The sequence below is a fragment of the Ptychodera flava genome, chromosome 2 (genome assembly GCF_041260155.1).
Source record: "Ptychodera flava strain L36383 chromosome 2, AS_Pfla_20210202, whole genome shotgun sequence".
NCBI lineage: Eukaryota > Metazoa > Hemichordata > Enteropneusta > Ptychoderidae > Ptychodera > Ptychodera flava.
The window spans coordinates 18,497,654-18,569,742 of NC_091929.1; the positions used below are offsets into that span (position 1 = coordinate 18,497,654).

The 72,089-nt window shown below is 36.8% G+C and overlaps 2 protein-coding genes across 2 annotated transcripts; both read right to left on the bottom strand.

Annotated features, from left to right (window-relative positions):
• Positions 1-282: 282 nt before the first annotated feature.
• On the bottom strand, positions 283-10,130 carry LOC139116043 (nucleoporin Nup37-like). Its single transcript, XM_070678546.1, has 8 exons — positions 10,041-10,130; positions 9,139-9,222; positions 8,830-8,959; positions 4,744-4,816; positions 3,628-3,813; positions 2,763-2,846; positions 2,453-2,582; positions 283-2,062 (listed from the first exon to the last, which is right to left on the bottom strand). Exons 5-8 carry the CDS (start codon positions 3,702-3,704, stop codon positions 1,931-1,933), a joined length of 423 nt encoding a protein of 140 aa, XP_070534647.1. The 5' UTR covers positions 3,705-3,813; positions 4,744-4,816; positions 8,830-8,959; positions 9,139-9,222; positions 10,041-10,130; the 3' UTR covers positions 283-1,930.
• Positions 10,131-35,903: 25,773 nt separating this feature from the next.
• LOC139116035 (nucleoporin Nup37-like) lies at positions 35,904-46,264 on the bottom strand. The gene is made up of 4 exons (XM_070678533.1): positions 46,140-46,264; positions 42,181-42,253; positions 41,089-41,274; positions 35,904-40,245 (listed from the first exon to the last, which is right to left on the bottom strand). Exons 1-4 carry the CDS (start codon positions 46,238-46,240, stop codon positions 40,129-40,131), a joined length of 477 nt encoding a protein of 158 aa, XP_070534634.1. The 5' UTR covers positions 46,241-46,264; the 3' UTR covers positions 35,904-40,128.
• Between the last annotated feature and the right edge of the window lie 25,825 nt (positions 46,265-72,089).

Here is a 72,089-nt window from a genome sequence, read left to right on the forward strand (position 1 = left end):
ACAACTTTAATATTTAGTATACAGGTTCCCTCAGCATGACCTAATTAAGATTTGTTCAAATTGTAATGTAAATGTGTATTTTTAAGGAATTTTTTGTCATTTTTGGTCCAAAAATCTTTCAAAATGTTCTTCAAGACTGCTGAGCTGACAGCTTAGATATTTAAGATTTAGGTTACTGGGGACAAGCTGTTTGAGAATTGTTCACTTTGAGCAGAATTATGGAAGTTTGTATCTTCAAGGCAATATTTGTTATTTTTGGTCAAAATTTTTTTCAGCAAAACATCCGGTCTGATAGCTTTGATATTTGGTATGCAGGTTGATAGGGATGATCAAAATCTGAAATATGTAAATAATGATGAAATCAGCAAGTTGTAAATTTGGGGCAATTTTGACCTTTTTGGTAAAAAATTTGTTACTAAAACGCACTCATCTGATAGCTTTTATATTTGGCGAACATGTTCCCACGGATGATCTTAATGTGATATTTTCGAATTAGTATAAAATATTCAATTGTGTATTTTTGCAGCTATTTTTGCCAGTTTTGGTCAGGCGATCCTGAAGTGAGCTGTCAAAGATTTCCACCCTCTTCATCAACATATTTTGTCAAAAATAGTTAGTCTCTACATAATACAATGGTGCTCTATTGGCCAATAGGTCGCTTATTTATTCAAAAAAAAATCACGCCATGAATGTACCAGTGTTTTGATTATTTATGCACTTACCAGGGTATACGGTTCTATTTAAAGCTGAGAACCATTCTGTTTAGGAATTGTTTATTCCACCAATCAAACATCATTTTATGTGTAAAATGTACCACTGTTATTATCATCCTAGCGTGGGCACTGCTTCTGATTTTACATGTACCTCCCTGTTTTATTTTCAGCTTTCTGTAAATTTCTGTTGAGTAACTTCAGATTGAAGAATGTACTTTGATCGGTGTTCAGAGTAATAAACTACATTGAGATAACATTTAAAGATATGAAACTTGTGTATATCATTTACTTTAACTCGACAGACAATAATGTGTCAGTCACAACAGAATTACAGGCAGATTCAACTCCTAACTTATATTCCAGCATTGATGTGTGGAACAATTAAAGTTCTGAAAGCTAAATGACATTTCAGAATTTTTCTCCAAATCACCATTCTTTATTTGCTGAACTTGTTTTGTAAACATTGTCACATAATCCTGGAAATGCTTCTACCGGTATAGTGCTTCTGATAGTGCTCTTGTTTCAATATAGAACAAATACATTTGTCGGCAGCAATATTGTGATTTTTTCATTCCCAAGATGTTTGGTATTTGCACAGGAAGTACATATTCAATATTATGAAATAAAATAAAAATTTACGACTTTAATTTTGCCAAAAAAAGAAAAGAAAAATCTTTCAATGATTGGTTCGGTTGTCTCACAAAGAGATGATAATAAGTGGAAATCTGAGTCTGCATATTTTTTATCTCTCTGGCTTGAAGGAAACAATACTCAGCCATAACTTGGCTGCTTTACAGCTGTAGTGGTACTGCATACACATGATTAAATTAAATGCATTGTACATACTTCTAAAGTTGTCCATGATATCAATTCCCCATGCAAATCTATTTTCAGGAAATTTATAATGCGAGGATGAAACCAGATGAGGAATGGAACACCTTTACCGTTAAAATGCACCATTTCTTTTGAACTTCCATGACAATAGATGTACCTCTTTTCCATTTTGATGACAAATGAACTTTTCATTGAGCAAAGTGTATCCATCCATGGTAAAAATGTTTCTGTCCATGGTCAGTTTCTCAGTAGGACTGATTTTTCAAAGTCTGTTTCCATTTTATATTATCTCAAGAACAAAGTTTGAAACAGCTTCTCAATTTGCAACATGTAGAAATACCGAGAAGTGGAATAGTTGTCTGTACTACGACATTACTCATCTGTCACTCACTGAGTTCATATTCTGTCATCCATAGATGTACTTTCCTATCTCCACCAACAGCACAAACTGGTAAAGTCGCATGCCAACTCAGACCTCCTCCTGCGGTGACTGGTAATAAACTTGACACAGGTACCTGAAAACCAATGGAAATTCATACTGATGAAAGAGCAGAGTTATTTTACTTTCTTCTAAACAAGAATGAGACAACTGCTTTTTATATCGCATTTCATTCACAAATAACCACAGAAAATTCTGTTCAAAGTCCATCAATGGGAAAATTGTTTAGTACCAAGTCTGTCAAGTGAACTGCATAAAGCATACTCTAGACTAAAACCACAAGCAATGTCAAGTACAATGTTCTGTAATCCAATTTCAAGAAAACATGAATAATTTGATGGTTGTAAAACAAACACATACTACCATAGTACCTCTAGCCTTGTTTACACTAATAGAGTTGTTTGAAGTGCTGTGCTTTGTAAATAAAGAGTTGAACAGCTTGACTTGTGCATAAAGTCTCCATTACCTGTGAGTGTCCCAGATGGAATACTTTGACCTCATTGTGTCCTGTTGTGGCAAACAGATTCTCACTGACTCGTGACCATCTGAAATTTCTACCACCCTCATTGTGAGCTTGTCTGTTCTCCTGTGGCAGGCTGAAGAAGAAATGGATAAAGTTTTTGAAAATATTGCTCTACAACTATGACACGCATCTTACATCAGGTATTCAAAATATCAGGAAAAGATATTAAATATTGTTTTTTAATACATAGGAATTACAGAGTTTTGAAAGGCTTACTTGAATTGAAACTTTTTAAAATTGTAAAAATACACACCAATCCAACACTGAAGACCTTCTCAACTTGACCTTGTGGAATCCCACATCATCCAATTCCCATTTGCAATACAACCAATGCGAACTGGATCAAGAAAGCAGATATCAGCCGACATTAGGGTCACATGACCTGCATCTAGTGACATAATTGGTTGGTGGGTTGTGAGATCATAAAATCTGACTGTGCCTTTCTTTTCAGCCACCATTAGCTAGTAGTAGAGAAATGTTGAAATAGAACTGTTAAGCTAAATATAGAATTAAACATGATAAAAAAAAGAGGATTAAATGTTTCGATTTTGTAGAATTAATTTATGTTTCATCACAATATTGAAAATAAGTGCCACTTTAACCAGTACACTTTTAGAGAGTGTCTGTCCTCTTTGATGTGCTGCAGGAATCAGTGGCAACAAACTTATCGAAAGTTCAAGATATATAGACTTGATAACAATTTAAGGACTCTGACATATCATTTGAAATGTTGCATAGCATTCAGTGAATGGTATTCTTCAGCAACAGAGAGAGTGTATCAGTAATGTTTTTTTCTGTAATTGGGTCACCCTTGTTTGTTTGCTACGCTTGCAGTTGGTATGAGTTTTCAGGTCACGTTTTCATTGGGGTAGGGAGAGCTTTGTCCTAATTCAACATGCATGAATGATTTTAAAAGCACCAAAGTACCTTACTTTCACAATGGTTAAAGACCACTCGGAGCTCCCATTATTCAAGATCTGTGATTGATGTGGAAAACACTGAACCTCAGTTTCACTGAGATCAAAAGAGCACCACCTTATTCAAGATCTGTGATTTGTGTGGAAAACAACAAACAAAAGTATGTGCAGAAATGTTTGTTTGGCTCAGTGACAAGTTACCTTGGCCAGTTCATCTGGATGCCAACATACAGACATACCAGGTGAGTACAAAGGAAAGCACGCCCTCTGGAGTCCATCTAAGTCCCACACTCAGCAAGTGTGATCATCACTGACACTGGCAATTTGTTGACCTTCTGTTGGTTCAAAGACAACATCATTGACATAACTTGTGTGACCATCCATTACCTGAAAACAAACAGGACAAACTAAAACTGTCAGAGTTTTGTTGTAGCAATTAGTCCAATGATATAAATTCACTTTTTTAAAAATATCCTTACATGTGTTTCATTCCTCCTGCAAAAGCTATCAACTACTGTAAACAAGACTTTTTAGCTAGCATCCTTTTTAGCTAATTTAGCTAGGTGGTTGAATTGGCTAATTTAAAATGCCGCTAATTTAAGCTTTTGCCCATATTTACTATGGTCAATATGTCTTTTCAGCTTAATTAAAAACCTACTGATTGCAATGCAAATCCAAAATCGCTAAAAAAGCATGCAGCCAATTCAAAGTGTTTTACAGTAACTCACAGCAAGTGATGATTTAATTTGATGAGACAGTTTTCATTCACAAAGCAAGTACAAATACATGTAACTGTTGAAGATACACGCTTAGGAAATCTAAGAGAAAGGATGACAAACCAAAAATGCTTGTTCATTTAAGCAAATTTCAAGATTGAGGTGACATTTTGTTTCAGAATAAGAAATTCTCTCTTCAGATTGACATGGTGTGCTAAATTTTCTGTTTTCATGCAAAGAACGCAAAAACTACATTTGTATGTGCCAAATCCCCTGAACACATACACGTACAGTATGTACTGGTACGTATACCGGTATACTAAAACTAAAAACGCAGAAGTAAAATTGGTACTATGATCACACCTTGTGCAGGAGTTTTGAAATTTATCCTCACCAAACTAATCAAAATGACTGAAACTAGACTTGTGCAAAACATAAAAATTCACTTGATAGAAGTTGGAGACACTGCACAACTAGCGCATAAATATGCCTTTGTAGGAACTCTGATTGTATGTTATAAATATCACAAAAGAATCATCCTTTTCAATGACAGTTAGATGTTTGGTTATTTTTGTTGTATGAAAATATTGATATTATTTACCGTAACAGTGTCTTCACTTTTAAGATCTGATTAAAACAATCTAAGTTTACTGTCTACTCCTGCTGTACAAAATCTGTAGACAAAGTAAAAACAAAGAAATAAACAAGCTGAACGATTTGTTATCTTTCTTGCTTACCAGTGTATCAATGGTAACCAGTTAACCATATTGTTTGAAAGCTATTTGTTCTGTGTCTGAAACACACCAAGGACAGGATGTGACATTTGTTTCCTGTAGGTCTTTAATGTACGGTATTTGTCAAAAATTTAAGTCTATTTTGAATGTGTTAACAAATAAACTACCGGTATATATGTATGTACTACATTACTGCTACTACTTCCTTTACTAACAATTGATATCAGTTTAATTACAAAGTTCGCGTTTTGCTGCACAATGTGAGGTAAAGCATCTCACAGGTTTATATGTCATATTGATTTTCACATATATTAACAAAGTACAATATAGTTTTGTGATCTTTATTTCCCAAAGAGATGTCTCAAAATTTAAATAATTTTGCAAATAATTTGAAAAGAAACAAACGTGTTGATGTCAGAACATCTATTTGAATAATATTACATATATATAGGGTTCAGCTCTTGGTGTCGCGCCAAGGGTTTAAATTAGAAATATTTTTGGTATTGATTCATGATTAGTGATAGAAAAGGATAAATTTGAATTATTTGTTACTTGCTACATACGTTTGTACGACAACTATGCCCAGTTTACCCTCTGATGAAAACAGTTCACGTACATGGATGTCAGACCCTACACTTATAGATTTTCTGTTCAATGTGTAAAACTATTGAACAAAAATTGGCAATTTTTAAGATGAGAACTACCTATTGCGTTTTAACAAGGAATATACCGGTACATGTATTGTGCCATCATCGTTGCAATAGTAACTGCGCTGCCCTGCAACTTCAATTTGCATGCTAAAAAACTAGCGTTCCGTCTTAAAACTGGAAAGTTTTGCATCTAGTTATTGACACAGAGGGCGCTTTTCTAAATTTCAATCCCAGCATTCTTTGTGTATGCCCTCGTTCATATGCACGACAGTTTTCTCATTTTTTCTACTTTTTAGGCGTGATAGTAACAATGTTTTGTATCAGTGACAAGGTGGATAATAATACTTACGGCTTAATTATAGAGACATATTTTATTTCTTACAAGCACTCAAAAAACATGGCGGCGCCTATGAAAGCTGGGTACACTTCTGGTTACTCTCATAGTATATTGTGAATCTGCACATGCGTAGTCACTAAGCCGCTGGCGGGACTATAAATGAAGCTATTGTTAAAATTTTATCACCTTAATGATCAAACAGAAATTTCAAGGACAGACAGGGAATGGAAGGCTATGAACACTGATGTATTGCCATGCAATTTGCTACACATGAAAAATATCATCATCTCGGCACAAGTCTCTGCCAAATTATTTTAGATCATGGACCTCCAACAGTCCAACCAATAAAAAAATCTTGCTCCATTACAACATGTCCCTTGACCTGACCAATACAATTCTTTATACAGGGCATAAGCTGTGATGGGTCATCAGACCAAAATGTAATGAAATCTTGTCAAGGGCCTCTCTAGATCAGGTGCCATAAAACAGTGGATGTGATATGCCAATCTTACTGTGACAATGACCTTTTGATTTTGACACAGCCTTTTGCTTGATGTTTGGATTGGTATGATTGCAATTATATTTACAGCACGGAACAAGATTAACTTCATGCCCGATTTAAGGACCAGTATGGTAAGGTTAAATTTTCTTGAGCCAGATTGGATCTTTTGGTTATGGATAAGTGTTTGAATGAAGAGATCTTAGAAAGTATGACAGACACGAATGCAGGAATATTACATATCTGAACAGAACAAGAATGCATCTTGTGTGCAATACAATATGGTAGTTGGTACAAAGTAGTCACATGTCTGTGTTTTAAACAAGCATGTAGCATAATAACTGAGAAGAAGAAAAGTTCATACAATATTCTCTGAGGATTGGAGAGCATACAAAGTGAGAATTCGTGCAATTTTTGGAAAGTTTCAAAGCTGGTTTGACATGAACAGGACGGATTTCATGCATTTCGAATTGGTGGATCTGCACAGCTTGCTGTTATCATTTGAATCAGTTAAAATGAGAAGTTATCACTTGATGTTGTGATTGATTGTGATGTGATGGAGAAACTGAAATTCAATATAACTGACATGCTGCACAAACTTGAATCGGTGGACATCAGACAGTTAATATTAAATATATCAGGTTCAAATTGCACAAACAAGGAAGAAATCTCTTCATATATTTCCAATGTTGTGAAAGCATTGTCGAGTGTATCTGTTGATAAGCTTCAATTTGCCACTCAACAAATAACTATTCTAAATTTAGAATTAGTGAGAGAGGTAGTAAGCGGTCTTGAAAGTAATAAGAAAATTAAGTCAGTCCTTACAACATTCTGTGAGGATGTTATTTTATCAGGGAAACTGTACAAAATGAGAATTTGGGCAAAGTTTGGGAAGTTTAAAGCTGGTTACCTGATGAATATGACAGTTTTCATGGATTTGGAGTTAGTGCGTCTGCATAGCTTGCTTTCAACATTTGCATTGGTCGATAATGATACAGTGTCCCTATCCAAATTAATAAATGATAAAACTAGATGAGGAATTGAACACCTTGAACGTTAAAATGAACCATTTCTTTTGAACTTCCATGACAATAAATGTACCTCTTTTCCATTTTGATGACAAATGAACTTTTTATTGAGCAAAGTGTATCCATCCAGTTCTCAGTAGGAATGATTTTCCAAAGTATGTTTCAAGTTTTTGATATCTCAAGAACAAACTTTAAAACAGCTTTTCATTTACAACATGTAGAAATACCAAGAAGTGGAATAGTTATCTGTACTCATCTCTCATTCACTGAGTTCATATTTCTGTCATCCATAGATGTACTTTCCTATCTCCACCAACAGCACAAACTGGTAAAGTAGCATGCCAACTCAGACCTCCTACAGTGACTGGTAACAAACTCGACACAGGAGCGGTCTTTGTCAGAAAAATGTTACAACTTAGCCGGCTATTGAACCACTCTTTTTTGGGGGTGTGGAGATTTAGCCGAGCGGTTCTCTCTGTTGCCTCTCCACTATGCGACTGATGCCGTATGTTGTGGGTTCGAACCCGATTGAAAACTAGCCGTATTATATGTTTTGTTGTGTGAATATATTGATAAGATTTACCATCACATCACATGATATCAATTCACCATGCAATTCTGCATTCAGGAAATTTATAATGCGAGGATAAAACTAGATGAGGAATTGAACACCTTTAACGTTAAAATGAACCATTTCTTTTGAACTTCCATGATAAAAGATGGACCTCTTTTCTATTTTGATGACAAATGAACTTTTTATTACGCAAAGTGTATCCATCCATGGTTAAACTGAATCCATCCACTTCTCAGTAGGAATGATTTTCCAAGGTCTGTTTCAAGTTTTTGATATCTCAAGAACACAAACAGCTTTTCAATAACAACATGTAGAAATACTGAGAAGTGGAATTGTCGTCTGTACTCATCTCTCACTGAGTTTATATTTCTGTCATCCATAGATATACTTTCCTATCTCCACAAATAACGCAAACTGGTAAAGTAGCATGCCAACTCAGACCTCCTGCGGTGACTGGTAATAAACTCGACACAGGTACCTTGAAATCGATGGAAATTCATATTGAAGAAAGAGCAGTTATTTACTTTTTTCTAAATAAGAATGAGACAACTGCTTTTTATATCACATTTCATTCACAAATAACCACAGAAAATTCTGTTCAAAGTCCACCAATGCAAAAATGTTTAGTACCAAGTCTGTCAAGTGAACTGTATAAAGCATACTCTAGACTATTAAACCACAAGCACTGTCAAGTGCAATGTTCTGTAATCCAATGTCAAGGAAATTTGTATAAATTGATAGTTGTAAAAAAACACCTAGTATATACTAATATCTCGACACTTGTTTACACTAAGAGTTGTTTGAAGAGCTGTGCTTTTGAAATAAGGAGTTGAACAGCTTGACTTGTGCACAAAGTCTCCATTACCTGTGAGTGTCCCAGAGGGAATACTTTGACCTCATTGTGTCCTGTTGTGGCAAACAGATTCTCACTGACTCGTGACCATCTGAAATTTCTACCACCCTCATTGTGAGCTTGCCTGTTCTCCTGTGGCAGGCTAAAAATAAATGGATAAAGTTTTTGAAAATAATGCTCTGCAACTATGACACGCATCTTACATCAGGTATTCAAAATATCCGAAACAGATATTAAATATTGTTTTGTAATACACAGGAATTACACAATTTTGAAAGGCTTACTTGAATTGAAACTTTTTAAAATTGTAAAAATACACACCAATCCAACACTGAAGACCTTCTCAACTTGACCTTGTGGAATCCCACATCATCCAATTCCAATTTGCAATACAACCAATGCGAACTGGGTCAAAAAAGCAGATATCAACCTACATTAGGGTCACATGACCTGCATCTAGTGACATAATTGGTTGGTGGGTTGTGAGATCATAAAATCTGACCGTGACTTTCTTTTCAGCCACCATTAGCTAGTAGTAGAGTAATGTTGAAACAAAACTGTTAAGTTAAATATGCATTATTAATGCATATTTAACTTAACTTAAATTATTGAATTAAACATAATAATAAAAGAAAATAAAATGATTGGGTTTTGTAGAATTAATTTATGTTTCATCACAATATTGAAAATAAGTACCACTTTAATCAGCAGTACACTTTTAGAGAGTGTCCATTCTCTTGGATGTGTTGCAGGAATCAGTGGCAACTAACTTATCCAAATTTCAAGATATATAGACTTGGTAACAATTTAAGGACTCTGAGACATTTGAAACACTGCATAGCATTCAGTGAATGGTATTTTCCAGCAACAGAGTAAGAGTATCAGTAAATGTTTTTTCTGTAATAGGGTCACCCTCGTTTGGTTGCTACTCTTGCAGTTGGTATGAGTTTTCAGGTCACGTTTTAATTGGGGTAGGGAGAGCTTTGTCCTAATTCAAGATGCATGAATGATTTTGAAAGCACCACAGTACCTCACTTTCACAATGGTTAAAAGACCACTCCGGAGCTCCCATTATTCAAGATTTGTGATTGATGTGGAAAACACTGAACCTCAGTTTCACTGAGGTCAAAAGAGCACCACCTTATTCAAGATCTGTGATTTGCGTTGAAAACACCAAACCAAAGTGTGTGCAGGAATGTTCGTTTGGCTCAGTGACAAGTTACCTTGGCCGGTTCATCTGGATGCCAACACACAGACATACCAGGTGAGTACAAAGGAAAGCACGCCCTCTGGAGTCCATCTAAGCCCCACACTCGGCAAGTGTGATCATCACTGACACTTGCAATTTGTTGACCTTCTGTTGGTTCAAAGACAACATCATTGACATAACTTGTGTGACCATCCATTACCTGAAAACAAACAGGACAAACTGTTAACCTGTCAGAGTTTGTAGCAATGAGCCAAATGATCGAAGCAAGCGATGATTTGATGTGATGAGATGGTTTTTGGCTTGCGATACATATAATTGATGAAGAGACACAGTAAATTTAAGGGAAAGAATGACAAACCAGTATGAAATAAATTAAAATTCTTGTTCATTAAAGCAAATTTCAAGATTTGGATTTTGTTTTAGAATAGGAATTTCTCTCTTCAGATTGATATGGTGTGCTAAATTTGCTGTTTTCATGCAAAGGACGCAAAGATTACATTTGTATGTGCCAACTCCCATGAACACATACATGTACCGTATGTACGTATGTACTAAAACTAAAAACGGAGAGGTAAAATTGGTACTATGATCACACCTTGTGCAGGAGTTTTGAAATTCATCCTCACCAAACTAATCAAAATGACTGAAACTAGACTTGTGCAAAACATGAAAATTCACTTGAGAGAAGTTGGAGACACTGCACAAGTAGTGCATAAATAAGCCTTTGTAGGACGTCTGATGGTATGGTATAAATATCACAAAGAATTATCCTTTTCAATGACAGTTAGACATTTTGGATAATACTACTTTTGTTGTATGAAAATATTGATATTATTTACCGTAACGGTGTCTTCACTTTTAAGATCTGATGAAAACAATCTGAGTTTACTGTCTGCTCCTGCTGTACAAAATCTGTAGACAAAGTCAAACAAGGAAATAATCAACCTGAACGATTTGTTATCTTTCTTGCTTACCAGTTTATCAATGGTAATCAGTTAAAAGTATACTGTCACCTGAATTTTGCCACAGTTACCATGGAAAGGGAAAATCTAACCAATTACAGATTTTAAGTGGGTGGTCGCTTTTTAAAAACAGCACCCTCACATGGGCATTTTGAATACCAAGGAACTTCCCTTCGACAATATGTCAACTGTGGTGTACCATGGTCAACAAGGTATTTGATGGTTTTTGATGTTTAACCATGAACTACCATGGTTGGCCATGATATGAGACCACAGTAGGCATTCCAATACTATGGTCTATCACAGTTAACCACGGTCTATCATGGCTGACCTGTTTATGGGTATTGGCTACCATGGTTGACCATGGTTACCGATGGTCAACAATGGTTGACCGTGATATTTGATGACTCATGGTAGTTTAATTTTGATGCCCAATTTTCTTGATGATCATATTGATAATAGTCTGTATGTATATACACTCCTAAATTTACATAGTTGACTCTCTTGACATCATTCACAGTTGTTAGAGAGAATTAATGTCGTTGCCCGGGAAGCTAAGACCAATTTGCTGTATTCTTGTTCATGTCAGAAGACTGTGGACAAATATCGAGCTGAATTCTTGGAATTATTGACATGGAGGGCATGAAAGCACTGCTGCAATGGCAGGAAGTTAAGACTATCTCAGTCGCACTCAATATTTGCCTCGAAACATGATATCAACATAGGCAAGGTCATAGGTCCATTGTCATTGGACCTTTGACCCTTTACCATGATGTCACATGTCATAAAGCAATGCATTTGATTGGCTCATTTGAAGCAGCCATCTTCAAAATTCACTTCAAACGGATTGTCTGTTCAGTGAACAACTGGAAAAGTAGCTGTGTTTTTAACATCGATTTTTGGAGAAATTTTGGATATTTTTGCTCATCGAACATTCAGGGAACCCTCAGAAGATGTTGGAGGATGATCTTTGATAGAATCTGAAGGGCTTGGCTGTTATTGCAGTGGACACTATAATGGAGGCTAAGTTTGCTGATCCTCAAGCGAGTCTGTCAAGTTATAATGACACCAGTCAGGATCACTGGTGTTTTGCAGAGTTTTGGTGAGGTTTATACCAAGATTTTTTCCGTTCTGACAATTTTCAACCCAAGGTTTTGATTCAAAAACCATCAAATACCAATGGTCGATGATCATGGTTGACCAAGGTTAATAACATGGTCAACCACGTTTGATGCCCATGGTCAACCATGGTTAACCATGGTTAACTACCTTGGTTTACCGTGGTTAACCATGGTTGGTGACCATGGACAACCATAGTAATTTGTGCCATTTAACAAACATGGTCGACCGTGAACTACCAAGGTTGACCATGGTCATATGACCATGAACTAACATGTTAGTTCATGTTAGACCACCGACACTTTCGCCGGGGTAATTTCATCCATGACTGTGCTAATAGTGTCGCTAGAATCAAATACAAGAGAGGAAATGTCATGATGATAGCCTTGTGATTGTGTCAATGTGCAATGATTACTTTCTGTCCTTCTTACTGTCCTTTTTTTTCCGCATTTGGCGTTTTCGCTGACTGTTCACGAAACTGACATTTGATGACAGGATGCGAAGCGTAAAGGCCTTTGTTTATACAGTTCAGGCAGGCATGTAACTTCCAACATGTCTTTCCGTTTGCGGGGTCATCGTAAGGGCACTCATTTTTCCAGTTCCAACTGAAACCAAAGAAGTTGAACTGTCCGCTTGTCTTTGATTTATCTGCTCCTTGATCAGTAGAGGTTTTCTCTGCTTGCTCTGTACGACCGACTTTGAAAGCCTAGTACGCTAAACCGTCTAAGTCGCCGTCCCAATTCGCATGACCCATTTCTATTTTGTGCAATACCTTGGCATGAAACTCGCGTGTACTTTCCCATCCATAAAGAATCTTGTAATTTACCAAATCTTTCAAATGATGGAGTCTTTGTTCCCGTTCCATATCTGATATCAGCGGTGGCGCGTGTGTGAGGATCGCCAAGTAACCGGCCAGGAACCTGTCGAACGTCAACTGATGGTAATCGGCTGACTGAGTGGCGGGTAAGACGTCAACCATTACGCCATGAGGCCACAGTGTCGGTCTGACCACGTGATCGTGGGGTTTGCTAAAATACCGGACTTTCTCTTACCGGCGGGTGCTTTAGATGATGCTTCTTGATCAGTGAAAGGTAGCTAAGCTCGCAAATGATCTTCTGCTTGTTAGTCCCCACCGACACCGTCCGGGGGAACTTGAAGGTTTGGTCATGTCCGTGCGTGTGTGCGTCCCTGCGTCCGTGCGTCCGTGTGTCCGTGCGTCCGTCCGTTCACGCAGATATCTCAGAGATGCCTGAAGCGATTTCATTCAAACTTAGTACAATGATTACTTTATATGTCATACAGATGCACGTCGATTTGTTTTGTGATACGATCCAATATGGCTGCCAGGCGGCCATTTTATTATGATTTTTTCATGTACAGAGCCATAATTCAGGCATGTTTCAACTGATTTTATTCAAACTTGGTACAAGGACATTGACCTATATCAGACATATGCACATCAATTTGTTTTGTGATACGATCCAATATGGCCGCCAGGCAGCCATTTTATTACGATTTTTTCATGTACAGAGCCATTACTCAGGCATGTTTCTACAGATTTTATTCAAAGTTGGTACAAGGACATTGACCAATGTCATAGCTATGCACATCAATTTGTTTTGTGATACGATCCAATATGGCCGCCGTGCGGCCATTTTGTTATGATTTATCATGTACAGAGCCATAACTCAGGCATATCTCAACCAATTTTATTCAAACTTGGTACAAGGACATCGACCTATGTCATACACATGCACATTGACTTGTTATGTGATACGATCCAATATGGCCGCCGTGTGGCCATTTTATTACGTTTTTTCATGTCCAGAACCATAACTCAGACATGTATCAAGCAAATTTATTCAAAGTTGGTACAAGGAGATTGACCAATGTCATACATATGCATCTTAATTTGTTTTGTGATACGATCCAATATGGCTGCTGTGCGGCCATTTTGTTATGATTTTTTCATGTACAAAGCCATAACTCAGGCATATTTCAACCGATTTTAATCAAAGTTGGTACAAGGACATTGACCTATGTCATACATATGCATATTGATTTGTTTTGTGATTCGATCCAATATGGCCACCATGTGGCTATTTTATTACGATTTTTTCATGTCCTGAACTACAACTCAGACATGTATCAAGCGAATTTATTCAAAAGTATTTTTATCACAGACCTAATGAAGAGGACTCTATCCTCTCTGAGGACCTGTAATCAAAGCACCCATTAACAAGTGGGGACTGTGTCATCAACGATGACTTGTTCTTTTAAATGCTGGTTCCCTCGAAGAGTCTCCATGTTTGCGACGTCAGAGAAGTTTCTTTAACGCTGCTGAGTACAGTTGGCGCGTGGTGCTCTCATCATTTGGCTACATCTTGCCACCGAGAGGTCTGCCAGGGGGACTTGCTTGAGCTGCCTCTAAACATCGAATTTCTTTGTCTGCCTGTCTGATGCTGCATTCGAGCTGACTCAATACACTGTTTTCGGGCTTCGTCACCTTTCTCCTGGTACCAGGCATGTTAAAATATGGTCGCTGCTCGAAATAACGCAAGTTGAAACGAGAAACGAGAAAACACTACACAACTTGTGAATGCTAGCCTAACGGGCGACTGCAGGGGTTACCTGGATGTATATTGCAGAGCGCCCTCATGCAACATTCGAATCATATGTAATTAACAGTTTTTAACAAGGGTAAAAAACAGTGAAATCCATAAAGGATAGGCAAATGTACCGACTTACCATAGCATTGGCAAAAGCTTCTAGTACGAGAATGTTAATTATTTTCAAACTATACCTTGGCAGAAATGAGGGTGAAAGTGGATATGGTGGTCAGTTCCTGACATACTTACTACCTACCAGGAAGGTAACCAGCCCTTAAAGTACAATAGGCTGTAACAATTGAATACAGTATGCTAGTACCGATACGAATTTCTGTCAATATTGATACTTCTGTGTACTATCCTGCAGAGAAGAGGAGGCGCCAGCTCTTACTGAGGCTAAGTCAACTCTGGTGGCCCCTTTGAAGACCGTGCCGGGACCTCTTTGGGAACGCAGTTTTTGATCGCGCAATCAGAGATCAGAAAGTTATTAAGGACAGAGGGAAAGATGTGTTTCAGAATGATAGAAAGAGACTGCGTACTTAGGATGTATGATATTTTTGGCATTACGAGTTGTTGAAGGATGCCAAAGACATCATACTTCCAAGATTATGAAAAATCTCTGTACTCGCGTGTTTCAAAAATTTTAAAGGAATTACCTTCGAGTGGATTGGCAACATCCTATGTTTTTTCAACCTATGACTTTATCGTTTAATTTTCACGGTCATAACCCTTCTATGTCTGTCGCTCGTATTTTTATGTTACAGACGTTGTGTCGAGGTGTGAGGAGATGTTGAAGAATCATTACAGAAACTCATCCGAAATTCTTCCATTTCCATGGTGGGACGGGGCACACAGACTGAAGCTTGAAAATGTGTACACTCAGTTGGAACTGCTAACTAAGCAGGGCGAGCAGAGAGACTTTCCAAGAAGAGAAATCTTTTCATCCGAGGCAAGGAAAAGGGACCGAGAGTGCTGCTTGAGGGCGATCCAGGGTATGGCAAATCAACATTTTGTAAAAAGTTGGCCTGTGATTGGGCAAATGGCTATGCAAAATATTTAAATTGTTTTAAGTTACTTTTTAGTTTCGAGTTGACGACGTTGTTAGAATATAAATCTGAAGATATGAAAGATGTAATTTTCGAGCATTTCGGACTGGGTGATGGGGGAGAAGGCGAAAGAGATGAACTGTGGAAATTTATTCAAAAAAATCAATCAAAGTCTGTTTTATCTTCGATGGGCTAGATGAAGTTACATCGAAGGACCACCCTGCATACTTAAAGAAAATGGTTTCTATTAAACGGACGTCTTCTCCCTTGTTGCACAGTGATTGTGACTTCTCGTAAAATTAGGGATAAGAACTCAAAGCAAATGTACAACATACAATTATTGATTAAAGGATTTGATAGCGAGAAAGCAAAGTCATTTGTTGAGAAGCACATGAAGCAATGAATTCATCCGGGGAGCTTTACAGAAAGGCAAACGCCTTAGACTTTCTTAAAGAAGTTGAGAAGTCCAGTCACAAAAGCGCTTTGTTCGATTTCATGAAAAGTCCCCTGAATACTTTGATGTTATGTAACATATGGATATATGAAAAAACACTGCCCAACACAATTACGGAAATCTATGAAGAAATTGTTAATTACACTGTAAAAAGCTATAAAGAAAATATTGAGTTTAAAGAACAAGATGACAAGGAAATTGAACAAGCTTTGTTGTTTTTGGGTGAAACGTCGTATAGGAATTTAACTGAACCTGATAATGACAGAAAAAGGTATTTCTGTGAAGGTATTTTAAAAGTCAAACATTTAAGTAAGTTAGGACTACTAACAAAAATTCAGGACATCCGCTTAGATATGGCTTTTCTCATTTAACATTCCAAGAGTATTTTGCAGCAACATATGTAGCGGATCTCTTAACAAAGAATAGATCAGAGTTTATGGATGTCATTGTTACGGTAACCCAAGAAATGAATAGAAATTATGACAGGTTATTGGCATTCATAGGTGGTAAACTACGAGACAAGGTCGGTGTAATATTTTGACACATGGGGGCAAAAGGGTTTTAACGGACATGATATAGGATTTGATTTGAGACCTATTTTGTACGAAAGTTGTTGTTCATCGGTGGATGTGTTTAAAAGCTCTGCGATGTTCTTACCAGAAAATTTCACTATAGACTTGGACAGCATTATTAACCATGCTAATGATAACAAACTTAGTGTTAATTTAACCCTTTTACAATGTTCCGACTTAAGATCTGATTATGTTGATTTCGTAGTGTCTGCATTAAATACCGACACTCTAGACATTTCTCGACGCTCTTTTGATGCACTTCAAAGAGGTACAAAATCGTACCGTGCTGTTACATTTACTATAAATGGGGAAGGTTACAATCATAGCCCTCATCCATATACTAAAAGTGGCGAACATTACTATAAATCGAATAAATACCTGAAAGCTAATTGTATAAGAATGAGTATTTCGTCGCACAGAAAACTCGATATTGAATGTTATCAATATCTTGCATCCATTCTCCAAAGTTTGTCAAAATTAACTACCAATTACTTTTTTTTTAATGAAGACTTTCGGCTTAAATATTTAGAATTGATAAAAACTGTACATAATGGTCTTTGCAGTGCTAACATATTTAAGTTGGCTAATGATAAGTTTGTTTTGCGTCCTTTCACAACACAAATAAGCCAAAAACTTAAAATAGAAGCAAATTTTGGACCCATTAAAACTTTTTATGATGTAGACTACATGAAAACTGATGTAAAGGGTCTGACTCAGCTGATTTCAAAACGAGCATCTTTTGAAAGGAAATTTACTTCTATAAATTGTGTTTTGAGCATAAGATCAGATTCGAAAAACAAAAAAAGTTATAAGCAGATTTCAACTGTTACTAAAGAACTGGCACAGGTGTCTGCCGATAAACTTGTAATGGAAGAATTACCCTTTGTAAGTTTGCCTTTCCTTAAAAACGTTCTTGATCGTCTTAATAGTAATGAGCGACTGAAATGTATTAATGTGTCGTTTTACAAATGCAGCCAAACTTCTAAGGAAAATGGCAGTCTGACAATCACGGCGCAGTTTGGAAAGTGTACAACTTATATTTTCTCGGAAAGCCTTAAATTTGATTTAGTGGGTTTGCATGAACACCTTTCGAAACTTGCATCTGTCGATAATGATACATTATCTCTAGACGTTACAATTGATATTAAGGACATCACGAAAGGAAAAGACATAATTGATTTATTTCTAGGACTAGAGTCGATCGTTTTCAGAGAGATAAACATCAAGCTACCCCATTGTATATCATACGACGAGGAAGATAATTTTGCACGTATTTCCTGTATTTTTCACAGTCTGTCAAACGTCTTTGCGGATAAACTTGTTATTAAGAGATGTTCTCTTGAAAATTTAGCATTAATTGAAAATGTATGTAATTATCTAAATAGTAATAAGCATTTGAAGGAAGTTCAAGTGACAAGTTCTGATCACTATTATTGCAAATTGAAAGTCAGAGCACAGTTTGTAGATTGTAATACTCGTTACGACATGCACAGCGAGAATTTTGATTTCGCGGGTTGGAGCAACTACCTTCTTAAACTTCCACAAGGTGGTAATGAGAGGGTATTACTAGATGTTCAGATAAATCATGACCTTTATGACAGTAGCGAGAGAGACGACTTAATGCGTTTATTTAAAAGACTACAGTCGATTAATTTCAGGAAAGTAATAGTTGAGATGACAAGTTACAGTGTGCGCGATAAGACAGATGGTAATGCTCATGTTCCCCGTATTTTGAATAGTTTGTCAAAGTTATCTTCTGAAAGGCTTGAGGTGAAGTTACATCTTGGAACAGTGGACTTTAATGAAAATGTTCACGATTGTCTAAGTAGATATAAACGATTGAAACCAGTTCATATTTGGTTAAGTGACGGTAAAGGATGTTACGGAGAAAGTCACGATATGTCAATTACAACACACCTTTCAAATTGTAGAATTTGCTGTCGGATAAACAGCACGAATTTTGATACGGTTGGCATGTATAGATTCCTTACAAATCTTCCATCTGTTGATGATGAAAGGGCATTGATAGACGTTACGATAGATATTGGCGACAAAAACACTATCCATGACACGCTCAACATATTAGAAAGACTGCAGCTGATTGACATGAGACAGCTAAAGTTAAACATGCATAAGTATATTTTTGACGGCATAAAAGATGGCTATCGATATCTGTTCTCTATATTGAAGAGTTTGTCAGAGATCACTGCAGATGAGCTTGTCATCACAGAATTACCTTTCGAAAAATTGACTTCATTGAAACTTTTCATGACTGTATAACCAGTAATAAGCGATGGAAGGTAGTTGATGTAGATTTTATTGAACTTAGTGCCGATAATTATCTAGGAAAACTGGAAATCAGAGCACAGTTTGGAATCTGTAAAACCAGTTACAGGGTAAGCGATGCAAATTTCGATTTGGTTGGTTTGCATAAATGCCTTTCTCGACTTGCGTGTCTTGAAAATGAAAGGCTATTGCTAGATATGAAAATATACATTGACGATAAGGACATCAAGGATAGAAAATATGTAGACGATTTATGTGCAAAACTGAAGTCAATTGATATCAGAGTGAGATTCTTTGAAATAGTCCATTTTGATGGCTACGGTAAAGATGTTTATGCAAGTATTTCCTGTGTTTTACACAGTTTGTCATGGGTTTCTGCTGATGAGTTGGTGATTCAATTACCGCTTGGAAATTTGGATTACATTAAAAATGTACATGAACGTTTTAGAGGTAATAAGCAATTGAAGTCAGTTGATGTTAGGATTTTTGAATGGGCTTTTCAAGTCAAGCTAACAATTACAGCACAGTGTGGAGATTGTAGAACTCATTACAATAACGCAAACATGAATTTTGACTTTGTCAGTTTGCATAAATACCTTTCAAAACTTGCATCTGTTGATAATGATAGAGTATTACTAGATATTACGATAAATGTCGACCCTCAGGACATCATGGAGGGAAATGATGTAATCGACTTATTTGAAAGGCTACAGTTGATCGATATCAGAAACATACTGATTACATTGTCCGATAGTGATCGCTACGACATGAAAAGTGTTAATACACGTTTTGTCCGTATTTTAAACAGTTTGTCAAATATATCTGCTGATAAGCTTGTCATAGAGCACTTACATCTTGGAACTTTAGAGTTCATGAAAACTGTTCATAGCTGTCTCTACAGTAATAAGCGATTGAAGGCAGTTGATGTTTCGTTTACTTCTCGTTTCCTTGAGAGATATTCGTTGCATGTAGAAGGTGATATGTCATTTCCTGGTGATGACGCGATCATTTCAGAGGATTATGAGTCATTTTCGGTGGATAATGATGATACATCTTCGGAGGATAATGATGATACATCTTCGGAGGATAATAATGATAAACATGCGGATGATTATAATAAACATCTATGATGTCCTTGGGTTATGCTGATTATGATGATTATTATGATGATTATTATGATGATTATTATGATTAAGATTATCATAGTGCGGAAAAGTGTTAGATATAGTGAGGATCATTATATTGATAGTAAATTAGAAATCATTGCAGTAGTTGGACATTGCAGAGTTAGGTATGTGACAAAGAACTTGAATTTTGATTTGGTTAATTTACACGAATGTCTTTCATTGCTTACATCTTTGTGTGATGATAGAGTATTGCTAGATGTCCGCTTGCAAATTGACACGAGCAATAATTTGGCCATAAAGGACATGTGTGATGTATTGCAAATGCTAAAATCGGTTGATATCAGAAGGATAGTTCTTCACCTTTACGAATCTGAGCACCTTCATGTCATGCAAGACATTTGTCTTTACAATTACTTTATTTCAGACAGTTTGTCGAAGATCTCTGCCAGTGAGCTTGTCATAGAAGGTCTACCCCTTGGAACGTTAGACTTCATGAAAAATGTTCATCGCTATCTGAGCGGGAACAAGCGATTAAAGTCCATTGACATGACATTTTGTGATTGGCTTTTCGCAAAAAAAAGTGACGTCGAGGGATTTTTTTCATCCGGTAACATAATATTCCCTGATCCGTATGAATTTCCAGATTCAGAAATAGAGTGTAAACTAAGAATAACCACTACATTTGGACATTGTAGAGCTAATTACTTGATATACGACATCAAGTTCGATTTAGCAGGTTTGCATAGATGCTTATCGACACTTCAATCTGTTGATGATGACGGAGTATTACTTGATGTTTATATAAACATTGACATTAAGGAAATCATAAACAGTTATGACATTGATGACTTATTTCGAAGTGTAGAATTAGTTGATGTAAGACAGATATCGATTAAGGTGACCAACTCTGATGGCATAGACATGGAAGACTTGCGTCCCCATATTCCCGGGATTATAAGTCGTTTTCCAAAGGTGTCTCCTGATAAGGTCGTTATTGAAGGCTTATCTCAGTTTGGCCTCCATTGAAAATGTTCATGACTGCTGTAATGTGGTGCTGCACAAAACAAAGCATAGTTTTCTCAAAATCACTTTTATTGCAAAGATTCGTTCAATTCTAGGTAAAGATTAAAGTATTGGTTTTGTTCACCAATCAGCTTGTCAAGCAATTGTAAGTAGGCTGAAAAGAAGTGCAAATTTATGCAAATCACCTGGTTTCCTGTCTTCTCTTTTCTCTCAATAGAAAAATTTAAATAATATATAACAAAATGACAATATTTTTTGGTAATAAAGTTCTTACATTTTGAACAACAGGCATTTTAATTTTGCTTCTCATGACTATTTATCACTTTTTAACCCATACCATTTTAGAATAAGGGTTATAGATACTGCAAAATAAACAGTCTTTCTCTCCTACATGGACTCGCGTTTGACGTATATTAAATTTCAGAAAAGAGTATCGTTGCTTTTTCGCGTCTTCCACGGCACCAGGACCCGACACTTTGAGTTTGTGTTAACTGCATGTTGTGGTACGACCACAGTCCACTGTAAAACCGGTTTCCGACCTCAGAGCTGCTTTTAATAGTTCAAGGCTAACATTAGTAACAAACACTGTTTTGTTGTGCCAGGTTAGAGTCCATCGTTAGGCTAAAACTACATATAACACCAGACAATATCTGGCATCTAAAACGATTTTTTTCTAATTCAAGATAAAGGTAGTAGTCGGCAAAAAACTGAACTGAATCGATTCTGACACGAAACTCGAACAATTCTAACAGCGACTTATTTGGCTCCGCGAGCAGGTAAAACAGATGTGAATCTGTGACCACTGCATCATTCTAAAATCGCGACGGTCTATAGTTTTGTACAAGTAATGAAATACGTGAATTTCAGTCAAACAGTTTAATGTCTCGTTCTCTGATATGTTGAAGGAGATTCATCGTTCTTCGGTGGCGACTGCCCGTAGAACAACTATTTCTCAGCGTAATTGAATTCATCCACACGAAAAAGCAGTTGCTGATTCGAAAAAAAGCACGTTCGTGACTGCTTATATTTTTTAAGTTCATGAAAATTGTTCTATCATTATCCTATTTTTGAATCGCGATTATTAAATAACTATACCGACTTAAATTTTCGCTGCGAATTATCGCATACTTTTCAATCGAGATTAATGTAGCAAAATTGTACGTGCGTTACCCGCATAGAATTTAAATACAATACGTTTCCAAACCAGGCAGAGCAGACACCGGCGCCATTTTCTCGCTATAAAAGTTTGAACTGTAAGCATATTTCTAATTTCTACTGAGAGGAATGTTGCTCGACCAACTGTCGAAACAAAAAGACGTCGCAACCATTTCCATAAAAAGGTACAAAACCTGTGGTGACGTGCAGGTACGTAAGCGGGAGTGGGTTAAGATGCCAGACTTCACTGGACATTTTCGGAGTTATCAGTCGTTTTTATCTTCAGTCGCAATTACATATAGTACAGAGTGGGTGCAGACAAACATGTAAAATGTGATCAGAAAAAGACGTAATTTTAGGATTTTCGGCAGTAGGCCAAGTTTGATTTGGTTAGGGTCAGTTTTGAGTGTCAGACTTTACTTGGCATTAAGTCACGTCACTCGTTATTGGAATCGAATACGTTTTGGTTTTCGACTGCGATTAATCTTGAATGCTGTACTTTATTTGGCAAACATGTGAAACAAAGACGTACTATTTGAATTTTCAGCCGTTGTTTGTTTTGTACGGGAACAGTTTTTATTGATTACGTGTTATAGGAAAACAAGGTAAAAATAATATAAACTACAATGAGTAGCTTCTCAATTGCGCGCAAGATGTACCACCAGCATTTGTTCGCGAAGCTCAGTCTGGTGTTGAATGAGTAGCGTTCTGCATTTATACCCTGCTCGCTTGCGACTAGTTCTAGTTCACACTTTTTTTAAACGCAACGGAAACTGCAGTTTTAGGTGAAATGTAACTCTCACAATTTCAACTCTCCTCTCATTCCCGGTCGTATGCTTGATATTTCGCTTTTGTGGACCATGCTTTCGCTATCGACGGCTACCTTCGGTAGCCACGACATACTTCCTGCTGGCAATTCGGAAGAAGACTGGCGCATGCGCAATCCTACGGATGAAATTAACGTCATCTACTTACACTCTTGAGATTGTCTTGACTAATCTAGAAACCGTTACGACATAAGAAAAACGACGGCACGCGAACTGGCCTACAATTTTCAGTTTTGTTAAAATCTAACACATTTCCAAGTATGTTATGGTTTCAAACTTATCGTCCGCTCAAAGGCCATATTACACGGATTCAAAATTTACCATTAAACAAAAAATGACCAAAATCACCCAAGGAAGATGGGTCTCCCCATTAAATTAATATTTTATCATTCAAACCTAAATTGAGTTTCCTACCTCAAATATATGTCCCTACATTCTTCGAGTAAACAATGGCTACCATAATTAACATTAGAATCTCCACTTTTTGAAATATATACTACCACGGAGTTTCCGTGTTATCTTTGATGAGGAATATTTCTCTGACAAACTGTGTTGGTTACATTCAGCACTAGCTTAACAACAAAAGGAGACCACAGCAGCTGACCAAATAACTTTGCGTGTAAGCTTTAAAATGCACTTACTGCGAACTGCAAACAGCATAGTTTGGGTATTGCAGAACCTTACACGATGAAGAACATCAATTTTGAATGGGTTAGTTTTCCTTGATATCTCTCAATACTTGTGGGTGGTGATAATTAGAGATTATACACATCTATCATCGAGAACAATGGAAATTTGCGCGCTAAAATAAGCCGCGCAGACGGCCACTCCATAATATTCGTTGTCTCTTTAGCGTTCCCAGCCCCCGATATGCAGTGCATCTTGCAATTGTGGTTTCATATGTGCGTTCACTGTTGAAGGGGTTTTAAATGATCAATTTGACGGTTGCTAGATTACGTCTCGCGAAGCGCATCCTAGATAGATTCCACACTTGTGCTAGTAATTGCAAGAAATTGTTGACATTATGCAAAACGGTCAGTCACTAGCGTAAAATGTGCAACAATACCTATGATTGTTATACAGAAAAAGATGCATTCACTCGGATATCTTGCAGTGGCACATATCTCGCCCGTAGACACCTCGTAATTTTGAGGCTTGACGGAAACTCTGTTCTGTTGTCTGCGTCCTTGAGATCGAATAAATAGTATTGCATATGGGAATAGCGGGCTTGAGACTGATAATAATTATATAAAACAAAGAGGTATAGATGGGCAATCACAAATTGGAACTTGGTCTAAACAAATTATAAGCTTGAGCTCCTAAAACTATAATGTCTCAACTGAATATGGAAAACAAGAACTTAAAGGTTTAATGAATAAGGTTGTACTGGTATATAATTTGGCATTTGTAAGCCATCTTCAGCTCAAATTGTCTATTTCGTTCTACTTCTTAGACACTGGGTTGTTGTAAGGACACACCAGAATATTATTGCTCGAAATTGGTTACTCATACCCTGCCCATTAATGTTTGGAATTATATTAATCTGAATGCCATATTTTAAAATAAATTAAAATCGCTTTTGTATTGTCATGAATCAAACATCAGTGTTCCGAGGCCATTTCCTCCTTTATTGTTGACGTTGAACGATGTCATATTTATCAATTCTTTACTTTTAACTGCAATGAGACCAGCAGAAATAAGTTGTTATGCTATTTCTATTAAATTCCAATGCAATAAACTTGAAAGTATAGTTTTTTGTCACTTTCCTGTTATCATGTGTTTCCAACGTTTACACTTTAACAATGTACGACAATGACAGTTATGAATTCGAATTATTCATGGCATTTACAACTAGAACCACTGGCTTTTTCATACAAAACTACATGAACTCTATTTTCATTTTCAAATTGCCATATCCTGGGTCAGCTAAGCAGTGTACCTTTGACTTACGAAATCCTTTTCTGTACTATGGTTTTACAGAAAAGTTTAACAGCATCATAATTTGTTTCTTAAATATCATTATGTCATGATTCTGAGACACTGGGTTACATGAAAGTCACAATAGAGTATTATTGCTCGAAATTGGTCCTCTCATACCCTACCCTGCATTGGTAGAAAATATATTAAATAGATTCTCATATTTTTAAGTAAATGAAAATCGATTTTGTATTGTCATGATTGAAAAAATTGGGTTCTGTGGCCTTTCCTCCTTTATTGTTGACATTGAACGATGTCATATTTTTATCTCTAAACTTGTGTTTGCCATGAGACCAGCATATGTTTTTGCTATTTCCATTAGATTTAAATGCAGTGAACTTTGAAGTTTTGCTTTTTTTTCAAATTTCCCGTTACTATGTGTTTCCGACGTTTGCCTTTTAATCGTGTGCGACAATGACAGTTTATGAACTTGAATAATGCATAGTATTTACCTACTAGTACCATTGACTTTTTTCATACGAAGCTACATGTCTTACGAAATCCTTTCCGTACTGTGGTTTTTACAGCAACTTTTAACAGCATCATTATGTGATATCATTATGTGATGCTTTTTTATTAAGTTGTGTACCAATGATTTGGAAATTTTCTCAAGAACGATTGAAGATGTAAATTGCACTGTTCTGTTTTTGTAGTCAAAGTTTTTTCTCTTTGTTCCGCTCATACCCTACCCTGCATTGGAAGAAATGATATAAAATAGAGTCTCATATTTTTAAGTCAATGAAAATCTATTTTTGTATTGTCATTGATTCAAAAAAGTTGGTCTCTGCGGACATTTCCTTCTTTACTGTTGACGTCGAACGATGACATATTTTTTATCTCTGTACTTGTGTTTGCCATGAGACCAGCAGATATAAGATTTTTTGCTCTTTCTATTTTTAGTTAACTGCAGTGAACTTTAAAGTCTAGTTTTTGAGTTAATTTTCCTGTTATTATGTGTTTCCAATGTATGCTTTTTACCATGTACGACAGTGATAGTCTATGAATTCAAAACATTTATAGCTTTCCCCTACTAGCACCAATGACTTTTTCGAGCAAAGCTTTAAATTGCCATATCCTGGGTCAGCTAAGCAGTGTACTTTTGTCTTTCAAATTTGTTGCCGTATTGTGGTTTTTACAGCAACTTTTAACATCATCATAATTGTTTATTGTTATATCATTATGTGATGAATTTTTATTAAGTATTGTACTTTACCAATGATTTGGAAATTTTCTCAAAAATGATTGAAGATGTAAATTGCACTGTTCTTTTTTGTAGTCACAGTTTTTTTCTCTTCATTCTATAAGTAATCACCGCATGAATATACGAATACTTTTATCATACACTTGCAAGGTTCTACTTGAATTCGAGAGCTAATTTGTGCAGGAACTGATTATTTAACACTGAACAAAATGTTTGATATGCGTTCAGTATATTTACGTATATGGAACACAATTTAACAACTGTACAGAGTCAGTATATGTGTATATTGTTGTATTTCAAGCATTTTTCCCGGTGTAACATAGATCAAACATCGTTTGACCTGTTGAGAATGTATCACTTATATTATATTCTTAACATTGGCATTTTAACTTTTGATTTCAGCTCCCTGTTATAATGTCAGCTTTTGGAAGTTTCAAAATTTTTGTTGAGAAACTTGCGATTAAACAAATTGAATGTGTTTTTACAAACATTCAGTTTTAGAGGAATAAATTACAATGATATATCATTGAAAGATATGAAACTTGTTCAAATCATTTTTTCTTAGATATTTGATGTGTCAGTCGTAGTGACTCACTCTGAGTCATTCACTACAGATTTACTCACAGATTTCGACTCCTAACTTATCTTTGAGCATTGGTTATGTGGAATGCTGAAAAGTGATGAAAGTGACATTAATTTTTTTCCACGGGACCATCGTTCTTTATTTGCTAAATTCCAATTGTAAATATCGTCACATAATTATATCTTTTTCGCGGAGCCATACAACTTCGATCCGAAGAAGTTTGATTTAGATGGATCGAAATTATAGTCGAGGATTGAAAAAATATTGTCGCGATCTCGGTTTTATTTCCCAGAATTACTTTCATTAAATGAGTAAAACGGCCCTTCGCCCTGGAGATATACAAATGTTTATTGAGGTACTTTCATTCATAAATCCGATCAAGTTGGAATTTTGATACACTGAATGCCATCTCAACCAATCAGACTTATGGATTCGGTCAAATGAACTTGTCAATCATTGTCCCGTGCTGCCGTCCCGACGCAAAAGGAAGTCTGCCATCGGCTGGCAAGGGGGCTTCACCGCGCGTGACAGCCCTATTACTATTACCGGAGTTATTTAGAAAATTTTCTAATATATTTATGGAGGGAAGACAACAACAAGATCGAAACAGCAATTCTTATTCTAGGAGGTGTCGTGGATTTCAAAATATCACGAGATAACGAAATTGGCGAGCCCGAAAAGTTCAATTCGATGGCGCCCACTGCACTGTGAATGAACCAGATCTACGTACGTAGCCACAACTGACCGTCACCACCGGTCGACCGGTCTCACCCGATGTCAACTCGCCAAGCCCGATCCCGGCCGTCAATGTTTATGTCTTCCGAACTTTGATGTTGGCAGTGACACATATCTCACCCGTAGATACCTCCTCATTTTGAGGCTTGACGGAAACTCTGTTCTGTTGTCTGTGTCAACTTTCGATAATACATCAACAGCGCTGCACTGAAGAGTTTTCGCTACAGCGCTATGCTGCAGGTTCGATTCCAATGGAGAATTCTTATGTGATGAAGGAAACTTAATGTTGTTCGTCGAATGATTCGATGGGGATTTTTGCCTTCTATGTCGCTTCTCGAAGATCATACCGTACATGTTTATTCAGCTGAACTTTACATTGAGGTGCAGCTTTCGGGTTAATCGCCAGGTTTAACGTTCCACCGTGACATTTAGCCGTCCATCCGACTAGACTGGAGCGTTAACCGCGACGGCATCCCCATTCTATTCTTTAGAATAGCTACTCTAAATTTCGTTGGACATGGCTTCTATGTTTCCATGTCTGAATTTATTGCATTACCTTTTCGAAAAAATGTAACGAGAGCACGGCATCGATCGCGACAGATCAGTCATTGCACGAAAGCGTCACGGTGCACGATGATGTGCAGGAAAAAAGTTCCGGTTGATGACGCAGAACAGGGGTAATTCGGATTCCTTATCCGTCCTCTTCTACGTCACACAGGTGGCTATTTGGGCCAGTTAATGTGATAATCATGGAAATACTTCATTCTCTGACATTTACAAAGTAGAAACATTGATATTGCTCTTGTTGTTTCAACAAGCAAAAAATATTTGTTGGCAGTTGTATTTTGTTTTCATTCCCACGGTACTCATTCTTTATCATAAACTTAAAGGGAAATTAAATAGTTTGTGCAAAAATAAAGAAAAAAGGGGAAACCTTTCAATTGTTGGTTGTCTTACAAAGGAATAATAAATAAAGTCCTGGAAATCTGAGTTTAGGCACATTCCTCTCTTGGCTATAGGAAACAATAATAAACCATGGTTCTTTACAGCTGCAGTGGTAACCGTAATGCATACGCATCATAAAACTAAATACTTTTTTAAGTTGTCTGTGTTATCAATTCCCCGGATAAATCTTTTTTAGGGAAATCTATCTGATGAGGAATGGAACATATCAATGTCAATGCTAAATGCTTCTTTTCGTTGAACTTTGATGGCAATATGACAAGTAAACTTTTTATGAACCGAAAAAGTATCAATCGATGGTCAGATTCTTAGTAGGAATGAGTAGTCAACTAGTCGTCTGTACTCATCTCTCACAGAAGTCATTTTCTTACTCCACGACCAACACTAACTCGGTTTCATTGGCATGCCAGCTCAGACCCCCTGCTGTTACTGATAATGAACTTGAAACAGGTACATGAAAACCAGCGGAAAGTCTCAACGGTAAAGTATCACTTTTTTACTTTCAGTCGGAATAAGAAATTCATAAACCAAATATGACAAAAATTATGTTCAGAGTCTATCAATGAGAAAATGTATAATACAGAGTCTGTTAAGTGGACACCAAGCTTACTCCAGACTTAAACCGCAATCCCTTCCAAGTGAAATATTCTGCGCACCAATGTAAAGAAGAAATGAATAATTTGATGGAAGTAAAAACACAGATACAATAATTTCTTTATCGTTGTTTACTCTTGCAGTGTTGTTTATAGTGCTGTGAATTGGAGGTCAAGAGCTCAACAGTTGGACTGATATGTAAAGTTTCGATTACTTGTGCATGTCTGAGATACAACACCCTGACTTAATTGTGTCTTATTGTGGCTAAGAAGTTCTCGCTCACTCGTGACCATCTGAAATTCTGACGGCCCTTATTGTGAGCTTGTCTGTTGTCTTGTGACAGTTGTGACTATAGATCAATGACTCTTTGATAAGAGATGCATCTGTGTAATATCTTCCCTCGGGTGTTCAAAATGTCAGGTACGTAAGAGATATAAACCATTGCACGATAATACAGTTTAATGACAGTGTATTTAAACGTTACTTGGAACTTTATAATGCTCAGCGGTCCATCAACTAAGATTTTCTCACCTTGACCTTGTGAAATTTAACGTCATCTGATAACCTTTTACAATACCAGCATACGAACGGGATCGAGGAAGCAGATGCGAATATTCGTAAGAGTAATATGACCTGCATCTAGTGACATAATTGGTTGGTGGGTTGAGATGTCAGAATATCTGATTGTGCCTTTCAGTGCAGCCACCAACGTCTAAAAGTAGAGAAATTAAATATTGAGATAAATACTCAACTAATTTAATTTTCTTGTGTTTTCCTGTGTTGGAAGTTAATTATCGTCATAAGAAGAAAATGACACTAACTGGTTTGAAAAAGAACTATGTATGAAACCATCCATTCCTTGCCTAGTTTCTTGTCACAAGTACACTTTTTCAGTTGACCATATCAAAGTTCGGTCTTTCGCGTAATAAGTTTATGTCCATCGAGCTCCGTTATTGAACCACACAGGAATGCGGCCGCTTGTTTCAATCTCTACGTAATGTTCAGCTGACGAAGGTGGTGAGTTCAAATTCGAATAAAAAATATTTTGTATACACAGAGAGGTAACCAGATAAAGGATCAGAGACAGTCTCAAAGCTAACACGGATATGTAAAGAATGCATACAAGTTTTTATCAAAAACTTTTGTCGAAAACTTTTGTCGGAACTGCGCCTGGGCGAGTTTCTTGTTTACAAGCAATGTATTTGGTGCACGATATCAAGATGCACCTCATCATCATCGCTGCAACATTTAAATTATACGATGATAGATTATGACAGACATGTTTTAACTGACGTCAATCACCATTTTGCCTTGGATACATTGTTGCCATGGGTCGTATGGGTCCCATACGACCTTTTAGGGCAGTTCCGACGACTATATCCCTTCAAGTCAACATCGTACAATTCGTTCAAAAGCAGAGATAGCGATCTCAAATCCGATGTTACGAACTTTCGATGAAGTTTTGAAAAATAAAAATCCTTGTATGGATGATTATTTCATTTTCTTTTGTTTTCATGTTTTATTTTGTATTTTTAGCGTAGCAGTTATCTCAACATTTCTCTCTTATTTAATACAAACCCATTAGGCCAGGGGTTTTCTTAGCGATTAACTCTTTGAACCCGGCTCGGAAAAACAATTCGTACAATGTCATACAAAACCCCCTGGCCTGGCCCGCCAAATCCCCAATAGGTTTGTAATTTTGTAATTGAATATTGTCCGACTTAAACCAAGTCTAAGACCTGCCCTGCATTCAGGAAGTACAACAACATCTCCCGTGTCAAAAGCTATGGGTTGCCAACCATGGCCTCGTGTGTGTAATTTTGCGTGAGGCATTGTGCTTCTTGCTGGTCTAAATATATATATATATATATATATATATATATATATTATTATATATATATATATATATATATTATATATATATATATATATATATATATATATATATATACACACACACAATTTTGATCATTTTAGTGATTTTTTGCTGTACTATGCATAGCATGGTGTACAACCAATGGTGACCGCGCGATCAAATCCCATTTGTTCGCTGTGACTGCGTGTAAACTGAGCGACATAATGTGCCGAGTGTATTGTCTTAATGTTCGAGGCCTTACACGAGTTTATAAATAGAAATTCACCACTGACGTTCGTTTCTAATATTAGTATATTACTGTTACATTATCTTGAGTCTTACAGAGGCGTTTACAAAATGAGGGACCACTTCCATCTCACTCCGATGGAAGTTGAGAAGATGTATGGTTATAAAAGATTATTTTAATCAACTTCCACTACAGAGAGGCCTTAGTGATATCAAACACCTGAATACCGCGACACACCCGTACATGTTAAGCAATCAAGGCAGAGACGGGAACGGCATCATGAAGGCAAGAAAACGGAAAAGGGACCCCGAAAGTCCACAACAACACACCGATGTCCACAAGTGTAAACGACAGCCTGCGAATGTCAGACAAAGGATCATACGACATCCAAACTTTAACGCTGATGCTCGATGATTTGTCGTCCGATGACAGCATTTTTAACAATACCGATGACACGCAATTTTTGGATTCCCTTGACGACAACAGCGGCTCAGATAATATGACGTCCTTGTCTTTATGTGCAAGTTTTCTCAAATTCTCTCATTTTACTCTGTTGCCGCTGACTGGCGATTGGTTCATGCCAAAATGACTGCAGAAACGGTCTTCCACACAGAAATGTTGTAAAGAGCGAAGGGAAGCTAATGTTAAGAAACGCCAGTAGTTATAAGTATATGAAGCGTTAATCGGTTTTCAAGGCACGTGAAGTTCGAAAAACTAGCAGCTCACTTAATCACAGATGTGTTTATCTCCGTGATCACAGACACTGCCAATCTATATCTGTATACAAATGCAGGTATTTTTATTGTGTTGTCAGCCAATATTCTACTCGCTATGTCAATCATGATCAGGATTGCTTGATCAGAAACTTCCGCAGTTATGAACCGTGGCCCTTTCCGAGAACTAACGGTGGCTAAAATTCACATTGCATTTTACACGCTTGTGTAGACGGCGACTGGATGCCCTAGCAGTCCCGGCAATTTGGTGGAACAGTTGAAACGTCATCTCTTGTTTATCTAACATGTTACTTTTCTGTCATGTATATTTTATCCTGCCACAAAATTTTATAATTTATGTACTTACTCTGTTGCCGCTGACTGGCGATTGGTTCATGCCAAAGTGACTGCAGAAACGGTCTTCCACACAGAAATGTTGTAAATAGCAAAGCTCAAGGGAAGCTAATGATAAGAAACGCCAGTAGTTATAAGTATATGAAGCGTTAATCGGTTTTCAAGGCACGTGAAGTTCGAAAAAACCTAGCAGCTCACTTAATCACAGATGTTTTATCTCCGTGACCACAGACACTGCCAATCTATATCTGTATACAAATGCAGTTTTTATTGTGTTGTCAGCCAATATTCTACTCGCTATGTCAATCATGATCAGGATTGCTTGATCAGAAACTTCCGCAGTTATGAACCGTGGCCCTTTCCGAGAACTAACGGTGGCTTAAATTCACATTGCATTTTACACGCTTGTGTAGACGGCGACTGGATGCCCTAGCAGTCCCGGCAATTTGGTGGAACAGTTGAAACGTCATCTCTTGTTTATCTAACATGTTACTTTTCTGTCATGTATATTTTATCCATAATTTATGTACTTACATCGATATAGATTTTATTTCAATAGCCTAGCTAAATATAGAACATAGCGCTCTATGGCAAATTATAACCGATTGTGAATGGCAGGCGGTTGGACTCGATTAGTATGATACCAATTTGCAAATCCTTAATGTGTCTGTATTTTTCTGATTTTTCCCCTGTTTATTATTGGGAAAGAAATATCCAAACCCATCCTACTCTGTCGAAAGTGCTGTTCACATATAGGCCATTAAAACGCCTTTGAAACGACTCCAGTCCAATACTGGAGTAAAGTTATGTGAGGACGCTCCAAAGTGGTTCAGAAACGTTTCAAATTTGAGACGGTCAAGCCGGCAAGACCTGAGACGGATAGGGATTAATTTTAACCACAACTCGCTGTGTGGACTGACTGAGCCGCTTTAGAGCCGTTTTCAACGCCCTCACCAACCGACATTAATTTTCTTTCGCCATGGCTGCCGAACAGAGTACTACATCTCGTGGCAACAATTAGTCTGACGATGAGATCAGTCTGCTAATCGCAGTCTGTGCGGACGAAAGAATACAGAGAACGCTGAACGGAACCTGGAGAGACAGCCTCGTTTACAAAAAAGTGCTGAAAGGGCTCTACAAAAAGGTTTAAAGCCGCAATTTTCAATCCCAGGTTCTTGCATTAGTGGAATTCTCCTCATAGTCAAACACTTGACCAGTACGATGTTTGATTTCTATAACATTAATTACACAACCGATCTCAACCTTTTGTCACCTTTTGCTTATCCTGCAAACAGAGTTTATACAAGCGTTTGATTGCCGGTCGGTTCAAATCGCCAACCGTCATTGATTCCCCGCCACCAACGCTCGACTTTCGTAAAAATTTGTCTTCCAGTCGCGTTAGAATTTGAATATAACCACAAAGTTCGATCGGCAGCAGCTCCGCGCTGACCGCTTGGCAGTCTGTCTGCGTTTTCGCGACCAAAAACTAAAAAGTGGCATTTTCTCCGCTTGTTGCTTGTTTGGTGTCCACTTACACAATAAACGCCGCCATAGCTTCGCGTCCTTTTAAAGGGAGGCTCTGCTTTTAAACAGAACTGCTGATCAGTGCCACCATAAGATTAAGGCACTGAAACTGAAGTACAAAGAAGTTGTTGACGCCAACAGGCATTGCTGCAGTACTACATCATCCATGTCAGTTATCTTCTGAATGCTGTATGCTTAGCCATATACACTCGTTAGCAGCTCATAATTCGTTTTAGCTTATGAGCTGCTGGCGAGTTATTTGGTCAGGACGATAGTCCCCCGCGTTCGTGATGGGCAGAACAAATTAATGAAGGGGAATAGGGAGGGTAATTAAGAGATGCAAACAGCTTTCTTTGAAATGGTGTGCAGAGATAGCGGGGATAAAATAATACATCTATTGATCATATCCATAACTTTTAGACGAAAAGTGCCAGCAGTACCTTGTGGTTTATTTAGTCATCGGCCACTGTGTACACTGCTCTGTAAGGAAATATTGCTCCCGAAAATTACCCCTTTAGCCTAATTTCAACCGTTGACATTGATTTCAATTAGTGAATATACTGTTTGGGTTGAATAGTTGATTCAATATATTGTTTTGGTGTTTTATCTGTCAAGTAAATTGTTTATGGCCATTCAAAAGGTAAAAACACCGAGGCGAAACTGCCTTTTTCTCCGTTCGGCATTTTGTCACATTGCAGCCCGCTGAACAGAATTGAATTCGAGAACAAGTGAACGGAAATTCACTAGATTTTCACAGATGTTTGTTCAATAGGTTGCCTCTTATTATAGTATGTCTCAGCTTTGTCATTATGATCTTTGGAGCTTGTCGCTACTTAATTAGATGGAAAGAGAGACTAATCGGTTGATAAACTTTGATTCGACACTTACTGTGAAAAAACTAAGGCCTTTTTCAAAAATCTGTGACTTGGTTTAGTAGCCAGTATTCTGGAGTGCAATTACTCAATGACACCTACAAAACGCTTTACTCAAACTGTCAGAAGATAGTGATCAACTTTCTCCTATTGACAAAATCAAGATGAATCACTACTATAAATATTTCATCGAAAAAATTTGTTCGGGTTATACAATGTAGGAGAGAAAGTTCGGTTCCAATCTCTATTAAAAGAAAATTTGGATGTCGAAAACTGTCAGACTGAAGACTTTCTGTCTCTGTGTATAAAGTTTTACATACCAGTCTGTCAAATTATGAACAATTTTGTTAGTGGAAAAAAGTCAGATAATAATTTTTGTAGGTTTTTTGGCACGATAGAAACAAGAAATATATGTTTTGAAATTGCCTGCGACTTACACATTTCTGATAGAGAATTAGTGATTTATTTCATATTTATAAAAATGTTGTAATCGACTTGTCTTTTAAAGACCTGATCGTTGGAAAGGACAATGCAGATAACTGTATCAATCACGTCATTGTAATTGCAGTGTTTTCAATTTACCAATCATAATTAAATTGTCAATTGTACATGTAGTGACGTAGAATCGAATGTCTGCTATGTAATACTTGTAATAATATTAACAATTAAAAAAATGAGAAAAAACGGAAATGACATGTTTGCTTGCTGACGCTGCCATTTGCAGTACCTCTGAGCAGTCTCTGAACAGCAGTCTGAAAATTGAGGCCAGGGTAACTGGTGCTGCTGCTACCTATGGTTATAGCAAAAAAATACCTAATATACAACTACGTAATATTATATAGGAAATAACACGAGTTAGTGTCGATATACAATAGAAAGTTTTCAGGCTCATAAGGGCCATAGGCCAAGCTTTGTTTACAAGAGTCAAACCAAAGTTTGGCTTTCGATTGTAAGTTACGACACAAGAAGTGTTTTCCCCCGATTGGTACGATGAATATAATCATTTTTATATCAAATTGATCTTACTGACTAAGCTCCCAAATGGTAATACAGTGAAATACGAGCAATATAGATATACATGAATCAGTGGTGGCGACACTTTTATTAACGCTGTCCTTTGGGTATTTCTCTGACATTTCGGAAAACTGAAAATGACACTTACTGATGTGGTATGTCTTCAGATTTAACGTTTCCTGGTTTTATACTATTTCCATAGAGCAAGACTACATCAAGAGGATTTAATTTAAAAACAGAACAAGAACCGTCACATCTTGCAAAGTCAGTAACCATTACCATCTGGTCAGTAACCAGAGAAATTAGCAGACATTCTAAGTTTCTTTTGTACGAAGAAATAAAATAGTAGAGCAGATAAGCGTGGTATTTTCGCAAAATGTCACTTTACGATACAAGCATGAAACTGCAGGTCCATTCATAGTGTATCACTTGGGAAAACACAATTATACTAGTCACAAAATCAAAGATGGTGGGCGTATGACAGCCATATTCCAATACAGCTGTCGAGCAAATTATCTAACTTAAACATGCCAAACCAGGCCGGTACAAACATTAATTATTAATATTAATTATTAATTTAAACAACAAAGTACCCTAAACATCAAACAATGACAAATCAAATTAACATATCTTTTGAATGAGTTCATCAAAAACATCAACATCGCAAACCTTATCAATCAAACCATTATAAAAGTCGTGACGTATGTCCAATCAGGCCAATATCAACTCTACGGTAAGGGATGTGTAATAGAGGTCTATGTCTAGCAGAGTATCTAGGTACACATAGCCCATAAAAACCTGTACAATCTGTAGAGTTATAAAAAGATAAAAGGCATTAACGCACAAACATACAATAATATGATTCCCATCGTCATAACCACCTTACTCAGAGTATATCTTAGAAGTGTATCTGATAATAATTTTAGCAAAAATAGGTGCAAACATTCCTTTGTTATTTCAGTATTATTGCTGAATTTTACAGCACACTAACATGTGTATTGATGTATTCACAAAATATGATATACTCAAAATTACAGAGAGCACTTTATGTCCAATGGGGACAAATTCTTGCAGCACAATGGTGCTTGGTATAAATTCTGATCTGGTTGTGGACATGTACGTTCTACAAGCATCCTTCTAATCCTTCTATATGTCATCAGAAAGTTAAATTTTAGTAACAGGATTTTACTAGCATTGTTTCGATAGATCTTGATTCACTATCTTGAAATTGCTTATTAGGTAAATAAAAGATCAATGCAATGGTGTCATTAACATATTTTCACATAAATGAAAGACAACTTTGCATTGTCATGATCCAATAGATCAGTGTTCTTAGGATATTATTATTTATTTTGCTAGTTTATGTACATGTTGTAGTCTTTCATCCTGGATGGCATCAACAGGGGGATTTCCCCCTCTACTAGAAATTTTTTGGGGGGATTTCACCAATTCATGTATTTTACTTGTGTTTCTAAGGTGTAACTGACAGGATTTTATGGGGGGTGCTGGTCCCCCCTTGACAAATTACTAGAGGGTGCCTACATGTCAACAGAGGGGATCCCCCTATCTAGATAAAACACTGATGTTGTATGATTTTTCCATTTATTTATCCTTTATGTTTTTCATGAGACCAATAGAAACAAGATTAATCATTTATATATTGCAGTGAATTCAAATGTTTTTAAAGTTTAGTTGTCGTGGTACTTTTCCTGTGTTTTGATGCTTTCTAAGTTTGTATTTTAACAATGTAAGACACTATCAATTTATGAATTCTAACAATTTATAGGTTTTACATGCTAGTATGACTGCCTTTTTTTCATATCAAGTTACATAATATATTTTTAATGTTTTTCTTTTTGAATTGCCATATCCTGGGTCAGCCAGCTTGAGCAACGTTATTATAACACATACAATTTCTTTTCTATACTAGGTTTTTGACAGGAACTTTTTGTAATGACCATTTGTTTCTTGAAATATCAAATTATGTGGTCATCTTTATAATTACTTTTTATCAATGTTGACATTTGCTCAACAATACTTGAACATGTTCATTGCTCTTTTTTCCTCTAGTCACAATTTTCTTTTTAGTACCGCTATCAGCAACATGGCGCTTATCTATATGTTTGGATGTGTGGGGATTGTCCGACATCCATTGTTCCTCAACTTTATTTACATTCAAACCTTCTTCAAAACAACCAGTCCAATTCCTTTAATATTTGGAGTACAGGTCCCCAAAGATGACAATTATCATATTTGTTTAAATTGTGATGAAACATGCAAATTTATATTTTTGAGGCTAATTTTGCTATTTTGGAAAAAAATCTTCTTGTCTGTGACGGCTTGTTTGACAGTTTTAGTATTTAGTATACAGGTTCCCCATAGGGTTGACCTTATTAAGATTTGTTCAATTGCAAATTGTGATGAAATATGCAAATTTGTATTTTTAACAAATTGTTTATTTTTTATCAAAAAATCTTTAAAAATCTTCCTCTTCAAAACTGCTGGTCAGACAGCTTTGATATTTAAGATTTTGGTTTGCAGGGAAAAGCTATTTCAGATTTGTTTAATTTCTGCAGAAATATACAAATTTGTAGCTTTAAGGCAATTTTCTTTTCATTTTTGGTCAAAAATCTTTTTTTCTTTTTCAGCAAAACCATTGGTCTGATAGCTTTGATATTTGGTATGCAGGTTCATAGGGATGATCAAATGTGATATATTTATAATAATGATGAAATCTGCAATTTTGTATTTGGGGGCAATTTTTTCCATTTTTGGTCAAATTGTTTTCTTACTAAAAAGCCACCCATCTGATAACTTTGATATTAGGTGGACATATTCTTCGGGATGATCTAAATGTGACGTTCAAATTAGGATGAATTGCATACTTTTGCAGTTATTTTTGCCATTTTTGTTCAGGCCATCCTGAAGTGAGCTATCAAAGATTTCCACCTTCTCCATCAACACATTTTGTCATAAATAGTTTGTCTCTACATAATACAGTGGAGTTCTATCTGCCAATAGGTCGTTTGTTTACTAAAAAAATCACGACATGAATGTACAAGCACTTTGATTATTGGTGCTCTTATAAGATTTATTTAAAGCTGAGGACCATTCTGTTTTGGAATTGTTTATATAACCAATCAAACATCTTTTTATGTGTTGAAAATGTACAACTCTTAATCTTCCTTCAATGGGGCTTACTTTTGATTTTAGCTCCCTGCTTTAAGGTCAGCTTTCTGTAAATTCCAAATTTCTTTTGAGTAATTTTAGATTGAAGAATGTAATTTCATTGGTGTTCAGAGTATTAACTAAAATGATATAACATTTAAAGATATGAAACTTGTGTACCCACATCATGTTTACTCCATCGACATTAAATGTGTCAGTCACTACAGAATTACAGACAGATTTCAACTCCTAACTTATATTCCAACACAGTTATGTGGAACAATGGAAAGTTCTGAAAGCTACACAACATTTCAGAATTTTTCTTGGAATCACCTTTCTTAATTAGCTGAAGTTTTTTTATAAACATTGTCACATAATCCTGGAAATGCTTCTACCTCCAACCCTCCTAAGGTTTAATCACTGATAATAGATACCCTTGTTTCAGTATAGAGCAAATACATTTGTTGGCAGCAATATTTTGGTTTCAATTCCCATGATGTATGGTACTTCCACAGTAAGTACATAATTCAATATTATGAAATAAAGAGAAATTAGCTACTTTGCACAAAAAAGGAAAAGAAAGAACTTTCAATGATTGGTTCTGTTGTCTCACAAAAAGATAATAAATGTGTCACGACATTTGTTATTTCTCTGTCCTGAAGGAAACAATACTCAGCCAAAAGTTGGCTGCTTTACAGTTACAGTGGTACTGCATACACATGATAAAACTAAACACTTCTTAAAGTTGTATGGTACATGATATCAATTCCCTGTGCAAATCTACTTTCAGGAAATTTACAATGCAAGGATAAAACCAGATGAGGAATGGAACACCTTCAATAGTTACAAAAAAACGAACCATTTCTTTTGAACTTTGATGACAATAAATGTACCTCTTTTCCCATCTTGGTGACTAATGAACATTTTTATAGCAAAATGTATGCATTCATGATTAAAATGTATTCATCCATGGTCAGGTTCCCAGTGGGACTGATATTTCAAAGTCTGTTTCCATTTTACATTATCTCAAGAACAGCTTTAGAAACAGCTTTTCAATTTGCAGTGTGTAGGAACACTGAGTAGTCAAATAGTTGTCTTTACTCATCTCTCACTGACTGAGTTCATATTTCTGTCATCCATAGATGTACTTTCCTATCTCCACCAACAGCACAAACTGGTAAAGTAGCATGCCAGCTCAGACCTCCTGCTGTGACTGGTAATAAACTTGACATAGGTACCTGAAAACCAATGGAAATTCTTATTGATGAAAGAGCAGAGTTATTTTACGTTTTTCAAAACAAAAATGAGGCAACTGTTTTAAATATCATTTTCATTCACAAATAACCACATAAAATTCTGTTCAAGTCCACCAATGTGAAAATGTTTAGTACCAAGTCTGGCAAGTGAATAGCATACGCTGGACTAAAACTACAAGCAATGTCAAGTACAATGTTCTGTAATCAAATTTCAAGAAAACATGAATAATTTGATGGTTGTAAAACAAACATCTTTATACTAGTACCTCTAGCCTTGTTTACACCAATAGAGTTGTTTGAAGTGCTGTGCTTTGTAAATAAAGAGATGAACAGCTTGACTTGTGCATAAAGCCTCCATTACCTGTGCGTGTCCCAGATGGAATACCTTGACCTCATTTTGTCCTGTTGTGGCAAACAGATTCTCACTGACTCGTGACCATCTGAAATTTCTACCACCCTCATTGTGAGCTTGTCTGAGAGAGTGTATCAGTAATGTTTTTTCTGTAATTGGGTCACCCTTGTTTGTTTGCTACGCTTGCAGTTGGTATGAGTTTTCAGGTCTCGTTTTAATTGGGGTAGGGAGAGCTTTGTCCTAATTCAAGATGCATGAATGATTTTGAAAGAACCACAGTACCTCACTTTCACAATGGTTAAAGACCACTCAGAGCTCCCATTATTCAAGATCTGTGATTGATGTGGAAAACACTGAACCTCAGTTTCACTGAGGTCAAAAGAGCACCACCTTATTCAAGATCTGTGATTTGCGTTGAAAACACCAAACCAAAGTGTGTGCAGGAATGTTCGTTTGGCTCAGTGACAAGTTACCTTGGCCGGTTCATCTGGATGCCAACACACAGACATACCAGGTGAGTACAAAGGAAAGCACGCCCTCTGGAGTCCATCCAAGCCCCAGACTCGGCAAGTGTGATCATCACTGACACTGGCAATTTGTTGACCTTCTGTTGGTTCAAAGACAACATCATTGACATAACTTGTGTGACCATCCATCACCTGAAAACAAACAGGACAAACTGGTAACCTGTCAGAGTTTTGTTGTAGCAATTAGTTCAATGATATAAATTCACTTTTTTGAAAATATCCTTACATGTGTTCATTCCTCCTGCAAAAGCTATCAACTACTGCAAACAAGACTTTTTAGCTGGCATCCTTTTTAGCTAATTTAGCTAGGTGGTTGAATTGGCTAATTTAAAATGCCGCTAATTTAAGCTTTTGCCCATATTTACTATGGTCAATATGTCTTTTCAGCTTAATTAAAAACCTGCTGATTGCAATGCAAATCCGAAATCGCTAAAAAAGCATGCAGCCAATTCAAAGTGTTTCACAGTAATTCACAGCAAGTGATGATTTAATTTGATGAGACAGTTTTCATTCACAAGGCAAGTACAAATACATGTAACTGTTGAAGATACACGCTTAGGAATCTAAGGGCAAGGATGACAAACCAAAAATGCTTGTTCATTTAAGCAAATTTCAAGATTGAGGTGAGATTTTGTTTTAGAATAAGAAATTCTCTCTTCAGATTGACATGGTGTGCTAAATTTGCTGTTTTCATGCAAAGAACGCAAAAACTACATTTGTATGTACCAACTCCCCTGAACACATACACGTACAGTGTGTACGTATACCGGTATACTAAAACTAAAAACGCAGAAGTACACCTTGTGCAGGAGTTTTGAAATTCATCCTCACCAAACTAATCAAAATGACTGAAACTAGACTTGTGCAAAACATGAAAATTCACTTGAGAGAAGTGGGAGACACTGCACAACTAGCGCATAAATATGCCTTTGTAGGAACTCTGATTGTATGGTATAAATATCACAAAAGAATTATCCTTTTCAATAACAGTTAGATGTTTCGTTATTTTTGTTGTATGAAAATATTGATATTATTTACCGTAACAGTGTCTTCACTTTTAAGATGTGATGAAAACAATCTAAGTTTACTGTCTGCTCCTGCTGTACAAAATCTGTAGACAAAGTAAAGACAAAGAAATAAACAAGCTGACTGATTTGTTATCTTTCTTGCTTACCAGTGTATCAATGGTAACCAGTTAACCATATTGTTTGAAAGCTACGGTACTTGTTCTGTGTCTGAAACACAACAAGGACAGGATGTGACATTGTTTCCTGTAGGTCTTTAATGTACGGTATTTGTAAAAAATTTAAGTCTATTTTGAATGTGTTAACAAATAAACTACCGGTATACATGTACCGGTATGTACTACATTACTGCTACTACTTCCATTACTAACTATTGATACCAGTTTTCTTACAAAGTTCGCGTTTTGCTGCACAATGTGAGGTAAAGCATCTCACAGGTTAATATGTCAGATTATTGATTTTCACATATATTAACAAAGTAGTTTTGTGATCTTTATTTCCTAAAGAGATGTCTCAAAATTTAAATAATTTTGCAAATAATTTGAAAAGAAACAAACGTGTTGCTGTGAGAACATCTATTTGAATAATATTACATATATATAGGGCTCATCTCTTGGTGTCGTGCCAAGGGTTTAGATTAGAAATATTTTTAGTATTGATTCATGATTAGTAATGGGATGAATTTGAATTATTTGTTACTTGCTACATACGTTTGTACGACAACTATGCCTAGTTTACCCTCTGATGAAAACAGTTCACGTACATGGATGTCAGACCCTACACGTATAGATTTTCTGTTCAATGTGTAAAACTATTGGACAAAAATTGGCAATTTTTAAGATGAAAGCTACCTATTGTGTTTAAAAGGAATATACCGGTACATGTATTGTACAATCATCATTGCAATAGTAATTGCGCTGCCCTGCAACTTCGATTAGGCATGATAGTAACAATATTTTGTATCAGTGACAAGGTGGATAATAATACTTACGGCTTAATTATAGAGACATATTTTATTTCTTACAAGCACTCAAAAAATATGGCGGTGCCTATGAAAGCTGGGTACACTTCCGGTTACTCTCATAGTATATTGTGAATCTGCGCATGCGTAGTCACTAAGCCGCTGGCGCGACAATAAATGAAGCTATTGTTAAAATTTTACCACCTTAATAATCAAACAGAAATTTCAAGGACAGACAGGGAATGGAAGGCTATGAACACTGATGTATTGCCATGCAATTTGCTGGACATGAAAAATATCATCATCTCGGCACAGATCTTTGCCAAATTATTTTAGATCACGGACCTCCAACAGTCCAACCGATAAAACAATCTTGCTCCATTACAACATGTCCCTTGACCTGACCAATGCAATTCTTTATACAGGGCATGAGCTGTGATGGGTCATCAGACCAAAATGTAATGAAATCTTGTCAAGGGCCTCTCTAGATCAGGTGCCATAAAACAGTGGATGTGATATGCCAATCTTACGGTGACAATGACCTTTTGATTTTGACACAGCCTTTTGCTTGATGTTTGGATTGGTATGATTGCGATTATATTTACAGCACGGGACAAGATTAACTTCATGCCCGATTTAAGGACCAGTATGGTAAGGTTAAATTTTCTTGAGCCAGATTGGATCTTTTGGTTATGGATAAGTGTTTGAATGAAGAGATCTTAGAAAGTATGACAGACACGAATGCAGGAATATCACATATCTGAACAGAACAAGAATGCATCTTGTGTGCAACACAATATGGTAGTTGGTACAAAGTAGTCACATGTCTGTGTTTTAAACAAGCATGTAGCATAATAACTGAGAAGCAGAAAAGTTTATACAATATTCTCTGAGGATTGGAGAGCATACAAAGTGAGAATTCGTGCAATTTTTGGAAAGTTTCAAAGCTGGTTTGACATGAACAGGACGGGTTTCATGCAATTCGAATTGGTGGATCTGCACAGCTTGCTGTCAACATTTGAATCAGTTAAAATGAAAGTTATCACTTGATGTTGTGATTGATTGTAATGTGATGGAGAAACTGAAATTCAATTTAACTGACATGCTGCAAAAACTTGAATCGGTGGACATCAAACAGTTAATATTAAATATATCAGTTTCAAATTCCACAAACAAGGAAGAAATCTCTTCATATATTTCAACCATTGTAAAAGCATTGTCGAGTGTATCTGTTGCTAAGCTTCAATTTGCCACTCAACAAATAACTATTCTAAATTTAGAATTAGTGAGAGAGGTACAATGTAGTAAGCGGTCTTGAAAGTAATAAGAAAATTAAGTCAGTCCTTACAACATTCTGTGAGGATGTTATTTTATCAGGGAAACCGTACAAAATGAGAATTTGGGCAAAGTTTGGAAAGTTTAAAGCTGGTTACCTGATGAATATGACAGTTTTCATGGATTTGGAGTTAGTGCGTCTGCATAGCTTGCTTTCAACATTTGCATTGGTCGATAATGATACAGTGTCCCTATCCAAATTAATAAATGATAAAACTAGATGAGGAATTGAACACCTTTAACGTTAAAATGAACCATTTCTTTTGAACTTCCATGACAATAAATGTACCTCTTTTCAATTTTGATGACAAATGAACTTTTTATTAAGCAAAGTGTATCTATCCATGGTTAAAATGAATCCATCCAGTTCTCAGTAGGAATGATTTTCCAAAGTCTGTTTCAAGTTTTTGATATCTCATGAACAAACTTTCAAAAAGCTTTTCAATTACAACATGTAGAAATACCAAGAAGTAGAATAGTTATCTGTACTCATCTCTCACTGAGTTCATATTTCTGTCATCCATAGATGTACTTTCCTATCTCCACCAACAGCGCAAACTGGTAAAGTAGCATGCCAACTCAGACCTCCTACGGTGACTGGTAATAAACTCGACACAGGAGCGGTCTTTGTCAGAAAAATGTTACAACTTAGCCGGCTATTGAACCACTCTTTTTTGGGGTGTTGAGATTTAGCCGAGCGGTTCTCTCTGTTGCCTCTCCACTATGCGACTGATGCCGTATGTTGTGGGTTCGAACCCAATTGAAAACTAGCCGTATTATATGTTTTGTTGTGTGAATATATTGATAAGATTTACCATCACATCACATGATATCAATTCACCATGCAATTCTGCATTCAGGAAATTTATAATGCGAGGATAAAACTAGATGAGGAATTGAACACCTTTAACGTTAAAATGAACCATTTCTTTTGAACTTCCATGACAATAAATGTACCTCTTTTCCATTTTGATGACAAATGAACTTTTTATTAAGCAAAGTGTATCCATCCATGGTTAAAATGAATCCATCCAGTTCTCAGTAGGAATGATTTTCCAAAGTCTGTTTCAAGTTTTTGATATCTCAAGAACAAACTTTAAAACAGCTTTTCAATTAAAACATGTAGAAATACCGAGAAGTGGAATAGTTATCTGTACTCATCTCTCACTCACTGAGTTCATATTTCTGTCATCCATAGATGTACTTTCCTATCGCCGCCAACAGCACAAACTGGTAAAGTAGCATGCCAGCTCAGACCCCCTGCTGTGACTGGTAATGAACTTGACACAGGTACCTGAAAACCAGTAGAAATTCATATTGATTGAAGAGCAGAGTTATTTTACTCTTTCTAAACAAGAATGAGACGACTGCTTTTATATCACATTTCATTCACAAATAACCACAGAAAATTCTCTTCAAAGTTCACCAAAGGGAAAATGTTTATTACCAAGTCTGGCAAGTGAACTGTATAAAGCATACTCTAGACTAAAACCACAGGCACTGTCAAGTGCAATGTTCTGTAATCAAATGTCAAGAAAACGTGAATAATTTGATGGTTGTAAAACAAACACATACTAGTACCTCTACACTTGTTTACACTAATAGAATTGTTTTAAGTGCTGTGCTTTTGAAATAAAGAGTTGAACAGCTTGACTTTTGCATAAAGTCTCCATTACCTGTGAGTGTCCCAGATGGAATACCTCGACCTCATTGTGTCCTGTTGTGGCAAACAGATTCTCACTGACTCGTGACCATCTGAAATTTCTACCACCTTCATTGTGAGCTTGGCTGTTCTCCTGTGGAAGGCGGAAGAAAAAATGGATAAAGTTTTGAAATAATGCTCAACAACTATGACACGCATCTTACATCAGGTATTCAAAATATCAGAAAAAGATATTAAATATTGTTTTTTAATACATAGGAATTACACAGTTTTGAAAGGCTTACTTGAATTGAAACTTTTTAAAATTGTAAAAATACACACCAATCCAACACTGAAGACCTTCTCACCTTGACCTTGTGGAATCCCACATCATCCAATTCCCATTTGCAATACAACCAATGCAAACTGGATCAAGAAAGCAGACATCAGCCGACATTAGGGCCACATGACCTGCATCTACCGGTAGTGACATAATTGGTTGGTGGGTTGTGAGATCATAAAATCTGACTGTGCCTTTCTTTTCAGCCACCATTAGCTAGTAGTAGAGAAATGTTGAAATAGAACTGTTAAGCTAAATATGGAATTAAACCTGATAACAAAAGAGGATTCTATTACGTCATCAACACTCTAGGAATCACATGAGAATGCACTGCGCATGCGTACCTTCAGTTGTGCTGCTGACCTTGCTACAAAACACGCAGCGTTCCGTAGCTCTTTGCGTAGCTTGCTGGCGATACACGTGGTGTGTTGCATTCAGCGTTTCGTTCCAGGAGTTGTAATAGTTTACAGTTACATTACTCGAACATTTCTATTTTATTAGCAACGTTGTTGCTTACTACAACGACTGGTGAGTAGTTAGTGTTTTCACAATGCCGTCTAAACCTAAGACAATGACGGACTTGGCTTCTAAGGATTCAGGCAATGTTGCAGCTTGTGCAACCAGTCCAGATAAGGGCAAATGTCCTAAACGTAAGCATGATACTATTACTCTGGGCAGTGGCGATGCCATAGCCTCGACAAGCAGTAGTCATACTAGAGACTCTATGGGAACTGACGTCAGAACTGGTGGAGATACGGCGGCCATTTTGAATTTACTGACGGAGATAAAGGACAATCAGGGTAAGCTCACTGCTTGTATGGACAAACTTGAGAATGATTGTTATTATAAAGGTGGTGACAATGAATTTGCGGATGACACTGGAATTGAGCTTATCGAGCCACCTGTAAAAGTGAAACGCTCTACTTCGGACGCGTCCGAGGAATCTGTTTCAGCTGCCGACGCCTCGCAGAGTGACGTCAACAAGCCTAGTTTGTTCAAAGACATAGCTAGCAAGTTTCTTGTGAAAGAGCAGTGTGAGGATCCTATTGATGACGATTTTGCCAAGATCATTAAAGCTCTTTTCAAAGATGAAATCTCTGATGATAAATATAATGACCTGATAAAGAAATTCAATCGACCTGAAAATTGTGATGGCCTCACCAGTGTAAGAGTAAACCAACTGATATGGGACATCATACGTCCTGAAACTAGAAGTTTGGACACCGAATTCCAGTCTGTTCAAGCATCACTTGTCAAGGGTGCCATTTGCATTACTCAACTTGTTTGTGAATTAGCCAAGTTGAAAGATAGTCCGTCAGACAAGATCGATTTAGGAAAGCTGATGGACTTGGGTACAGACTCTCTGGCGCTTCTTGGTAATACGAACCGTCTTTTAAATCTCAGGAGACGGGATTGCATGAAAGCAGACCTCAAGCACGACTATCTACATTTATGCTCTGCTACAGTACCTTTCACTGAGCATTTGTTTGGTGTGATATCACCAAAAGAGTAAAGGACATACAGGAAGTGAATAAGGCTGGTAATAAAATCAGCACATGGCAACAGCGAGGTGGATATAACCGTGGTAGAATGAGGGGACGTGGTTTCCGTTTCAGAGGTAGAGGTCGTGGCAACTTCAGACAATTGAATGAGGCTTCAAAAAACTACCCAAGGGGTTTGAAACCCCAAGTCAAGTCACAGATGAAATAGAGACTGGTAACGGAAGTGCATCTTCTGCTTTATCTGTGAGTACGAAATTAATTTCTGATCATGTCACGTTTCAAGCAGGTAGACTGAAACATTTTGAAAGCAAGTGGCGTAATATTACTTCTGATGAGCGTATTATTGATATCGCTCTTCACGCCCATATAGAGTTTATCGATGATAAACCACCTGTGCAAATTAAGTGGCCAAATTTATCTTCTTTCAGTGCGATTGAAGAAGCAAACATTGAGATAGAAATAAGGAAATTGCTTTCAAAGGGTGTGATTTCTGAATCACAGCATTCTAGTGATGATTTTGTTTCACCATTTTTTGTTGTACCCAAGAAAGATGGTTCATTTAGAATGATTCTAAATCTTAAGAAATTAAATGAACAAGTCCAGTATCATCATTTCAAGATCGACACATTTGAAACGGCATTACGCCTTATTACACCTGGTTGTTATATGGCATCAGTAGATCTTAAGGATGCTTATTATTCTGTTCCTATAGCTGAGGAACACCAAAAGTATCTGAAATTTCTTTGGAAAGGACAGTTGTTTCAGTATACCTGCTTACCAAATGGATTGGCATCTGCCCCCCGCATGTTTACTAAACTTCTGAAACCAGTGTATGCTACCCTTCGTCGAATGGGTCATGTAATAATGGGTTATATTGATGATTCTTTTCTTGTAGGACATGATTTCATTTTATGTACTCGCAATGTGTCTGACACAGTTGCTCTTGTAAGGGAGCTTGGATTTACTTGTAACTCAGAAAAATCTGTTCTTGTTCCAACACAACGAATTACCTTCTTAGGTTTTGATATTGACTCTGTGTCAATGACTGTCACTTTAACTCAAGCCAAGGTTGAAAATTTGATTGAGCAATGCACGAAGTTGCTTGCTAGAGACTTTCATACAATACGTGCAGTTGCCAAGGTCATTGGCATGATGATTTCCAGTTTCCCTGGAGTTGAATTTGGCCCACTGTTTTATCGGTCTCTTGAGTTGGCCAAAATAAGAGCTTTGCAGTCACAGAATGGTAACTTTGATGCCACAATGGTCATTTCTCTGGAAATGAAAAATGATTTGAACTGGTGGGTTCAAAATTTACCCCATGAAAAACGTCAAATTTGTAGATGTAATCCACAAATATGTATTTCATGTGATGCTTCCACGTTAGGCTGGGGAGTCAGCTGTGAAGGAAAAAGAGGTGGGGCAGATGGACTGTAGAGGAAGCCACACACCATATTAATTATTTAGAAATGCAGGCTATATATTTTGCTCTAAGATCTTTTGAGCAAAGTGTAATAAACAAACATGTTAAGATACTTTGTGATAATACCACTGCTGTAGCCTATATTAATAATATGGGTGGAGTGAAGTCAGTAGCCTGCAATGATATTGCCAGGAAAATTTGGTTGTGGTGCAAAGTGAGGGGAATATGGCTTACTGCTGCACATTTGCCTGGTTCTCGAAATGTTGAAGCTGATTATGAATCAAGACAGTTTAATGAACAGACTGAGTGGCAATTAAACCCATCTTTATTTAAACGCTTTGCTAATATTTGGGGAACTCCAAATGTTGATCTTTTTGCCTCTAGGCTTAACACTCAGCTGCCAAATTTTATATCATGGAGACCAGATCCCGATGCCATGCATTGATGCATTTACATTAAACTGGAAATCTTATCATTTTTATGCTTTTCCTCCTTTCAGTCTCATGGGGAGGTGTGCACAGAAAATTGCGACAGATCAGGCAACTGGCATTTTGATTGCACCACTTTGGCCGACACAGTCATGGTTCACACCACTGATGCAGATGTAAGTGGATCTACCATTGCTATTACCAAGGACAGACAACTTGTTGAGGCTTCCAAATGTTCAGAAGCTTCATCCATTACGAAAGAAGCTACAGATTATGGCCTGTAGTGTGTCCGGTAATCCCTTGAAAAGCGAAACATTTCTGCAGGAGCAGCCACTATCATTATGGCATCATGGCAACAGAGTACTAAGAGACAATACAGAACTTACACCAGGAGATGGTTTCAGTATTGTAGTAAGATCAAGGCAGATCCACTTTATCCAGATATAACACAAGTGCTTGATTTTTTGACTGAACTGTTCCATTCTGGTATCAGTTATAGTGCTCTGAACACAGCTAGATCTGCTTTGTCTGCCTTATGTTCAACTAAGCAACATATGATTGTTGGTGCACATCCTTTGGTTGTAAGGTTTATGAAAGGAGTTTTCAACCTGCGACTTACTGTTTCCAGATATAGACATGTTTGGGATGTTCGCAAAGTTTTGAATTATCTGAAGACTTGTTCTCCAGTTGTAGATCTTTCGCTAAAGACTCTTACCTTAAAACTGGTAATGCTGTTAGCATTAGTAACAGCTGCTCATAGTCAATCTTTACATCTATTAGACTTATCCAGCACGACTACAGAAGAGAGTTCATATACATTTATTTTCACTGGTTTACTTAAGCAGAGTCGACCAGGGTATGTGAATCCTGTTGTAACTTTACGGCCTTACACGCCTGATAAACTCTTGTGTGTCTGTGATACTCTTAAAGAATATTGTCTCGTACTGAGAATTTTCATGACAATGAGACTAAACTTTTCATCAGTTATGTGAAACCACATAAGGCTGTTTCTAAAGCATCCATAAGTCGCTGGATTCGTGAGGTAATGACTAGATCTGGATTTGACACTGACAAGTTCAAGGCTCATAGTGTGAGAGCAGTTGCTACTTCAAGGGCAAAACAGAGTTTTGTTCGAGTAGAACATATACTTGCCACTGCAGGCTGGTCTTCTCTTTGTACCTTTGCAAAATTTTATGATAAGCCCACCGCAACAGACAGTGATCTGTTTGCTCATAGTGTATTGAAGGCTCAGATATTTTTTGGTGTTTTCGTTTAAAGTATTTTGTGTTGTACGGACAATGTACTTGCCGTATTAAATACAGTTCGTATTTGAAACATTTATTCTGTTTCATTTCACACGTCTTTGCTTTAAAATCTCTTGTGATTCCTAGAGTGTTGATAACGTAATAGAATCCGCCAATTAAACGAGACTTACCTGAAGTCGAAGTTTGATGGGTATTCTATGTAGTCATCTATAACACGAAAGGGATCATATGCCCGCCCTGGTTTTTTCTGGGACCCCTCCCATGGAATACATCTGGACGTGTTCATTCAACCTTTAAAGTCTGACGTTACGCATGCGCAGTGCATTCTCATGTGATCCCTTTCGTGTTATAGATGACTACATAGAATACCCATCAAACTTTGACTTCAGGTAAGTCTCGTTTAATTTGGGGATTTTATCCTATTGTTGATTGTGCAAATTTTAAAATCACGATGACATCTTATTTCTTCCACTCGGGCCACAAACCACATGGTTCTCCCAGCTTCCTCATCTTTTGACTTCTCGTGTGCTTTCTTTGTCATTAAATTATGATTATGGTTATGATTATGAGTAGTCATGTCACCGAAGAGTCTAGAGAGGTAACCCATAAAAATCACCAGAGTAAAATCGTGTTGATCGCGTTATCAGTTTGTTTTCACTGTTCTACATATGTAGATCTATGTATGGTGATCCATATCTATGAGTGCAAACAAGAAACAGTAGCATCCGTAATTTGAATCTTTTTGACATCTTCATGGTGAAGAGGCTTTTGAATTTAGATATTTCTAAATCAGAAAGTAAACCAACTACGTATATGTGTCTCCTTATATGTTATTTTACATTGTAGTTCATGAAGAAATGAATAGTGGCCATTCTTAAAATCGGAACTATCAAATCTCTTCTACAAACAAACGTGCAGAAATCTCCTTTCCATTATCTGTACGATGTGTGTTATCAACAGGTGCTTTGCTATTAGTATTAAATTAGGCTTTTGCTTCTAACTTACATGGTTTTCAAACGACACTCTAGCTTACCAATGATATTTATTGACATCAACTCGTCTTAAAGTTTCTTCACACCATTCCTTTCACAGTTCCCGGTTTAATACACAAAAATGGCACATAGTTCATATTGATATGCGAGCTAATGCTGATAATGTGTCATTCCGTAAATTTTTAGTTCCATAAATTTACCAAATATCATTATATATTTTCTAAAGAGACAGGGATTTACGGAAAAAAGAAGTATTTTAAATTAATGACTGATCCAAAAAGTTGATTTTATGTTTTTCCTTCAAAACAATTATGATGAACAGTTCCTCATCGATGTGATAAATAATTACGTTCTCCAATTTGCTATCATGCTTTTTTGCACAAAATCTGTAATTTATACAATAAAACATATTTTGTTCGGATAGTTTTCAATCGGATTCGAACCCACAACATACGGCATCAGTCGCCTAGCTGAGAGGCCACAGACAGAACAACTCGGCTAAATCTCCACTCCCAAAAAAGAGTGGTTCAATAGCCGGCTAAGTTGTTACATTTTTCTGACTGAGACCGCTCAACACGTTGTAGAGTTCGTGAAGCACTCACGCACGCATGCTCACTATCAAACATCGCACATACACACTTTATCGAAGCGAAGAAACGAATTCATATACATTACATTCAACTATAATGGCTTTGGAATTCGAAGGCAAGGATATTTTAAAGGAATAAAAGACAGAGTAGATCTACACAATCGAACTACAAGCTGGTAAAGTTAGATAAGCTGCAATCAAGATGTAGGCCTGTTGATCATTGATGCAGTCGCTTTCTACTTCTGTAGCCTCAGTCACAAAATTGGTTAAACCTATACCCTGCAATCATATGCTTAAACTTAAGATAAATGACACAAATAAACCAAGTCGAAATCATAAATTGAAAATCTATACAAATTGAAAAATCTGATAGGATCACCCTGTACAAATATGGTAGGCAAATTATCACATTTTCACATTTTGCATATTGGCTGGCAAAAACTCAGCGAGTGATTGTAGCAAGATAGTGTTTTGGGATATTCATTTGCAGTTATGTTAGAGACAGGAAATATTTAATTAATTGAACTCTCTGTAATCCTGGCTATCAACAATCCTTGACACCTGCAAATTTAACAAATGGCGGTCTTATCATCACCACGTTAAACATAGATGATAAAGAGTTCAATGACTCACGATTGTGAAATGAGAAGTCCTGCACTGATGATCAGAATACCGTGCGAAAATGACTTGTTAAGGCGGTTTGAAAGGCTAGAGCGTCAGTTATAAACTTATACAAACTATTAAAATATAAAAGTAGTCAACATTCTCTGTGGAATAAAAAAGACTAGACATTTGGGCACAAGGGCATTGCAGAGTTACAGCCTGTTGAAACCCTGAAATAAGAAATAAGAAGAAGTTGGGGAGTCCTTAGTGTATTAACTATGGTAGAGGTCCCCTAGCTTTTAATAAAATGTTTGAAAAGGGAAAGTCATTATTTGCTGTCTTTCAGGAACATTTGACAAGGCGGTGCTTGCATTCAGAGTGAGTGACTGGTATTGTAAATGCATTTTTAGATTCTTTGAGTGTCAAAGAGGTGTCAAAGTGAGATTTACCAAAAAGACTGCTCTGTGACTTCAAAAGAGGGGTGCAAATATGGCTTGGTTTCACCATTTTTGACAGAATTACAGTTTTCCTACATAATTATATACCAATTTAATCCAACCTTTGAAAGGAGATATGGACATGGAATTTTTACAGCCTATTAACAAGGTTACAGATAAGAAATGTATGGCACAATTTTTCTGTATTTGAAGTACTTTTTGAAAAATCATATTTTGAAATTTGAAATACTTTTTTTGATATGTAAACCCATGTAAAATCATAAAAACAACTTTTATTTACAAATCCTGCCATAAAAATCTTACAATTAATAGTGTAAACATATTTATAACTAATTTGGTAATATTAATGCTATCCAATTATTATTAAATTCAAATATGTAAAAAAATATGAAAAATTAAATTTTAATATTTACTGTGTCATATTTCAAAATCTTGGCTGCAAATATACAATTTTTATATTCTTTGGAGAAAGTATTAACTAAGAGAGTTATCCTGAAAATTTGAACTAAATATCTTGTAACGACCTAATGGGATTTTGGTGTGTTTTCTGTTGATTGTGTTTCTTGTTTTGTGTGCTGTGCCAGTATTTTGAGTTTTCTAAATATACTAGCATTATTCATAACTTTGATTCATACACTCTCATTCAACCAATAGAGCTTACCCTCTATTGTTACTCTCGCGCACATGAAATCACCTGGATTTTTTATTCAACATATAGAAACTTACCTTTTATTGTTGCCCCTCGCTCACATGAAATCACCTGGATGTTTTATTCAACCAATAGAAACTTACTCTTTATTGTTCCTCTCGCTCATATGAAATCACCTGGATGTTTTAATTCAACCAATGAATAAAACTAACCTGGCATTACCACGTGAATTGCCAATATAAAAGCACCCCACGCATAATTTGGTTCAGTTCACCTCTGTAGCCAGACAGGCAGCATACAAGGAACTGACAATGTCTCTGTGTTCCATTTTCAGGTTAGTTTCTTTTTTTGACTACATTAATTGTACGGTAGTTTGGAGTATTCACTATGTATTTTGGTGCATTGTTACTGCTGTATTTAAGTGTAAGTAATTGCTGTATTTTGATGTACATGAATTTCTGTAAATTTTGCACTCATGTAATATTGTCAGTTCACCTTTGTAGCCGGACAGGCAGCATACAAGGAACTGACAATGTTTCTGTGTTCCATTTCCCTGTAATACATGCTATCACTAGTGAATTGCATTTGAGTGTCGGGTCGTGGTTGATGGTGAGGACCGTGACATCTGGCGTAGTTGGCAGGATAGGCAAGTCCTAGTCCTTTTTGTGATGTTTTGGATGGAATAGTGAGCGGAAGATAGTGACAAGTGCCACGTCACAACTGGTCAGAAGTGTCTGGGCAGCAGACCACGCCAAACCAGGTGTATGCCTTTATTCCTTTGGACGTTTTTGGGAGCCACCCTGACTGCATGCAGATGGGGAGCCAGGTCCGTACGTCGACAGTGAAGAAAATTCTCTGCGCAGAGTACCAGTGTTGAAGCTACAGAACTGTTGTCCTGGCTGGAACTGTTTTGTGAGAAGTATTCATCATTGTATTAAAGGTATTGTGTGCCCAAACTTGACAGTATTATTCCATGTGAATTATTTTTTTCCGTCAGTGATAACTTAGAGTATGAACTGCTTGGACTATGTGTTTTTTGCCGACGAACTATTGTTACACTTTCCGGTTATTCGCTGTTACAACCTGACCCATGTAGTGTTCTATAGCGTAAATGTCATGTAATATTTATTAATTTTTCAATCGGAAATTTTCAGTGTTTTGTGTAAACAAGCTGATTTCACGTTACAATTGTGACTGAAGTGTTCTATGGCAATAAAGACATCTGTTTTGTAAAAAAAAATTTGCTCACGACTTTAAAAAACAAACAAACATGTTTTATAGACATGGTAATTTGGGTTAGTTGCTGGACTATAAAATAATTAATTAATTAGTTTCAAGTTCAAAACTACTGGAAGATATGTGAACAATGAGTTTTCGATTTTTTTTTTTGGAAATTTAGTATCTATTAGTTGATTTGTTGAAATTTTCTATTTAGTCATTGTTGATTCGTTAATATTGCATATTGCCTAGTATTTGTTGCAATTTCCCACTAATTTAGTATTTATTGATTCATGAAATTTCTCCTAGCATTGAGTTGGGTCTAACACTACGGTAGTGTAGATATATTTGAAGTATTCAGTGTTCAAAAGAAAAGGTGGTGCTAAGTATTTTTTTTAATAATATTTGAGCATTTAATTAATTTCGTTAGATATTATCTGTACAGTATATAAATTATAATATTCATTGATATCACACCTTGGTCTGAAGAACCTTTAACATTTTAGTCATCATACAGTCTCGTGCTACATATTATTTGTTGAGATATATATTCTTTGCATGTTGATATTTGTCATCGTGTAGTTTTGACTTGATCATATTCCTAAGAACACTTAGCTATTTTTGTTCCATATATCCCAACTTGACCTTGTTTCATAATCCAAATTTACGTAATTAGAAGGAGTTCCCTTTTCAGGGCCTTCTCATATTCCTGTATCTATCGGAAGATAGACATACAATTTTCATAAAATGGCTTCCAATGTATCAGTTCAAGAGCAAAGCATTTATGTTCAACATTTGCCCATTGCATGTACTGCAGAAAGTGTCAAAGAATTCTTAGAACAGCAGCTTGGTGTGGGAAATCTTGAGCAACTTTATATTTCTGGTGAAGATTCCACTTTTATCGTTTTTGAGGATGTAGAGTCTATCACAGCTGCTTTGCCAGTCATACACAAAAGCACATTTAAAGAATGTATGTTACGGGCAAGTCATATGAAAACAAGTCGAGCGTTGGAACTGGGACACTTAATGGAAGAGGTCAAGCAGAGTGCTACACCACAGCATACCAAACCAAAATCGGAGATGTACAGGAAATTATAAGAATGCTGAGTTTACTATCTGAAGACGATAAGAAAGCAGTGGTGCAAGCCTTAACTCCCATTTAATCGAAGCCAACAGCAAAGCCAGAAATGCCCACAACTGTGCCAAAACCAATCCCATTTCCATCATTAGCAGCATCAATACCTACCTCTGTTCCAGGGTCTTCTCCAATTATTGCATCAACACCTGCTGAAGCAGTTGCTACACAGCCAGTCACAAACCCAACTGCCTTTCATTCTGTGGAATTCCCAAGAATGGTTGTTTTCTCTGGTAAGGGTGATGTCACTTATGAAATGTGGCACTACGAAGTTCGGGCACTACAGAGGGAAATTGTGTTTCCTGAGGCTATAATAATGCAGGCTGTCCGGAAATCATTACGATTTGCTGCTGCCAAAGTCCTACTGCATAGAGGTGAAGACATCACTGTGTCGAGATTGATCGAGAAGATGAATATTGTTTTTAGGGAAAGTTTTGCCCCTGAAGCAGTTTTGGAAAAATTCTATACAGCATGTCAAGGCAATACCGAGAAGGTAGCCTAATGAGCATGTCGCATTGAAGGGCTGTTGGATGAGCTGAGATCAAGTCAATCTGTGACTAAAGATGCAGAGGAAACGATGCTCAGGACCAAGTTATTTTCTGGTCTGTCAGATGATCAAGTTAAGAGTGCTATAAGACACAGGTATGATACTGGTGAAAGTTACCCCAAGTTATTACTTGCTGCTAGGAAGCTGGAGGTAAATAAGGAGACCATCACCTGTGTTCACCAGAGAAGTGTGGCTGACAAGGATATGCTGGCCAAAATGGATCTGATCACCAAAAGTCTGGCAAGGTTATCTGAAAAGGTTGCTGACCTTGAGAAGCAAACTACAACAAAACACAATTCACTCCCTGGAAACAACTGAGATGCCCAGTGACGGCGTACAACAATAATTCTCAACCTAAGCAAGCTTTTATTGGTAAGTGCTTCCAGTGCGGTGAACTTGGACACAAGAAAGCAGACTGTCCTTTCAATGGGGAGCGGCTAGGCATAAGGAGGGACATGTACTAGGCCAGGAAGGAAGCAGTCCCTCTAACATAATTGATTCCTTGGTAGGTGATTCCAACAAAAGTGAGATCATGCTTGGAAGATTCCCTTGTGTAGCTTTCATAGACACAGGATCAATGGTATCTACTGTTTCTGAAACCTTCAACAGAGATAAGCTACAGAAACCAATCCAGGAATTGAACAAATTAGTGAGGGTAGAAGGGGCTAGTGGTTCAGAAGTTCCTTATATTGGTTATATTGAAGTCAAAGCACGTTTGCCTGATAGTCATGGATGGGAAATATCCAACGATATCCTTTTGCTTGCGGTTGAAGACACAGAATATAATAGATCAGTACCAGCTGTTATAGGCACAAATGTTCTCCGACACTTTGTGGTTGAGCCAGAAGAAGTACAATCCAAACCAGAACTGTTACCGGAATGGAGATTGACATACAAAGCAATTATAAATCGACAGAAGATTGAAGCTAGGACATTTCCAGTCACCACTACTAAACCTATAACAGTCGGGTCATATGAACGCACAGTCATCCATGGATTTTGTAGGGTGGACATAAGGAATTGTGGATCAACTGTTTTAGTGGAACCAGAGATTGATAAACTTTTACCTGGTGGCTTACTTGTTACTCCTGCAGTGTTTAAGTTAGAGCCTCAGGGAAAATCATGCTGGATACCAGTAGTAGTGACAAATCTTGGAGCACGAGCAGTTACAACCCCCCTGAAAAGCACCTTAGGCAACATCAGCTTGGCATCCAATGTCTCACAGCCTATAGATCCATATGGAGAGGATATTGATGCACACTCTAAGGACGCCACTTCACAAAAGGTACCTGAATGGTTTATGCGAGATTTGGAGTTAGAGGAGGCAGGTGCCAAATTATCTGATATCCAAAAAGAACAAGCCCTAACTGTTATTGGAAAATGGCAAAATGTGTTCTCCAAGGGTGAAATGGATTTAGGATGCACAACATTGGTAACTCATACTATAAAGTTAACAGATGAAACACCCTTTAAGGATAAATACCGTAGAATTCCACCTGGAATGTACGAGGAGTTACAAAAGTACTTGAATGAAATGCTATAGAGTGGTGTGATTAGAGAGTCAAACAGCCCATGGTCATCAAATGTAGTTTGCATAAGGAAATCCGATGGAAAGCTGAGGATATGCATTGGCTATAGATGCCTGAATTCCAAAACAATCAAGGATGCGTATGCACTTCCCAGAGTTCTGGATACACTTGACAACCTTAGTGGGGTGGAATGGTTTTTTTATCACTAGATCTCCGTTCGGGATATTTCCAGGTAGAGATGGCAGAAGATGACAAACAGAAAACAGCATTCACAGTTGGAAACTTGGGCCTATTTGAATTCAACCGTATGGCTATGGGACTAACCAATGCGCCTGCAACATTCCAGCATCTCATGGAAAGTTGTTTTGGAGAACTGGCCTTCAGAGAATGCTGCATATATCTGGATGATGTTATCGTTTTTTCCTAAAACCTTTGAGGACCATCTTGTGAGATTAGAGCGTTTATTCCGGTGTTTAGAGTCAAATGGTCTAAAATTGAAGGCAAGTAATATAATTTTTACTATAACCCAAACGGGATTCCAATGTGCTGTATTCCAGAGGAAAGTGAAATACCTGGGACACACAGTACCTGATGATGGGATTTCAACTGATCCAGATACGGTAGCAGCTCTACAGAACTGGCCAGTACCAACCAATGTAATGGAACTAATGCAATTTCTTGGGTTTGCTGGATACTACAGAAGATACATACAAAACAACAGTAAGATTGCTAAGCCACTGAATGACTTGTTGTGTGGAAAACAATCAAGAAAAAAAGCTGGGAGATTTCAAAAACTCCAATGGGGACGACAGGAACAGCAAGCCTTTGATTCACTTAGAGAAATCCTGATGGCTTCACCAATATTAGCGTTTGCTAAATACGCACTACCATTTGAACTCAATACTGATGCAAGCTCAAAAGGTCTTGGAGCTGTACTATACCAACGTCAAAAAGGTATCCTCCGGGTGATCGCCTATGCAAGCAGAGGACTGACTAAATCTGAAAGTAACTATCCTGCTCACAAATGAGAATTTTTTGTACTGAAATGGGTTGTCACAAAGAAATTTAGTGACTACCTATACGGAAGCAAATTCAAAGTGTATACTGACGACAATCCATTGACATACGTATTGACTTCTGCAAAACTTGATGCAGTTGGACACAGATGGCTGTCGGATTTGTCTTTGTACGACTTCTCTATTGTTTACCGGAGTGGTAAGAAGAATATAGAGGCCGACGCTTTATCAAGGATCCCATGGAATAGAGAGAACTCAGAAGAGGAAACTATTTTGGGGCCCAAGGTAGTCCAGGCACTGTGTCATGCAACAGAAGTTCCATATGTAGAATCACTCGGAATGATAGCAGATGTTGAGGGATCAGTAGAAGTTCAAGGTGGAGGTAAAGTTGACTGGAAGACAGAACAGTCCAAGGATACAGCGATGAGGTATATCATTGATGAGTTGAAGAAGGGCTACAAACCAATCGTAAATGGTCATACAGATGAATGTCAGATTACTTTTACGTGAATGGAAACCTCTTGTTTTGAAGAACGGTGTCTTGTACAGGAAATGTTTAATTGATGATGTAGAACACTTGCAACTCGTACTGCCAGAACAACATAGAAAATATGTCTTGGAGGAGCTACATGATAAATTTGGACATTTTGGTCAAGATAAAACCTTAGACCTCGTAGAATGGCGATTGATGTTCAAAAGAAAGTGGAACATTGCTTACCTTGTATTCGTCGGAAAACTTCAAATTCCCCACCCAGAAGTCCACTTGTGAATATTTATACATCACAACCGATGGAAATGGTTTGCATTGACTTTCTCCATATGCCAACCCCAGATAGAGAGGATACAACAACATATTAGTGGTGACAGACAACTTCACTAGATATGCGATGGCTGTATCCACAAAGAATCAGAACAGCTGCCAAGGTACTATATGAACATCTGATCCTACATTATGGCTTCCCAGGAAGATTACACAGTGATCAGGGGAGAAATTTTGAATCATAGACAATGCAAGAGCTTTGCAGAATTGCTAATATCAGGAAATCCAGGACCACCCCATACCACCCTGAATGAAATGGAATGTGCGAGCGTTTTAATCAGACTCTACTACAGATGCTGGAACCATGTCTGAAGAAAACAAGTCATGTTGGTCCCTTCATGTGAACACAATGGTTAACGCCTATAATGCTACGAGGCATGAAAGCACTGGATATTCACCTTTCTTCCTGATGTTTGGTCGTGAACTGCCTATTAATGTGTTGATGCATACTGACCAGACTTACCTACAATGTGGTGGAACAGTCTCGGACTATGTAACTAATGGGATTTTGGTGTGTTTTCTGATGATTGTGTTTCTTATTTTGTGTGCTGTGCCAGTATTTTGAGGTTTCTAAATATACTAGCATTATTCATGACTTTAACTCGTACACTCTCATTCAACCAATAGAGCCTACCTTCTATTGTTACTCTGTTACTTGAAATCACCTGTATGTTTTATTCAACCAAAAGAATCTTACTTGTTGCCCCTCGCTCACATGAAATCACCTGGATATTTTATTCAACCAATAGAAACTTACCCTTTTATTGTTCCTCTCGCTCATATGAAATCACCTGGATGTTTTAATTCAACCAATGAATAAGCTAACCTGGCATTACCACGTGAATTGCCAATATAAAAGCACTCCACGCATAATTTTGTTCAGTTCACCTCTGTAGCCCACAGGCAGCATACAAGGAAATGACAATGTCGCTGTGTTCCATTTTCAGGTTTGTTTCTTTTCTTTGACTACATTAATTGTACGGTAGTTTGGAGTATTCACTATGTATTTTGTTGCATTGTTACTGCTGTATTTAGTGTATGTAATTGCTGTATTTTGGTGTGCATGAATTTCTGTAAATTCTGCACTGTTGTAATTTTGTTCAGTTCAACTCTGTAGCCGGACAGGCAGCATACAAGGAACTGACAATGTCTCTGTGTTCCATTTTCAGTAATAAACGCTATCACTAGTGAAATGCATTTGAGTGTCAGGTTGTGGTTGACGGCGAGGACCGTGACAATCTTGATTCTAACACTTGAAACTTGACATTAACTCTGAGAAAAGAATTGGTGCAAAAATAGCCTTCCAGCCACCTTAAGGGAATTGGTCACTACTTCATCTAAATGAACTGCATAAGCAAGTGTGCATGAATGTAGAAAAGGTACCTTGCAAAAGGTTATAATTTGGACTCTATGCTGCAAATGGTGATAACATACGATCTACAGGACATGAAATGGATATTTCAGTTTAGTATGGAGCAATGGTCGAGATTTTCCTCTTTCTAAATTACATTATAAATAAGACAAGAAGACGTCTAAAAGACAGCTTTAATTTGTTACGTATATTTTCGAAACTTTGTAAACTTTAGAACCCATAAAGATTAGAGATGCTATCATTTAATGATTTCATTATATATTAGTGGTGCATGTTACTGATTTAGATAGTTGGAAAAACACCGACTTGTAATTACCACAAAGCTTGTACTAAAGATTTGTATCAGTTACTGTTTAAGCATTATCAATCATATAAAACCATTTCAATAATAGTCATAGTACAGGATAATTTACTAACGGTTTGATCATTTGATATTCTGAGAAGGGCTTGGAAGATGATCCTGGGACACTTTTTTGTCCCTGCTTCACCACGAAACATTTTGGGCATCTATTTTATCACTCGTATACACTGCAAGATCCTAGGTGCAAACGTTTTATAGACTACCCCCTCGCTACATATTTAAGTGTTGCAAGTGTAGCAAACTCCAAGGCTAGGAAAAGAAGCCTAATTACAGTGAAAAATATGGCGTTCGCGGCAAATAGGTCCGCTTTACACAGGCATATGCTTCAATGACAAGCAATAACGTACGCCATTCTTGGCTTTATTTTTACAATACATCAAAGAAGCTGAATGTACAAATTTTACAGAATGCTTTATACAATATAAACTAACACTTCTAACACATTAAGCTTTCAAGTGTAGTGTTAATTTAGCTTCGCTACACTTCGCTGCACTTGTTCTCATTTGCGTACAAATTTGCAACTCATTTCTTGCAATAGATGTTCACTTGGCCATTCAGATGATTTTTTCATGTGCACACAGGCACTCTGAAATACCAATATTTGCCAATATTTAAGTTTGAATAATAAGTTGAAATGGATGGGTTTGCTAAATTTAATTCCCGATTCTCTGAAGTACAGAAGAATAGGACAGTTTTCAAATGAAATTTTCATCTGTATTGAAGATGAAAAACTGTTACTTGAATCTTTTTCTAAACCCAAACTCAAAGATATGTTGCTGAAAAAGATTATAACCAGACCAAAATCTGAAGAACAAATAGAAAAATCTCTTGAACTGCCCAGTTTAGAATGGGATAAGATGTACAAACTGATTTATAGAGTCTCAATTGATAGCAAGTCAAGAGTGTTTCAATTTAGACTTCTTCATAACATTTTGTACACAAATCAACAGCTTTATTCATTTAATTCTGTTAAATATCCTTCGAACTTGTGTGGAATTTGTCAGAATTTTCCAGAGACAATAGAACATCTATTTTACAACCGTAACCATTCGAAAGCCCTATGGCAAAATATTATGTATGCAATAGGTCGATCACTAGCTCTTAGTTCGACTCAATCAAAGCTTTGTATGATTCTTGGTGATGCAGCAGATAATCTTAATGTGAACTTTATTTCTTTGGTAATTCGTAAATATATTTACAGATCAAAATTTGCAGGGCAACCCCTTTCTTTTCGGGGTTTTGTTTTATTCCTCGGAAAAATTCATGATATTGAATTATGTATAGCTAGGTCTAAAGATAAGCTTGACACTCATCATATACTTTTCAAATTCAACATATATTGGAGAAGCCTCCTTGTTCAATGGTGAGGCTTCTCCGATATATGTTGAATTTTGAAAAGTATATGTAGTTGTCTCAAATGTATCGCTCGATTGGCATATAGATTAAATTTATGTTGACAAGCCTTTTAAGGGCCATAGGGTTCATTTGTACTGTTAAGGTATCGTACAATTTGATTTTAGGGTGGGGGATTGACAAAATGAAAATTAGTTAGTCAAGAAAGTAGCAAAAAAAATATTAGTTTTGCTTCGTCTTTCACTGAAAGTTCCAGTAGATGAATTTTACAAAAACAGTCTGACTTGGACTTTGTAAACACAATTCTACAATGGCGGGAAACACTTTCCCACACAATTTTTCCTTCCACCCCTCTAGAGATCACATGGTTGTCCCCTTTGAAAACCTCCGTGCTCGTGTTTTTTTTTTTTTCAGGGTGAACCGTTTGATACATTGGGAGGGCTTTGGAGATTTTGGGAAATGATTATTGGAAGAGGTTGCCTTTGAAAAAATTCCTGCCAAGAATGGCAGGAACAATAAAAAAGATTGCTAGCAGATATGAAGGAAATAATAATGCACATACTGATACTGTAATTCTGTTCTTTAATTTTTCCGGGCATTGCATTTTATAACATCTTTAAAGCTCCATAAGCTGTATCTTTTTGCTATTTTTTCAGAACTTTTGTTTTGTGTTTTCCCTACACTTTTTTGCATTGAACCCCTAAACTGTAATTTAATGACAAGTATTTAGCCTATCAACACAACCTATATGAGTACAATCTAAATTGTTATTGTTGAAAATTGTATTCAGGTCCGGACTATAATTCATTTGTAAACAATAGACAATGATCACTACACATATACAAGCTTTGTTGACTAAAAGAATTCTCGAAATGTCAGCATGAGAAACGGATTACGATCAAACACGGTAGTTGATATACAAGAGCGGAATACTTAAAAAACTTGCCACAAGTTACAGCTTGTGTCCCTTTAATTTCTGGCATGCTCAAGGCACATCAATTTTAGAATATCTTTAAATGTCGATGTGCGATGACATGCTTTACGTCTACTACGTGGAACACTTAATCACTAACAAAAAGTGGTTGTTTTCGTACAGATTGAGACGTCGATTGCTTCTTTTTGTCTCCATTAGTAATTTTGTTGTTGTAAAGGATGCTTTTCTTTTCTTTCCAGCATTCTGATGCAGATAATGTTAGCCTGTAGTTCCATTTAAACTTTTTTTTGCAATGAACAAAATTTTTATTGACAAAAAAAAACAGAACAGCAGACAAAGAAGCAAAAGAGAGACACAAAACAAAACTCAGAAACAAGAACAGAGTGGTGTCCAGAGTCTGCTTTTTAAATTTGTTGAAACAGGTCGAGAAAAGGCGACCACTTTTCATTATAAGTGTCAAGCTTATCTTTGGACCTAGCTATACATCATGAATTTTTCCGAGGAATAAAACAAAACCCCGAAAAGAAAGGGGTTGCCCTGCAAATTTTGATCTGTAAATATATTTACGAATTACCAAAGAAATAAAGTTCACATTAAGATTATCTGCTGGATCACCAAGAATCATACAAAGCTTTGATGGAGTCGAACTAAGAGCTAGTGATCGACCTATTGCATACATAATATTTTGCCATAGGGCTTTCGTATGGTTACAGTTGTAAAATAGATGTTCTATTGTCTCTGGAAAATTCTGACAAATTCCACACAAGTTCGAAGGATATTTAACAGAATTAAATGAATAAAGCTGTTGATTTGTGTACAAAATGTTATGAAGAAGTTTAAATTGAAACACTCTTGACTTGCTATCAATTGAGACTCTATAAATCAATTTGTACATCTTATCCCATTCTAAACTTGGCAGTTCAAGAGATTTTTCTATTTGTTCTTCAGATTTTGGTCTGGTTATAATCTTTTTCAGCAACATATCTTTGAGTTTGGGTTTAGAAAAAGATTCAAGTAACAGTTTTTCATCTTCAATACAGATGAAAATTTCATTTGAAAACTGTCCTATTCTTCTGTACTTCAGAGAATCGGGAATTAAATTTAGCAAACCCATCCATTTCAACTTATTATTCAAACTTAAATATTGGCAAATATTGGTATTTCAGAGTGCCTGTGTGCACATGAAAAAATCATCTGAATGGCCAAGTGAACATCTATTGCAAGAAATGAGTTGCAAATTTGTACGCAAATGAGAACAAGTGCAGCGAAGTGTAGCGAAGCTAAATTAACACTACACTTGAAAGCTTAATGTGTTAGAAGTGTTAGTTTATATTGTATAAAGCATTCTGTAAAATTTGTACATTCAGCTTCTTTGATGTATTGTAAAAATAAAGCCAAGAATGGCGTACGTTATTGCTTGTCATTGAAGCATATGCCTGTGTAAAGCGGACCTATTTGCCGCGAACGCCATATTTTTTCACTGTAATTAGGCTTCTTTTCCTAGCCTTGGAGTTTGCTACACTCGCAACACTTAAATATGTAGCGAGGGGGTAGTCTATAAAACGTTTGCACCTAGGATCTTGCAGTGTATACGAGTGATAAAAAAGATGCCCATAATGTTTCGTGGTGAAGCAGGGACAAAAAAGTGTCCCAGGATCAATCTTCCAAGCCCTTCTCAGAATATCAAATGGTCAAACCGCTAGTAAATTATCCTGTACTATGACTATTATTGAAATGGTTTTATATGATTGATAATGCTTAAACAGTAACTGATACAAATCTTTAGTACAAGCTTTGTGGTAATTACGAAGTCGGTGTTTTTCCAACTATCTAAATCAGTAACATGCACTACTAATATATAATGAAATCATTAAATGATAGCATCTCTAATCTTTATGGGTTCTAAAGTTTACAAAGTTTCGAAAATATACGTAACAAATTAAAGCTGTCTTTTAGACGTCTTCTTGTCTTATTTATAATGTAATTTAGAAAGAGGAAAATCTCGACCATTGCTCCATACTAAACTGAAATATCCATTTCATGTCCTGTAGATCGTATGTTATCACCATTTGCAGCATAGAGTCCAAATTATAACCTTTTGCAAGGTACCTTTTCTACATTCATGCACACTTGCTTATGCAGTTCATTTAGATGAAGTAGTGACCAATTCCCTTAAGGTGGCTGGAAAGGCTATTTTTGCACCAATTCTTTTCTCAGAGTTAATGTCAAGTTTCAAGTGTTAGAATCAAAATTGTCACGGTCCTCGCTGTCAACCACAACCTGACACTCAAATGCATTTCACTAGTGATAGCGTTTATTACTGAAAATGGAACACAGAGACATTGTCAGTTCCTTGTATGCTGCCTGTCCGGCTACAGAGGTGAACTGAACAAAATTACGACAGTGCAGAATTTACAGAAATTCATGCACACCAAAATACAGCAATTACATACACTAAATACAGCAGTAACATGCAACAAAATACATAGTGGATACTCCAAACTACCGTACAATTAATGTAGTCAAAGAAAAGAAACAAACCTGAAAATGGAACACAGCGACATTGTCATTTCCTTGTATGCTGCCTGTGTGGCTACAGAGGTGAACTGAACAAAATTATGCGTGGAGTGCTTTTATATTGGCAATTCACGTGGTAATGGTACTAATGCCAGGTTAGTTTATTCATTGGTTGAATTAAAACATCCAGGTGATTTCATATGAGCGAGAGGAACAATAAAAGGGTAAGTTTCTATTGGTTGAATAAAATATCCAGATCAGATATTTGCTCCGTCTTATTAAAGAGGGGATGCATTAATCAATATCACTTGCAGACGGCTATCGCACAGTTGTTGAAGACAAACTAATTTGAGTCCTAAGAAATCTGTTTGCGCTACAAAAATATGGGAAAAAAGCCATTTTAGTATACAACAGAAACCAAACTGCTAGTACATGTAGTTACTGCGATACATGAAAGTAGTGCCAAATCATCCAAAGTCATCCAATTTTCACTGGTTATAATCCGACAAACTGTTACCCTTATTGTTGTTGAGATACGGAAAAGTAGGTCAATGGTCAACCAACATGCATGCCAGGAAATGCCAAGACGATTTGACCGGTGGACCTCGCTGTTAATTTTATACAGGAAATTACAATACAATGCTTGGTCGAATGACGTAGTGCCTTGAGGGCGGGATCGCCAGTGGTATAGGGGGAGGAGTACCTTCCCGATGGTGATAAGTGGTGCGGATTACCGTCGCCTAGGTGACTGGCGTATACGCCTGCCAAATGACAACTATGGTTGATTTCCGGTTGACCAGACTGATGGCAGAGTTGCAAATACCTGGACTAAACCATTTGGTTTTTTGTGGGTTTCGGTGGTACTTTGACAATAAAAGTAAAGATGCACAGATATTGAGTTTATTGTCTTGTTTATGAGCGGCCAGTATTTCCAACAGCATGAATTACATGCATTTGCCCTAGAAGAAATAAATAATTTCGAATAAAACATCGCGAATGTAACCACATTCCTTAAGCTCGACGTACACTTAAGTGCCCCAAAGAACCATGGAATCACCCGACTTTCGATTGAAGAGATGAGTTTTGCCAAACCGCGTATACAGAAAAAGTGGCAGATGACTTTATTTTTAGAATCATAGACAGTATAGCGAGATGTAAAAAATATGAAAGAGGCTCCCCACCTAACTATCCTAAATGTTTTTGTGTCGAGTTTGTGTTTGATTCGTTTCGAAAATGTGTTCCTACATTCTTATCCGATTGTGTGTGTTAATAAAAATGTTTGTTTCGCTTTGGATATTTGTAGAGAAGTTTGGATTAGTGTGTACGATAATGTTTTGTTTGTGTGGGGAAAGCTTATGGCGAGACGCAGCCGGACCTATGTTGTTACAAAAGTTGATAGAGTCGCCCTTTGACGCTCGCGTTTCGAAACCCGAGTGTGGTTTCTCATCAGTCGCAGTGTAGATTCATTCCTTAGTTTGTGTTTGTGAAAATTTATTTTAATGCATTTTAGTGGTCTTGCTTTTCGATTAGCGAGGCAAGTATATTAATTTTTGGTCACGTTGTGAGTCCGTTTGGTGGTTCGGTTTGTTTGTTCTATGTTTCTTTACTTCGGTAAATTTTGTTTTAACCGGTGTAGGCAATAAGTACCACTGCGGGGTACGGATTTTATGTTTATTGGATCAAGATACTTACAAGTATCCTGGTTGATGTGCTTGTTCTCGTACATTTTGATTAATAGTTCGTTTACTTTGTTTACTGTTTGTTCTGGCTTGTTGTGTATAATACTGAGTGTTGCGTAATTGCCTTTCGCATTCGAGTACGTAATCGTTTGTGTTGACAATGACGAAAACCCGACCCTTGTCGAAGGTTTTTTTTTCCGAAATTTGTCTATTGTTTGCAAGCTGGTTTATCGCGATTCTTTTAGCACGCGACATGTTTTGTTTCCTTGTTTGAAAGGGTATCTCTAGAAGTGCGAGTTTAGTAGCTTCAAAGGCTTTGAAAATTTTGTTTTTTGTTGTTCGTGGAGCCCAATTTGACTTTTCTTTGGATTGGTGTTGTTGCCATTGTTTGTGTTTCACGATGTAGCGTATTCAGATTTTACTACTTTATTTGTTGAAATCCTGAGGTGGTTTTATTCTGTTTGGTTTTGTTGGTGTCCGAATTAATTTTAAGGCTTTTGCCTAGTACTATTTTACGGAGTTTTATAGTTTGAGCGATGATAGGTTGTTGTTGAATTTCATGTTGCTGTCGGCTTTTCTTTGGAAATAGCTGATTTATTTCCACGGCCATTTTTTTCTGTTACGTTACGGTGATTGTTTATTTTGTATTTAATTTTGTGTTGCAGTTGTTTGTTATGTGTACTATTTTTGTTATTTCTTTTAAGTGTTTGTGTGTTCTATGTCATTTTATGGGTTTTTGGTAGTTCTCTTTTTGGAGTATTTGGTGGCCCTGAAAAGGGCCGCTTGGTATGGGTTTTTGTTAGCGCTTGGCGCGTTTGTTTTGGCGATAAGCCTAGCTTTTTTATGCTTCTTTTCGCCGATTCGATGTGCTTGGTGAGTAGGTGTTTGCCGCCTTCTTGTCACTTTGTGTGCGTACATGGACGGTCTGCATAGCCCTTGAATGTGGTCTCGATTTTACAATCAAACTTACAATTTAGGAGTATATATCAAAATTGATAAATGATTTATTTTTCACATGGGTTCACAAAAGGTTTCGCCCCGGTGTTCATTTTTGGCCCAGGAATTCCATCTACCCACCCTTTGCAGAGTATTAAGCTTATGGGGCAAGTAACACACAGGGCCCTCATAAGTGCCTATTTAAGTCAATATTACAGCGTTTTCTTTCTTTTTCACTGTCACAAATAATCCAGCTGAAGAGCACAACACTTGTGTAGCTGTCTTTTGTGTAGCGTGTATTGGCATGTATAGTGCGTCCTCGTAAATGTGACCTTTAGTTCCGTGACCTCTAGGCCCGGCTCTAGCCATGCCTACTTCCTGCCCTGCCCTCGCTATGCTTACTGTACTAATATCCCATATACAGTAAACACAGCGACGTCTGTACACGTGGCCAGAAGGCATGGCCAGAGGAATTGGCTAGAGGTCACGGAACTAAAGGTCGTATTTACATATGATCAGATTCCCCATTGAGGGCGCACTATACATACCAATACAAGCTACACAAAAGACAGCTACACAAATGTTGTGCTCTTCAGCTTTATTTGTAACATTAAAAAAGAAAGAAAAACGCTGTAATATTGACTTAAATAGGCACTTATGAGCCCCTGTGGTAAACATGAATGTGCCGGTGCGATTCAACGATCAGCCTGTATATCGGATCGAAAGTCAACAATTTAACGGCTCGGACTATGATTTTATAAATTTATACACAGTCCCTCGTGGATAGAGGGACTGTGGTTTATATAAAAAGTATAAGGCGCGAGGTATTATATATTGACTGATTACTGTAGCTATAGATATAGTCCAGTCAATCTACGAGATTTTGGCACCTAACCCACCACAAATTGCAACAGAATTTTTTTCTTCAGAATGCATTTTAATGAGGTACCCAGAACAACATATTAAAAGTTTACTTGAATCCACCTTGGGGAAATATGTCTAATTTGCATAAATCAAATATGGCGGCCAACCATCCAACAAAAAACATAATTTGCTATATATCACATATTAAACAAGCTATTTCAGTTATTTCAAAGTCTGACACTAGTTATTTGGCTCAGGGAATCATTTTGGAGCTATAATGTTTCATATAGGCACCTTGTTAATTTACATAATTCCAATATGGCGGCCAACATTCCTGCAAAAGACATTTTCGGTCATATACCATGTACTGAACAAGCTATATCATTGATTTTAAAGTTAAAAGTATATATCTTGGGCATGAGCAACCGATTTTCGAGATGCATGATTTGCATAGGTAATTTGTTAATTTACATAATTCCAATATGGTGGCCAACATACCTACAAAAGACATTTTGTGTCATATACCACGCATTAACCCTTTTGGTGCCAAAGTCTATTTTGTCAACTTTATAAAATGTACCACAGTCACTTTTTCTGCTTTTTGCCAAAATTTTGATAAAAAATATGTAGCTGCTGAAAAATGATATCCATTTGGTCCAAAATTATGAAAAAACGTACAGAAAAGTTCACGAAATTGGTAAAATATTGCATTAAAATTTTGGTGTAAAAAATTACAGCAGTCAAAGGGTAAACAAGCCATTTCTTTGATTTCAAAGTAAAAAGTGTATATCTTTGGCATGGACAAACAATTTTCGAGATGCAATGATTTGCTTAGGTACTTCGTTAATTTGCATAACTCCAATAGGGTTGCCAACATACCTACAAAAGACATTTTCTGTCATATACCGTGTATTAACCCTTTGGGCGCCAAAGTCTATTTTTGTCAACTTTATAAAATGTACCACAGTCAATTTTTCTGCTTTTTGCCAAAATTTTGATAAAAATATGTAGCTGCTGAAAAATGATATCCATTTGGTCCAAAATTATGAAAAAAACGTACAGAAAAGTTCACAGAAATTGGTAAATATTGCATTAAATTTTGGTGTAAAAAATTACAGCAGTCAAAGGGTTAAACAAGCTATTTCTGTGATTTCAAAGTTAAAAGTATATTTCTTTGGCATGGTCAAATGATGTTTGAGGTGCAATAATTTGCGTTGGCACTTCGTTAATTTGCATAAATCCAATACAAAAGAAATTTTCTGTCATAAAATGTATTGAACAATCTATTTCAGCCATTTTGAAGTTTAATTATATTTCTTGAGCATGAAGAAACACCTTTTGTGGTTCAATGTTTTCAAAAGACACTTTGATGATTTTCAGAAATTAAATATGGCTGCCAAATTAATGCCCAAATAGCTTCAAATATAAATAAGGTTATGGTATAGTTTTTAGGAATA

Coding starts and splice junctions, on each gene's coding strand:
- LOC139116043 (XM_070678546.1), bottom strand. CDS start 3,704: ATGGACTCCAGAGGGCGTGCTTTCCTTTGTACTCACCTGGTATGTCTG. Junction 2,583..2,762: donor AGGTCTTCAGTGTTGGATTG/GTGTGTATTTTT, acceptor TTTCTTCTTCAG/CCTGCCACAGGAGAACAGAC. Junction 2,063..2,452: donor TCCATCTGGGACACTCACAG/GTAATGGAGACT, acceptor ATTGGTTTTCAG/GTACCTGTGTCAAGTTTATT.
- LOC139116035 (XM_070678533.1), bottom strand. CDS start 46,240: ATGAAGGTGGTAGAAATTTCAGATGGTCACGAGTCAGTGAGAATCTGT. Junction 42,254..46,139: donor TCCATCTGGGACACTCACAG/GTAATGGAGACT, acceptor CTTTGTCTACAG/ATTTTGTACAGCAGGAGCAG. Junction 40,246..41,088: donor ATCCAGATGAACCGGCCAAG/GTAACTTGTCAC, acceptor ATTGGTTTTCAG/GTACCTATGTCAAGTTTATT.